Below are 72,089 nucleotides of genomic sequence, written 5' to 3'. Positions count from 1 at the left end.
ATCTATTGTCATCATTGCATGCTAAGCCTGCAACTGAATGCTTCCATAAATTGCAACTTCCATAATTTTTGCACACCGTCACTTTTTACTTCTTCCTTATTTTGTTTTGGAAAGTGGTAAATAGTACTACTCAGTTCAGCTTTCAGCTTATTTTTCTGTCTGTTTCTTCGAGCTTTGAGACTGTGATAAATGGTATGTTAGCAATATGGAGAAGCCGAATGGATAGCAGCTATATTCGCTAGAACAGCGGGGCCATAGTTTTTACTGTATAGTTCATCCTTCTTATCTTTTTGGTAACTCGTAAGTGCTCAGTTCAGCCTTTCTTATCTATATAGCTTCTTTGAGCTTTGAGACTTTGGTAACCTTTTGAATGTTTCTGTTTGAAATATAGAGAAGCTGGATGGATGGCTATATTTGCACTAGCAGCCAAAACAGTAACGCCATAGCAGCAAAGCTGCATATAGAAGATATAAGGAAGCGCAAATTCTTAATCGGTGAGAGTCGTCCAAACCCATTAACCGAAGATCTTCAAAATGCTGTGGCCAACCTCTCCTCCGAGCTCTATACCAAAGATGTCCATTTCCTTATGGAGCTCATTCAGGTCTCTCTCTTTTTGAAGTCTTTGTGTGTGTGCGTGAAGAAGTTTGTTTTGGGTTATGAAAGTTGTTTTTATTTTGACGATGATATGTTTGGAACTGTCGGTTTATTCGTGTTGGGTTAGAATGCTGAAGACAACGAGTACTTAGCTGGAGTGAAGCCGACGCTAGAGTTTGTACTGACGACAGCTGATATAACAGGAATCGGCGCACCAGCGACTCTAGTGTTTAACAATGAAGTTGGGTTCTCTAAAACCAACATTGATTCCCTTTGTGGCATTGGAAGATCCACCAAGAGGGGCCAGAGGCACCAAGGCTTCATCGGAGAAAAGGGTAAACAACATTTTCTATAGATTTCCGAATTTATTTCATTAGTCAATGGTCCATAAATTATAGGGCGACATTTTAAATCTGTGTCTTGTAATGATTGTTTTAGCCTTTTAGGAACAAATTTGTTGATAGTTGATGGATTGGGAATTTTTTTTGTGTTGCAAATAAATTTATTTGAGATTTTGTTGTCTTTTTTGCTTGTACATCAATTGTTGTATATCAGATGAGAATGTTTTTTGATATGTGTAGTTAGTTTGTGGTAGGACTATGGGATTTATGTATTTTGTGGCCCTTGCGCTACTCATGGATTTATCCATGTGTAGTTCTTCACAACTTTTTTGCCACAACTCTAACATGACAGATTGTGATCGGTTAATTATCACTTAAACATGGACTCACAATTTTTTCTTTACCAATTACACTCTGCCCGTCACAGTTGTGGCAAGAAGTTGTGAAAAATTATGTGGTCCTAGGCTTTTCCTGGATGAGAGACAGAAAGTCTACACTGTACAAGGTTTCTGTTATTCATAAGAGAGTAATTATCCCTATTACTCAGTCCACCTGTAGGATGTAAATGGGAATTTAATAAAAACTAAAGCTGTGGGGTTTCTTGATAGGGATGGCAATGGGCCGGGGCGGGGCCGAAGAATGGGGTCTTCATCCCCGCTCCGCAAGGTTTTGTCTTGCCCCATCCCCGCCCCGTCCCGCATGACGGGAAAAACTTTATCACCCCATCTCCACCCTTTGGGGCCCTGTGAAGCTCCGCGTCACTCCGTAAAACTCTATTTTTTGTTAATGTTCCCTACAACTAGTATAATTTTTTTAATGAAACTTATTTCATTAATAAAAATATAGTTGAAATTACAACTAAATTTATCCCATCAAATCAAATCAATTTTTAGAAAAAATTGAATAATATATCCAATTGTATAACAAGACAATCATAAATAAAAAAATAAAAAAAAAATCGCATAGTATAACACGTAACAAAATAAAGACAGAGAACCACATTTGGTAGAATAAAATAAACTAATATTGATATGTTTGTTTAATATAGTAGGGTTTTAGGGTATAAAAAATTTACAATTATAACACTTAGCAACGCGGGACAGGGACAGTGACAGGAAGGGGCGGGGTGGGTCTAAAAAGTCTAAACCCATCCCCGCCCCACCCCATGATACGGGGCTAAAATCTTGCCCCATTCCCGCCCCACCACCTTTGAGGGGCGGGGAAAACCCGCGTGGGGCGAAGCGGGGAGGGGCGGGTTAAGCGGGGCGGGTTAAGTGGAATGGGGAAAAATTGCCATCCCTATTTCTTGAGGATAAGGTATCCACATGGTGTGAGAAAGATTATGCATATGCAAGATTCATCAGATAATTATTGTGTCTCAAGAGGGAAGTATATATTTCTAAAGCACTTAATCCCTTTGTTTAGATAACATCCTTGCCTAAGTTAATGGAACCAATTGCATGCGTTTAGAGCATTAGAAATCCATGAGGAGGATGTCAACAAACTGATGATTCCAGAACACTGACGCATTATGAGTATTCCATATTGCATTGACTTAATTTTAGCAGTCCTTTAACAAAATGAATAAAAAAGGTAACATCAGAATAATTGTTGTTATATAAAGTCCACTGTAACAAGTTATGATTTACCCTTCTGTTTTTGTGCAACTAGGAAAAAAGAGAGTTAGTTCCATACTAAACTTATAAAATTTTGCGTCGCCTCCTTGGCCAAATCATGATTCACCCTGGATTCAATTTGTGGGAAACAGCAAGGAGCTCTTTTTTTTTTTTTTTTCCCTAAATGGTTTTGGGAAGGTTGCCCTTAACGGCCTTGGTTTGCGGGGTTGACAAGGCCTTGGGGCTTTGGCTGCCACAGCTCGTTGTCAACATGAAATGACATGTTGTTTAGCCTAAAAGAAAAAAGAACATCTTGTCATGTCCCTTTAGCATGGCCTCTTTTAAGAGCGTGAGAAAACGATGTCATTTCTCTCACCTTGGCCATAACTTCACCCAAAGTACGAACAACACTTGCCACTCTTTGGTCCATAATCAAGATTGCAGCTATCAGAAATGGAGCTTTCACTTTTGTTACGTTTATGTAGTTTTTTTTTTCTTTTCCCCACCCCCTCAAAATCTATTCTTCTTTATCATACCTAACTCTAATACTCTTATTATCCTTTTCAATTTTCATTGTTACCTATTTGATAGATGGAACACATTTTATTGAAAATGGTAGTTTAAAAAGTAAAATACATTCAAGTGACTACTAGGGGACCCATCAGAAATTCCCATAATTCTGATAGCATAGGATAGGGACATAGGGTTGGAGCTTTGGAACAATGTTGAGAGTGCATGATTGAGCTGAAGCTGAACCAGCCATCTTTTTCTTCTATCCGTCAACATAGAATAGCTTCAACCCTTTGATTGATAAACCTGGTTGGGTTTATAAGTTTTTATTTTTTGGTTTTTTATTCTATTGATTTCTCCTTTGTTTATTGCTAAATAAGGACCGCACTAGGGTTGGCATTATAGATCCACTGAAAATAGGAAACTTTTCAAGAAGATATCTTATCTAAATGAGAGAGGAATCATTAAAAACTAAAAAGAACGCTGAAATAGCTGCTACTTGTTATTAGTAATTGATTGAATAAACGCAGACAAAAGCATCATAAGTCACATCAAAACATTCTGATTTCTTTCCAAATGTGTCCATCTGATCTAAAAGAAAATGAACCTATCTAAACTATGGCATGTGTGTTGGATTGAGGAAAAAAGACATCTGTTTATGTTTTTTCATTTAGAAATTGCTTCATTTGACCATGAACTTAAGTGAAAGGAATATCATGTCTTTGTCTTTTGATGCCCTTTTTCTTCCAAATGGATGAACCCTTCTCACAGCTTATTCTTCTATCATAGTAAATTGTCAATGTCTAATGTTTGACTGTACACATTTGTGATCTCATGCGCAAAACCTGGTTCTTCTTTTAGAAGCCTTGCCTTGTGAATTGAATGTACATCTATCTGTGGACTGGCTTTTCTTGGCAATTAAAATGTCCTTCTGATCAACAAAAAAGAAAATCCTTCTGCTGTGCTTTCACATCTCCATTACCCTACTCATCTAAATGCTCATAGTGAGTCTACAACCGTGGAAATATCTGCTAATTTGATTGGCCTTCTAAGAGGTTCATTACTTGATATTCACATAACTTAAAGGATGTTGTCAAGATCTCCAATTTTCTGACATAGCTAAGGCTTATGGGCCACTTGTAACAGGATTTATACAGGTCTTGAGGTTGATTTTGAACTGCTTTGATTTATAAACTATACACCATGTTGCTTTTGTTAATTATATTCCTCATAAAAATATATTTAAGGTTTTCTGATTTAAACTCTGGCAACTTACAGGAATAGGATTCAAGAGCGTGTTTCTTGTCAGTGGACTGCCACACGTATTTAGCAATGGATACCAAATCAGGTTCAGTGAAATTCCAAATCCCGATTGTGCCATTGGGTACATTGTCCCGGAGTGGGTTTCCACAAACCCAACTTATTCTGACATCCGGGCCATTTATGGCTCTGGCAAGGCTCTGCCAAATACTGTGATTATTCTCCCTTTAAAGCCTGAGAAAGTGGAAGCTGTGAAGAAACAACTGTCAGAAATTCATCCTGAAGTATTGCTATTTTTGAACAAGATCAAGCGATTGTCAATACGAGAAACCAGCAGTAAAACTTGCAATGCAGACTCTATTTCTGCAGTTTCTATCTCTACTGATACTAACCTTGTCTCATTAAAGACCCAGGGAGCAAACTGCCGTGTAGTCCATCTTTCAGTTCAGGAGGAAGTGGATGCGACTGAGACCACATGCCCTTATTATGTATGGAGACAAGGCTTCCCTGTAAAACCCAATAATATGGTGGATGCAAGGAAGGATATAAAAGAATGGGTGATATCTCTAGCTTTTCCATCTGGGGAGCGACTGAAGTGGGGGACTTCTTCCACTGGTGTTTTTGCCTTCCTACCTACTGCAATGGTCACTAATTTCCCATTTATAATTCAGGGAGACTTCATACTTTCATCTTCTAGAGAAACCATACTCTTTGCTTATTTGCTGAAAAATGGAGACTTTTTCCACTAAGGAGTGTCACTAGTATACCCCTGTTCAAACACATTACTTGGAATGGAGAAATAAAGTCATGTAGTTTACAAGCAATTAAACAGGAACGTCTAAAGATTCATATTGTCTGGGAGCCACAAGAACATGCCTGGCTAAACAAATGGAACCAAGTGATGGGTTGCCCATATGACTGTTTCTTCTTCCCAGATACCTTGGTGACTGCTCTGGTAGGGTGTGAAAGACAATACAACTTGAAGCAATGGTTTTCAAAGACGTGGGTTTGGTAGTCACTACTGTTTTTAAATATTGTTCACAACTTGATTATTTTCTCAATACAAAGAAAGACCCAAAACTACTTGTCTTGTTTTCTCATCTCATGTATCATACATGGTTAAGAAACTACATTCGAGAGACAGAGATTTGTAATGTTTTTCATTTCATGCCAGTCGTGGATGAATGTGGAAATGTGATTTTGTGCAAGAATACTCTTGTTCCGGCTTCCAGTAGCAAATGGATAAAACTGTTTGGATCTAATCCATTTACAAAGGCTAATTGCAAGTATGTTGAGCTAGGGGTGGTATATGCTGAAGCTGCTGAATTTGCTGGAGAATGCACTCCGGCAAATGAACTATTGCAATTTCTCAAAAAGCATGGAAAAACTTCTGATTTGCCAGACATAATACCTCAGGACATGGCGTTGCAGGTTGCTTCTGCTCAACTAACATGTGAGGAGGCTTTAATGCTTCTGGACTGGATCCAAAACTTGAGAGCTAAGAAATATGGATTACCTATAAGGTTCATCCAAAGCATACGGAACGGGAAATGGGTTAAAATATCTTCAGGATTTAATACTCCTACCCAGTGCTTTCTTTGTGATGGAACTGAGGTATCAACTCTCTTGGAGATGGGAAGAACTCTAAAGGTTTTATCAGCTATTGATGAAGCGTATTATATGGACAGGATAAGAGCATATAAAGATGAGTTGATTTTCATTGGAATGCGGATTGGTTCTGACAATATGTATCAGCTTATCAGTGATCATCTTAAGCATCTTGCTTCCTCATCAATGAGCAAACCTTTTGCAATTTTGCTGCTTAGATTTATAAAGTACTCAAATCACCAAAATAAACTTGATGAAGACTTCTTAAAATCTGTGAAAGCGGGGAAATGGTTGAAGACAAACCGGGGGTATTCGACTCCTCCAGGAACTGTCTATCTGATGCCTGATATGGTAGATGGTTTTGTACAAATTACAGATCTGCATGTTGTTGACAGAAGATACTATGAAAACCAGCTTGATTGTTATGAGGAGGAGCTAAAGTTTCTGGGTGTTGTCATCGATCTGGAAGATGTTTATAAACAAATACCAGAGCACTTTCAATTTCCAAAAGATCTTTCAATTTTGACAAAATATTTTTTTTCTGTTACTTGGATGCATCCAGCATTTGGGGCTTGCAGGTAACAATTTTGTGCAGAAAATTAAAGACCAACCCTGGATGAAAACTAGCTCTGGTTTCAAATGCCCTTCAGAGTCCCTTCTGCCAGGTCATAATTGGGACCACTTATTAAATATTGTTCCTTTGCCTGTTGTTGATGAAGAATATTATGGAAGCAGGATTGGCTCATACAGAACTGAACTTGAGGCAATTGGGGTGGTTGTAGATATAAATGGAGCATGTAAAATGCTTTCCTTTACACTCAAGTCAACATTGTCTTCAAGCAGTTTAACCAGAACCAATGTGTTCTCCTTACTCAACTGCATCAGGTGCATGAATAAGATAATGCAGACACAATTACTTGATATAATTAGGTCAGGGGAGAAGTGGTTGAACACTTGTCATGGCTATAAATCTGCCCCAGAAACTATTTTGTTTGATCAGAAATGGGGAACAGTCTCCAAGTTTGTAGACCTTCCTTTCATTGATGAGGCTTTCTATGGTCTTAGCATCCACTCATATAAATGTGAATTGAATATGCTTGGCGTTGTGATTAATTTTAGTGAAGGGGCTCATTTTGTTGCAAGAGGTCTCAAGTTGCCAAGAGAAGCAGCATCTTTAGCACCAGAGGGTGCTCTCTCACTGCTTCAGTGTGCCACATCCCTCAAAAAAAGTTGCAAGTCAACTGACCACTCTACATTTAAGATTTTGCTAAACAAATTAACAGGAAGCAAATGGCTAAAAACACACATGGGCTACAGGTTCCACAAGAATGTATCCTGTTCAATCCAGATTGGGAATGTTATTTAACACCAAATGATGGGCCTTTCATTGATGAGAAGTTCTATGTAACTCTTAGTTCTCTGGAAAAAGAAGATCTAAAAGCCATAGGTGTGAAGGTGGATATTGAGGAAGCCTGCAATCTTATTTCCCATTCTCTTACATCTCATGTTCAAACTTCTGCTGTCAGGAGAATCTACAGATTCCTACACAAATTTAATTGGAATCCACAGATGCAGGACACACGTTTTTCTCAGTTATGGATCCCAGATCAACAAATGGGTAAAGGAAAATGGGTGGAAAATTGGCGTTGTGTACTCCATGACCAGAATAATCTATTTGACACTCGTCTGCACGCTCTTGATAAATACTATGAGAAGGAATTGCTACCTTTTCTGTCAAGGGCTTTTGGGGTTTGCGATGTTCCTTCACCATATGATTATTTAGATATCTGGAATATCTGGGAGGCTTCACATCAAGTGTCCACTGCTAAGCTAAGTTCCTTCTTCGGGCAAATATCAGAAAATTGGGAAAACTGGGATTCCGACACTAGAAGTATCCTCAAAAGACAGTGCACCATGCTTCCAGCGGTCAATACTTCAGGAGCAGTACAGTTAGTGATGAAAGAAGAAGTTTTTATTGCTGATGATTTGCAGTTGAAAATTTTATTTATTGAAGCTAGTGAAAATCCACTATTTGTATGGTTCCCACCAAAGTGTTTGTCATCTCCAGCTAAATTGCTAGAAATTTACACAAGTCTTGGTGTTCGAAAAATATCTGAAGCTGTGAAGTTTGACCTACATTGTACTTTGTCTGCAAGTAAAATTATTGATGATACAGATTCCCTGATTGGCAAAGCTTTGATCAAGTTGGTGTTGGCCTTTGCAAATATGCCAATGAAAGAAAAACACAAGACTGCAAAATCTCTCCTTGAACTCACAGTTTATGGCACAGAAGACCCAATATCAGTCCGGTATGCCTTACAGTTACCTTTGCAGAAAAGGAGGCTAGAAGTATAAATTAAAAAATGGTGCTTTGGGAGAAGAACTCACAGAGACTGCTTGTCAATAAATCAACCTGGAATGAAGGAAAGAAAGATATAAAATTCATTGGTTCTTTTGCACGAGCCATCTTGGAAGCAGTTCTACCTAACAGTGGGGATCAAATGGACACACTTTGCAGAATGATCCAAATGGGCATGGCACTTGGGTTAGAGGAAGATGCAGTGGACTACCTGCTACGGACAGAGAATTTGGAACTATGTGTTGAGGACAAGGAGTTCCTTGATCGTTCATTTCCCTCTGGTAAGTCCTCTCCTGTTTTGGGCAAGCGCCTGTCTATGAACCCCTTATTGCCTTCAACTCCAAATGGTTCAGCCTGTAGGAGGCGGCTTTGACAGAAATGTAACTAAACTTCCTTTTGCTTTGTATGAAATGTGACTGACTGTAAATAGAAATGGAACTAGACTTCCTTTTGCTGTATGATATGCCACTGACTGTAAATACAATAATGCAACATGTAAGATGTAACTATGTAAATGTTCTCAACTTCGCTGTAATGGAAGTGCTTTTGGTGGCTCTGTATATTGAATACTATACAACTGTTGTCTTGTAATCGTTGTCTTGTAATCGCAGGAACGACATAATGTGCATGTAACCGTAGCTGTACTTTATTATGGATAGATCGAAGAAGCATGTTCTTTGATAGGTACCTTGCAGATTGGTTAAGGAGAATAAAATATATTAATATTTTATGTTGTTTTCTTTTTTCTAGTTGCATTAGGATTTTAATTGTTTTTCTTTGTGCCATGGTAGGAACCTAACCGGGTTCTGATACCACCTAATGCAGCCTGGGCGTGTAGAAGCAGAATTTGTAACACAATTACTACAACTTTTCCACGAAACCTAAGCTCTACAAGAACACTAGGCTAGTAGGCAAAATAATAGAGAAAACATCTCTAACAAACTTTTATTAATCAATGCATAACAATAATCAACCACTCTATAAAGAGTATTTATAGGAATAGAATTTCTCTTACTTCTTTTAGGAAAAGAAATAATAAACCTACTGGAGAAAGGAAAAACAATTTAAGTTTCATGGAAGAGTTGTAGTAATTGTGTGTTACATATTTTGCTTCTACACGCCCACGCTGCATCAGATCTTGGCTTTGTCTTATTGTAAAAACTTAATTGACCATAATTTAAACTAAAATGCATGTGGGAGGTGATAGCCTCAGGTTTGCTTTTCTACTGTTTAGGGTGGTGATTTTTCTTACCTCTCTTAAAAAATAAAAGAGTGGTGATTTTGATCATGTAATTGGTAATCCATGTTTAATGTTGGTAATTTTGCTACGATTAGGCCTTCTTCAATCCTGCAGTACATGATGATCCTTGCCTAGGCTTTAATGTCTTTCATGTATCTTTAAAGGTTTATGGCTTGTGGAAGTGAAAACGTTGTGCATTTTTTATTTTATCCTAGATTGTTTCTATAGCTTGACGCTAGCAAGGATGATTTATCAGCAACGTGAGAATTTATCATGACCTTTTTCCTCGCTACGTTTTCTATGTTAGCTTGTCATTCTTACTTTATCAATTGGATTATTTACACTATTGTGAGAACCTTTGGGCGAATATAATTGCTATTTACCTCCTCAACCATTGGGCAGAATACTTCCCGTACCCATATTAATCAAGCCTTATGGAGAGGCAAGCTCAACTTATAGTCTTATACTACTCAAAGCTCAAACCTCCAGAAAGCAATAGGAGTGGTTGCAGATCTTGTTCGTTTTGATGAAAAATCTTATGCGAAAATAATTTTGTGTGTTTCCCTATTGTTGGTAGCATTAAAAAAATGAATCAAAACTATCCATGGCTAATTTAAAACCCTATTAAAATTATTATTTGTTTTTTAGAGGAGGTTTTCCGCTAAAACTTTTGGAAACATAACTCCATCTCTCATTGCGCAAAACAAAGGAAACCAAGATATAGTTTTCTAGTTTATTTTCAAGTTTGCTACCAAGACAAGAATAAAATTAGATAGTTTTTCAGAAAATACTTTTTGAAAAAATAATTCATTTTTTAGAAAACATAAAGAAAACATAAGATTTAATGTGACACCAAATCTTAATTACATAAACCGAACGGCCAAAGAAAACTTACCAATATGTAGTGAAGAAGCTGGCTTTCTGGTTAGGGGTCAAAGGCTTCTCGAAGCTACAAATTTGCATCAAATTTTTTGCCTGATTCAACGTGTAAACAGCCTTAGGATTTAAGGTAACCTGGTTTTGACAAGCAAGAATGTTCCCCCTGTTCAAAGGGGTCCCACCTCAGGGATCGGTTGTTGGGTAAATGTGACAACGGCTTTGTCCAACAGATTTTCTCGTCACTCGAATTTTTCTCATTAACCCAGACAGATTTTGAGAGAGAGATGCAAAGATTTATTACTCAGATTTTCAAGCATATTTGTTTTTAACCTAATCTTGGCTTCCACAATGCAGCTGAAACGCTACATAATATTAACTTGGATAAATTACAATGTAAACCCGATAATTTAAGGATGATTTCAAATTAAACCCAACACTACAAAAACATTTCAATTCCTAACCATAAACCCATTACACATGATGACATTAATAGAAAATGCTTAAACAAAATGACAGTTTGCACTGAAGCAAGGTTCAAAGTTTTTGCAACAAGGCTCCCACAACAATTTTCTATCAAAAGAGAAATACTGAAAATACCCATGACAGAATAAGAAAGATAAAAAACAACGAAGTACCACATCTGTTTCCCCTGTTAACAACCTAGCAAACAAGATCGACTTGCACACAATAATATTTTTAGCAAGCTAACGAGCTGCCGAGCTCCAATAATAGCAAAGCCAGTCCTTTGTTCTGATTTTGCATGGCAAGCTGCCCTTACTTATGAACATCTCATCTTGTAAAAAGAAAAACATAATGAGTAAGGTTAGTCCACTATATTTTACATGCTAGTATCATTCAAAAGTCTCATTTAGATCCATTGGTTTAAGATATATTTTTGTGGTAGATTTGCAGAAAAGTAGAAAGTTCCTTCATAGTTCTATCATGTCTTATAGTGAGTAGGTGTGGCATTTTAAACCAGATATGAGGTCCACTGCAGCCCTTAAAAATATGTTGCTCTTCTTCTTCAAAATTTTCATATGCTTCCGAGCAGAATTGAGGAAAAAAATCACATACGAAAATTAAATGAATGAACATTTTGAGGCACTTTCAGCAGTCATGATCGCACATTAGAATAACTGAGAAACAACTCCATAGTGAATAACATTCCAAATATCACTTGGTACCAAAGCAAACTTGACAATTCTGCCCTCTATAGTATACAGGTCATAAACTAGATATGTTCATCAGAAAACACCTACCTCAGCTCAACAGTCCAATCCATCTTGTCTTCTATGAGTCCCATCTGTAGTCTGGTCAGCACAGAGTAGAGTTGCTGCGACACTTCACCTATACCTTCATTTTTATATGATACCCTGACAAAGAAAAGATTACAAGTATGAGAATAATATTCATTATTTCTCTACGATTGATTTGATCATGTTACAATAAGTCACTTTCATCAAAATGTTTGCTATTTCCACAATCAAATATTTGCACAAGCTTATATTGGAACGAAATTATTGTCCCGGTGATCTAAGTCTGACCAGGCCAAGAATTTATTGAAAATGGTGGTCAAACTTTCATTATTATATGAGTACCTTTTGCCCAAATATGTAATGCTGCCCACTGGTGAAACAACCACAGCTGTTCCTGTACAAAATACTTCATCAGCATCAAGCAATTCATCTACTGCTACAAGGCGTTCCTCTACCTGCAAGTTATTTTAAGAACCCATTATTGTAATCTAGCTAGTAGAGAAACTCAGAAAAGCCATAAATTGTGGCACTGAAGGACTAATGCAGCAGTTTCAGAATTCAGCAAGATATCAGTGATTCTGGTAAGTTGGTTTAAGTTATGTAACAAATAATGACGACCAACAACTAATTAAGATATCCCTTTTAGAGGTCCAAGTCATGTCAGCATCGAAATTATTCCACCAGTATGCATAGATAAAGAACACTGACAAATACTTGGAGTGGAGCTAAAGTTATCCCAAGGGTAAAAATAAAGGCTCGAACTTTACCATATATATAACATGTAAATTCCTAAACAGAGCATGTAATCAAGCCCTTCCAGGACATGGTTATAGAGATTTTGGAGTTGAAAGGGAACGGCTTTAGAGGTGTGTAATTTATGCAAAATATGGAGAAGTATGGGAGGTCAAACAACTGAGGTAGTTGGGGGATCACATGGGGATCAAAACCAAGGATGACACAATGATTAAATTGGTCAGTCAAAGAGCTCAGTGCCCCAAACAGGATGTATGCCATCTAAAAATGTGGTACATACCAAGAATTCTTACCCCTCCTTTTAATAAATAATAGTAGTACAAAATAAGTAGCATTGTTTTGGCATGTACAGTCAGTAAAGAATATTGACAAGCTAAATAACAAATGAGTGATGAATAAATTATGTCTTTCAATCACATGCTCATCAACATCCATCACTACTTACTGAATACCTGAAACCCTTGGTTACGAGCAACATCAATTATGCTCTTTCTTGTAATGCCTGGTAGAATTGTCCCTTTTATTGCAGGAGTGGAGATAACATTATCCTAAGAGCACATGAAAATGAGAATATATTAGCTGTAACTGCCCTTAAAGACATGGTTCTTCTTCACAGTTCAGATGATTGGAAATGATATTAGTCTTGCAGTTGCTTGTCTATACAATAGGGTGTATAGCATTTAAAGAAAAATAACAAAGATAATATAGATGCATAATTCTGCAACTGGGAGTTGATATTTAATGAAACAAATCATAATCATAAAAGGTACAATAAAGACCTGCTAAGTCATCGATCATTATACCTTCACAACAAAAATGTTGCAAGATGAAACCTCCTCTAGATATCTTTTGTCGACACAATCAAGGTATAGCACATCAGAATAACCTCTGGCTTTTGCAGCAGATTGAGCCTTCAGAACCTAGAAAAATATTTTAATGAAAAGAGATAATTTAGCCACTAAAAATTGCCTGAGTTCCATAAACCAAACAAATACTGTCTGGTAATGGGAAATTCAGGCAGCATGCTGCCCACAAATGGCTGGCACCTGGTTGAGTTCAATCAAAATGCTCAAATTAAAAGAAAACCCATAATTTTCATGTGCCCATTTCTATGCACAAAAAAGCCTTCTTCAAATCATAGCTTTAAACCAAAAGAATTATTACACCTAAATTGACATAGATACTGCTTCTGGAACCTTGATGCATTTTTTTTAATCCAGGTGACACATGCACCCAGTGGGTTTTGAACCCACAACTTGATGGCAAAACCATTTGATGGGAAGAGAAAAAATATCCTCTCTAGAAGGCTAAGATTACGGCAAAGCCCAAGAAAAAAAATGTCCATGGTAGATAATTAGTTCAATATTTTATTTTATTTATTATTTGGTTTTTCTAGAGGCTAAGGTATTTTCTTAATTCTGTAATTGTCAGTTGTGGGTCATAGTTTTGAGCCTTGGGTTCTATTGTATTAATAGGGAAGTCTTGTTTAATTTATGGACTTTCATTTGTCGGCTTTGGTCCAATTCAATTAAGAGTTTGTTTCCTAATCAAAGTAGGAGTTATAAACCAACTTGGAAAAAGTTAAAATCTATAATTTATATAATGTACTCAAGTAAAAAGAGAGATAATTAATACTTAATAGAAAAATTAAGTATTATGAATATTAAGGCATGTTGCCCTTGGTACGTTCTTTTATCCCATTCTATTCTTCTTTAGCACTCCATTATTCACAATGCTGTTCACAGACCTCACCCTTCATCAAAAGCTTATAAGGGGAGTAGTGTGCCAGTTGAGTTAGAGCTCATTGGCCACACTTTAAACTACTATTCACATGCATTCTTTACGCTATAGTTAATAACATGAGGAAAAATTCAATTTCAGTTCCTCCCCACCTCTTTTGTAATTTTAAATCAACTATTTTCATTTACCTACCAAACCCTAAATTCATGCTTAAGCAGTTAAGCCCTAACCCTTCTTCTTCTAAAGTTCTAAACCATAGAATCCCAAAAAGAATTCTCCTAACCCTAAAATCACCACAAATACATGTCAACAGATCCACTCCAATCTGTCCTACGTCATAACCTCACCTCCCACCTTGTTCTTACAAAGAGAAAAGGTGTAATGAATAATACAATTACAGAAAATAGTGATGAAAATAAGACAGCTACAGTTTGAAACCATACAGCCATTTAACCCTTTACGGGATTTGCCCCCCTGCATAGATATAAACATATAACAATCAAAGCAAGGCCAACTTACTGCAGCATAGTTCCCTATGGTCTTTACACCCCCAGTACCACCAGGAGTTGCACGGTGCAATTCATGCTCAACAACCAGATGGATTGGTGCCACACCTTCCTGGCATCAGACAGATAAAAGATATTACATCCAGTGACTGCAGGATGGGAACGAACCAAAACATTAAGACATCATCTCTACATAAGGGAAGAAATCAAATATGATCACCAAGATCAAGAAACATAGAAAATCATGCACAAACAAATAAAGCAAAAAACTACTACAAATAATTGATTCTCTTGCATAAGCAGTAGAACAGAAAGTGATAGTCCCATCTCCCATGGCCCCTAGTTGCCAGAAAGTACTTGCAAGTTATAATCACCCATTTCAAATCCCTATGGGGAGAGCTTGGGTTCAAATCCTAGGAGTGTTATCCCCTTAGACCCTATACCTAGCAACAGAAATCACCATATTTCAAATTCAAATTAAAATGAAACATGTTTTCAACTCCATAGCTCTGTTTTAACAAAAACTGAGAAATGAAATAGCTTGGCAAAATTTTGATATTAGCACCACTTGACAAGGAACGAATAATTTGAAATTGAAGAATATTTTTTATTTTTTTTTTTTTAATATGTTAAAGCAACTCCCACAGCCATAAGGGATTGACGTGCAATCACCCTTCAATCATTTTTTATGGGAGGAGTAGCCATTTTGTCCAAAGATAATTTATGTTAATTAAAGAAAAATGCTGACAAATAGAAGCATATGGTTATATAAAATTTTTAACAAAAGTTCATCCCTAAACAATTTTGCCGGTGGGGATATGCACTAGCAATTAGACTACTTGAAAAATGAAAACAATCCAGAAGGCTTAAAGGAGATCAGAAAGATACGCGGGTGACTTGACTATAGTATAGGTTGGATGTTTCCGTGAGCAGTAAGCAGCGGATCTCCCCTTTTTTTGGGGACGCTGGTGACCACGTGTGAATTCTTTCAAGGCAAGGAATGTCATGTCAACTGTGAAATGATACAATCCCAAAAATCATTATGCTTAACTACTTAACTCTTTTGCCATATAAAAGGACCAAGAGATGCATCGTAGACAATTTTGCAATTCATTGGTCACCTCACTTATCTTTCTCTGGCCACAAGCTTCCAATATGATCAACTGGCCAGTGAGAAATGGACATAAATTGGTATCCTAGTTACTTGTACAAATAAGTCAACCTATTGACAGGTCATTGATAGTTTTGAAGAAAGTAAAAATCAAACTGATAAACCATATCCTTGAAAGTATTAACCAATGACCCATTGATTCAGTTGGCACCTCCTGCCAACTCCAACAGTGATGTAAAGGGTTCAATCCCCCATCCCAACTTAATGTATCAAAAAAAGAAGCATTAACTAATATTCACCATCTATTATTCAATCATGTTATGTTTGTGCAGATATATGGATCATCTCAGAAAATGTTCTCATATTCCATTCCCTAAAATGCAAAAAGAGTTGGACAATAATTTGTCATAGAATTCACTGCTATGACTCATTATTGGCAACATTTTATAAGAATTTCCACGCACAACATCAAATTAATTATAGTACACAGTGCAAGAAAGGCATAATTAGTAAGTATCAAACTGTCTTTCTTTTTTTATTGGTAAGTTTCACAACAACCGATATGACTTCAGATATAGTAGAATGGAAGAAAAGAAAACATGTGCCAAACCCTAACTAATTTGTTGAGGATCCATAGCTGACCCCAAGAAATTGGGATCAAAGCTTGTTGTAGTTGTACACAAACAACCGATGAGTTTTGAACCCAAGACCTCAGTCACAACCTTGATCTTATAAGGGAGGAAGTTCCGTTTGAGCTAGAGCTCATTGGCGTAAAGTATCTCAAAATTATTCATATTATATATTTAACAATATTATGCATCCCAAAAGAAAGTAATGAAGAAAAACAAGGGATAAGACATCGAAATAAAAGTGATAACAATATTGTGAAGTGGCAACAAAATCAGGTTGATATCAATATGCACCTAAAGATTACAAACCTTAAAATAGTTGCCAACAGGTGACACATAAATCAGAAAGGTATACTCTGGAGCAGGTGCAAGGCCAAGAACAGCTCCACTCCCCATTAGCAATGGCCTGATGTACAAGGAACCTTTACCTGGAGGTGGAACCTGAAAATGAGACATTAAATACTTACCAATCTGACATGTACTGCCAATTATTAACAAAAAGGATATACTGCAAGATTTAGGTAGTATTTTACCCATCGTTTGTTTGCTAAAACAGTGGCCTTTACAGCTTCCACAAATTGTTCAACTGTTGGTGATGGCATGCACATCCGCTCTGCACCCTGCCTCATCCGCATTGCATTTTCCTCCGGACGAAAAAGTAGAATATTACCATCTTTTTTCCTATAGGCCTTCAAACCTTCAAATAATCCCTAATGACAAAAGCGAGAAAGATTTTGGGGCAGTGGGGGGGGGGGGGGGGGGATGTCATCAGAACTGATGCAACTGAAACAACAATGAAAAATAACTAGGACACTAAGGACGAATGATGATAGAGTGTCATTAATATACAAACATAAATTTGATTATATGAAGCATCCACAAATTTGATGTTTATCTAGCTATTCCAAGATTGGATTATCCAAATGTTCAATCAATAGAAGCATTCCAACTCTTCTAATCCCTTCTTGTATTTGTTCTTTCAGTTCAAGTTTCATGTCCAAAAACAGTGGAGAGGTCATTCAAAATTTACCAAACACTTGTAAATTTGCTGTAGTATCTGTCTCTTTGTTCATCGTATAAGGGCTTACTGGAATAGTCCCGGGAAGAGATTATATTAGAGAATCTAATTATTTTACTAAACTAATAGTGAATTCCTTAGCTACTTTGGTAAACACAAATAACAGTGCAAGTGTAGTCGCATGCAAACAAATTGCCACATATACCAGTGACACTCAATTCCATCAATCAAACCACTAAGTATGGGCTTTCATAGGGTGGTTGGTGCTCAGCTCCTATGGATAGACCTATGGTGTCTGATTGCAAGAGATAAAAAGGCAAAGGTGTCTGATTATTTGACTGTGTAGATGGTACCCTTCATTGGCACCCAATTTTTATTCGAGATGCATATGCTTGGGAATTGGAATCATTTGATTCATTTTTGGATGATTTGTACTCCGTTTAGTTCTTCCAGCATCAAGAGAATAGGATGGCTTGAAGTTTGTCTAAGCTCAGGGATTTAAAGTTAGCACTTTCTACCAGGCTTTGCAAAAAAGTGGGTTTTCCTCTTTCCCCTGGCGAGCTATTTGGAGAGCTCTACCTTGGGTTGGTTTCCTTATGTGGGTGACTTTGAAAGACAAGCTCTTAACAACTGATAATTTAAAGAGACAGGGCATGTTCTTTCTGATTGGTGTAGCACATGTATGTCGGGGAGACAATCGATCACTTAATTCTACATTGCTGTATGGGGTTTCATATGGTGTCTTCTTGGTGTGAATTGGGTGTAGCGGTTGCCTAGATGGGTATTAGTTTTGCTGTTATGTTGGGCTGGTCTTCCTGTTAAGAACGACAGATTGGAAATTTGGAGTGCGATTCCATCGTGTTTGATGTGGACTGTTTGGAGAGAGGAATTCTCATGTTTTGAAGATAAAGATTCCTCAGTACCCCAACTTAATTCGCAGTTAACAGGAACTTTTTTATTATAAATTACAGTTAACAGGAACTTATTCACATGGAACCATGCTTTCCCTCCTTACCCTGACTGGGGTTCTAATTTATTGTCTTTTCGAGATAGCATGTTTCTCGACTTGTTTTTACTTTTTTCTCTATTTGAGTGCTCCATAGTATACTCCTTATGTACTACAACCTCTCTTTTTTTCCGTTTAATGAAATTTTCACCTTTTTACTGATAAAAGAAAAAATGTTCCATCAGATTTTAAATAATTAAGTAATTCATAAGAATGAATAGTAGGATAATAAATATTTTTTAAAAAAAATGAATTCCGAAATTCCAGTAAACATTTTGCTTTAATAGTTTATACCCAAAACTCCAAAACTGATATAATATGATTCAGTAAAGAACATGGGATAAGCCCATCAAGGTTTAAGTTCTAACCTGCCCATAATTCAAGACTCCAGCTGAAGGGTTCATTTCAATGTTCCCAAAACGCTGTAATTCGCCTTTAGAGAAGTCCCCCCCTCGAGCACATTTCATGATATACATATAATCAGTAGGGAGAAACGCAAATCCAAGGTTGTCCCAGTCCATGTCAACTAATTCAGCCGTTTCACTATAGTTGTTCAACAAAAAAATATCAATATACCAAAAAAACAAACAAACAAATCAACTCATAGAGCAGCATACGCAAATTTTTTAAACTTCAATCATTTCATAACTGTTACATGTTAGATGAATTCACAAGGGTGCCTTTAATTCTTGATTTACATTGGGATAAACCCCAAAACTAAAGTCAGCAACTTTTGTAAATATTTAAAAATTAAATAGTTTTAATTTTATGTCATTTTGAATAACAAGAGGGTTATTCTGACAATGTATATGTTTGCACCACAAATCGTTTCAAAGCCCACAAATTTAGATAGAGAGAGCAAAAATTAAAAAATAAAATAGAAATAAAAAAATAAAAAATAAAAGTAGAGAAAAGTACCTGTAAGTATCAGATAAAATAGCATCACGCTTGAATAGAGAAGAAGCCGCTTGAACATTTCGAGAAGCAAGAGGAGACCGCTTTTGGAGCTGCAATAAATGAATAAAGTCAAAACAAAAATTAATTTGAATTATCCCCAAATAAAATCAAAGAGGAAAGGGAAAAGGGGTACCTGGAAGGTGAGAGAGGAAAGTGTCTTGTCGGCGAAGGGTAATGGTAAGGAATTGAGAGGAGGGCAGGAGGGGCTGCGGCGGGAGGGGCATAGGAGGTAATTTGGCTGAAGCCCTCCCAAGGCGGCGCTTCTCTCCATTTTCTCTTCTCTCTCTCTCTCTCTCTCTCTCTCTCTCTCTCTAACGGCTCTGTTGTGTGGGTCTCTCACTCTCTCTCTCTGTGTAAAGGGTTAAGGGGGCAATGTAGCAGTGCAAAGGTGAGAGAGCGTTTTATTTGTTGTGAGCTAATAGGATTCTCAATCCAAAGGGATACTTACTGCTTGCAGTTTTTGCTTACCTATATTTGCTGCTGTTGTTCAATGCTGACTTTTATAAAACCTAGCTACTTTAACTAGATAGATTCTACGCCTGCCAAGCCAGACCCCCGAATGAGGAAAATTCTAAGTGTCCCCCCTCCTCCCCCCCCAAAATAAAAATAAAAATAATAAAATAAAAAATTTGGGTACCACTTTTGTTATAACTTGCTCACATGTCAAGTGGTGAGTAGTGAAATGGTGAACTCACTATTTTTATTTCACCATTCACAACATGTCACGTTCACAAATTGTAGCAAGAATTTTAATAAAATAAATTTGTGATCATAGCATTACCTCCAAAATAATATTACAACTCTTTGATTGATTCAGCAAAGGCTAATCCTTCCTTTCTTTTTTGTTATATATTACTTATTATAAGCCACAATGGGGATCGATCCCATGGTGCCAGTTCACACTCACCAACTTTCTCTATCAAGTTTAATGAGAATGGATGTCCTCAACATATATGTTTGAACAAAGTTTCTTTCCAAACTAGTTTAGAGAGAAACTCTTCAAACTTATCATATATCTTTTTTTTAAGTGTGAATTTTGAAAATCTAACCGTTGAATTTCATGTCCCTTATGTTCTTAACATGCATATCAAATTTTGTTCAAATCGGATTTTATTTACTATTTGATCAATGAACTTATTTTTCATACACAATTTTAGATTACAAAAACTTGAAATTTTAACATTTTTTTGATGACATAGCAATTGATTTTTGATTTTCTTGAAATTTTGCAAGCATGAATAATATAATAAGAACATGCAATCTAACGGTTAGATTTTCAAATTTCACACTCAATATAAAAATATTTGATAAGTTTGAAGGATTTCTCTCCAAACTAGTTTGGAGAGAAACTTTTTCCTAAATGTTTTCTTTTCTTTTTTTATAATTTGCAATAGTTACAATAATGAAGAGAGAGAGAGAGAGAGAGAGAGAGAGAGAGAGAGAGAGAGAGAGAGATTTGAGAGGGAAATAAAATGCCCTCAATTTTTATTTTTAAAGTATGCAACAAAGCACTAATGTTCCTGTTTTTCTCATGATACTTTGAAATATAAGTGATATTAGAAATGTTACAAATTTTACTATAATATATTTACAAACTAACGTGTCACTAATCACACACAAAAAAAAATTGAACATTCATTTATTATGTTTTTTAATCCACTAACCATATTCATTGTCATATTAGTTTATAAAGATTATGTGGTTAAATTTATGATATATTTAGCATTTTATTTGAAATGATATATAAATAGCTGAATTGGCACCTCTCCATGCACAAAGTGCTTGGGGGTCTAGGGGAGAAATGGTTCGAGCTGCCGGGTTGGCAGCATATTGTAATTATTTCTCAAAAATAAATATTAAATTCACTAGCATATTAACTTATGCCTTTAGGATAAGTGGTACGTCTATTATTATGTGGATTTTTTCTCATGAGATGGAAGTATATTTTGTAGTTAAGTAGCCACATGGTTTAATCTTAAGAAGGACAGCACCTAAGGTATTGTACCTAAGTTTTGTCATTATGGAAATATGTTAAAGCTACACTAATTTACTACAAAAAGTTTATAACTGATGTGGCAATGAATGTAATTCATGATGCATTAACAACATAAGCTACTACAAAAGGATACATCATCTTAATATTTGTGCTTTATTATAAGTATTTAGAGGATGGGTTTACTTTTCTTTATAATAAAGGGTTTGCCTTCTTCTTCTTCTTCTTCTTCTTCTTATTATTATTAGTATTTTATGGTTTGCTAAGTAAAGAGAATGAGATTAGTAAATGAAAGCCTTATAGCCAAGGTACGAGTCCCAAACTCGCCTTATAATGAGTATGTTAATAATGGGTTTACTTTTTAAAAAAATCATCAACAAACAATAATGAAAGTTTAGACAGTGTAAGGGTTCGTAGAAATGTCTTTACTATACCCCACTACTTGATTCTCATAAAATTATCTCTAAAAAAATATTCTCAAAAAAAAAAAAAAACCACTATTCAGTGTCAACTTTTGCGTGTGTGTGTGTGGAGAAAACAGTGTTAACATTTAAACAATATATCAAAGCTTTAAAATAATACTTTAATATGTTTCTTTATGAAGAGAAGATGTGTGCATGTGGATTAATGGCATTTGATATGATGACTTCATGAATTGGTTGTTTTCATAAATAATTTATGTATATAATGTTGATATTATGTTTTGACTTAGTAAAAGGTTGTAATCGCATTCTATGATTTTTGTTTTGTTTTGTTTTGTTTTTGATAGGTCAATGCATTGTATGATAGAGGATGACAACAAATTTCATTTTCATTAACCAATAAAATTACTTGGAAATTTTTTTCCAATGAAATCTAACATAATTGGCATTTCCCCTTTAGTATAGCACGACAAAGAACTAGAAGATAAGATTACGGGTTAAATCGAGTCTGAATAACTCTCACTAATAAGAGTGATGATCAATATGCAATGAATGATTAATACAACTGATTTGGGTACTTAAAATTATCTAACTAGACATACATGATTTGATAGAGTATGCAAATAAACTAAAGCATTGGAAGTGGAACATAACTTTTTGGTCAATCAGAAATTAAATTAAAGAAAAAAAAACTAAGGAACAGAGTAGGGGTGTGCAAAAAACCGAGGAACCGAACAAATCGATTGAAACTGACCGAACCGTTGCCAAAATTTCGGTTTGGTTTCGGTGCGGTTCGGTTTCGGTTTTATTTTTTAAAAACCGAAATTTTCGGTTTTGGTTTCGGTGCTAGATTTTTTACCCCGAAACCAACCGAACCGAACCAATATATATATATATATATATATATATATATATATATATATATATATATATATTTACGTAACTTTAAAACATAACTCTTCAGTGGCTTAGTGGTATGCTCCTTAAGTTTTGGTTAGCAGTTCCAGAGATCGAGTCTTCGCGTGGGCGTGAGTGATTTTTTGCTATTTAATTTTTTAAAACCCTAGAACTATAGCATGATATAAATATTCCTACTTTCTTCTTCTCTTTCATTTCTTTCCAGCCGCCCCTACCCCTAACTTCTTCTTCTCTTTTCTTTTTTTCCAGCCGCCCCTATCCTTCTTAATTTCTTCTTCTCTTTTCTTTTTTTCCAGCCGCCCCTATCCTCCTTAATTTCTTCTTCTCTTTTCTTTTTTTCTAGCCGCCCCTATCCTTCTTAATTTCTTCTTCTCTTTTCTTTTTTTCCAGCCACCCCTATCCTCCTTAATTTCTTCTTCTCTTTTCTTTTTTTCCAGCCGCCCCTATCCTCCCTATTTTCTTCTTCTCTTTTCTTTTCATCAACCCTTCTCACGTCTACCTCAGCCTCCCCATTTTTTTCATTTCTTTTTGTTCTCTATGAGTCCCATGGACCATGGCCATGCCTTTCTCTTCTTTCCGAGTCACATCTCTATACAGAGAACGAAAAATCAATGGTAGGCTCAAGCATGATGGTAGGCTCTTGCTATGGTGTGGTAAAGTTCAATTTTTTGTTTGAATCTATGTGTAAATTGTTGAACAAATATTGTTGGAAATTTTTCTTTCTTTGTCGTTCTGATTTGTTCAATAGCTCCCTCTCTGTTGCTCTATTTATTTGTTTTTTATATGTGATTAAAGTTAGGGTTTTGAAAATCTCAATAACCCTTTCTTTGAAAAACTGAAAACAGACCGAAACCGACTGAAACCGAAATACACCGAAACCGTTCGGATTCCAGCCATTTCGGTCGGTTTCGGTTGAGAATTTCACAAACCGAAATATTCGGTTTCGGTTGGCCATACCCATAAAAACCGACCGAAACCGAACCGAAACACCCCTAGAACAGAGTAAGGCATAAGCCTCTCAAAGTACATGCCAGATAAATCGTAAAACAAAAACAAATATGCAATTGTTTTGGTTCTCCTTCGGAGGTCAGTATTGGAACATAACCAATACTTTGGCAAAAGCCAATAATACATGTGTGTGCTCAATTATTGAAAAAACTTATGTGATGATACCATTTGTTATAATATGCAAATTGTTCATTCTAGATTGCTCAATTTTAGTTGTAGAAAAGGTAGTTTGTTCTCCTACTTATATTACGTAGTTTATGTTTTAAGATGATTTTTGTTGTTACAATGGATTTTGTTAAATTGTATTCCATTTTTATTAGAACTTAATCATCATCATAGAAATATATTGAAAAATGCACTGTTCATTATTTGGAACAATATATTGTCAATAAAAATTGAGAAAATTACACTTTACATCCTAAATTTTTCAAAAATGTTTTGCACTCTAAATTATGACTCTTGTTAAATTTTGCACCTCAATGTTAAGTTTGATGTTAACTTGGATGAAAAATATGGCACCATTTGAAAAGACCTAATTGTTCATCTTTTCAGTTTCTTAAAAATAAATGAGAAATTACACTTTACCACCATAAACTATACTCTTAATTATACTTTGCACCTTAAATTTTGGATTTTCATCCAAGTTAACAGCAAACTTAGCGTCAGGGTTCAAAACGTGCATTCAAAAAAATTTATGGTGCAAAATGTAATATGAGATATAGTTTAAAATGATAAAGTGTAATTTTCTCATAAAAATTAGTACTTAAACCAATAATGAGTTTTGATCAAATAAATTTAAATTAATTTCAAAAAAAAATTTTAGAGGGTTTCAACCTATAGCGTTCACTCTTGATGATAACTCTTTATCATCATACCAAGACACCAATTAGTTTTTGGTGTAGGTGGAGATTGAACCCTATATTTCTTATACAACCATCAAAGACTTTATAAATTGAGTTAATTGGAACCCACTTAGGGTCTATTTGGGATCTGCTTATTTCAAACTTTTTGCTGAAAGTACTATAAAAAAATATCAAAGTTAACTGAAATAGTACAGTAGGATTCATAAATAGTATCAAAAAGTGCAGTAGAACCCATAAATAGTAGAAAAAATAAGCTAAATAGTAAAATAAGTTGGCAAAAATAATATTTACCAAACGAATATTTAATTTCAAATTTGAAGACATTAAATTTGGATTTGAAATATATTGGAATACATTTGATGCAAATATACTGGGCTAGTTTAGATATATATTGAGCATACACTTATCCTTACCTACTGATCTATACTTACGGGGTTGGAATATAGAAGTTTCATTTGACTCAAAAATCATAGACAAAAGGAAAATTAAATAGCACATAATGAGGGAGCAAAGAGATAAAAAGATTAACATATACGGTTAAAAGTCAATAATAGGCTATAATGCTTATAGTTCTACTTCCAGCTTAGCATCTCGTTCTACTTCCAGCTGCCTTATTCCAATATGATCCACTAATCTCAACCCATCTCTCAATGCCCACAGCTCAGCAATGATGCTTGAGGTGAACCCGATTGATCTAGCATAGCCTTTGACCCATATACCTTGGCTATCTCTAATGATTCCTCCACCCCCTGCCTTACTTGGATTACCAAATGATGCACCATCAGAGTTCAAGCTAAACCACCCCTCTTCCATGCCACTGGGATAATAAACTTTGCAGTGGCTATTTTTGCTCTACTCACACAAAAATGGTATTCTGTAGTTTGATTAATACACTCATCGAGCAGGCTCAAGTTGGGGATAGAGTTTTCAAATGCAATCTTGTTTCTGTTTTTCCAAAGAGCCCAAATGGTTAATAAGAATATTGTACTCCATGGTATATCAGTTCTATGCTTAACAAGATTCACACTATTTGATTGCAGCCAATCTTCCAAACTTCCTGAGAAGGTGTGTACAAGTGCTAGTGGGACCTCCACACTTCTCCAATACTTGCTAGCTAACTCACATTCACAGAGAAGATGAGCAATGGACTTATCATGGATTCTGCAACAAGGCACTTACCATCACAGTTTATGCCCCTTGCTGTCAAGATGCTCTTTACAGGAACACTATTATGTAAACATGACCAAAGGAACATGGTGATTTTAGGAATTATGTCAAGTTTCCATATCCATTGCCACTTGAATGAAGTTCCTGGAGAATCATCCTCAATGCATTGCAAGTAAGCTGAATTTGTGGAGAAATCTCCATCTCTAATATATCTCCACATAAGGGAGTCCTCTCTATGACCAAAATCCTGAATAAGAACAGCTTTGATTTTATTCTTAGTGGTTTTTGGCAGCTTAAATGATATTAACTCCCACTTCCAGCCACCCACACCCCTTAATTCTTCCATGGTGAGAGAGAATTCTCTTAGGCTTAAAGGTCCTTGAATCATTTCCCTTGAGAGAGAATTCTCTTAGGCTTAAAGGTCCTTGAATCATTTCCCTTAGAGAATCACCCTTCATCCATCTGTCTAGCCAAACTTTGGTCCTTACTCCATTCCCTACGCCCCAACAGACTCCACTAGAAAAGGTAGGGAACTCGGCTTTGATAGCCTTCCAATTAGGGGAGGAGGGAAGAGCATCAAGATCCCTTGATCTCATTATATGGGAAGCAATATTTCTTCAAGATAACCTTAGCCCACAATGTATCCTTCTTTTGATACATTCTCCAATTCAACTTAGCAAGCAAAGCTGTGTTTTTAGCTTTGACTGCTTGAATTTCAAGACCTTCATCCTCCTTAGGCTTCACAATCTTATTCCAGCTAACAAGATGCAGCTTCATTTTTTAATTTGTGGATCCCCAAAGAAAGTCCCTATTCACTTTATCAAGTTTATCACAAATATGTGTTGGGAGAGCCACCCCTTGCATAATGTGATTAGGGATGATTGACATGGTAGATTTGATTAGAACAGCCCTACCTACAAAGGATAAAAACTTAGCTTCCCAACCCGAGAGCTTATTCATGACTCTATCCACTACAAAATTATATTGTCTCCTATTTTCCCCTCTATGCCTCAATGGAAATCTCAAGTATTTACCAATGCTGCGAGTTTCCTGTATGCCCAACAAATTACAAACTTCTGCCTTCTCCTCTTCTTTGACATTGAGAGAGAAGTATATTCGAGATTTCTTCAAGCTAATCTTTTGACCTAACTCTAAGCAGAATTTAGATAAGACTTCTGAAATAGCACCACAAACATCATTTCCCACTTTGCTGATCAGGATAATATCATCCGCAAAGAGGAGGTGGGAAAATCCCAAATTATCCCAAGACGCCTTAAGGGGAATCCAAGTTCCTTCCACACATTTCTGCTCAATGAGATGACTTAAATATTCCATACACAATATGAAAATGTATGGAGATAACAGATCTCTTTGTCTTATGCCCCTAAAAGGTTCAAAGGATTCAAGCATTCCTCCGTTCACCAAAATGGAAATATTAGTAGATGATGATGCAGCTCATAATAACCCGAATTAGCTTAGGAAGGAAGTGGAATGCTTGCAGCACTTTGTGGATGAAATTCCACTCTAGCCTATCATAGGCTTTTTCTAGATCTAACTTGACCGCCATGTACCCCATTTTGTCCTTCTTGCGATCTAAAGAGTGGAAAAACTCTTATGCAATGAGAACATTGTCAATACCTCTTCTTCCTAGAACAAAGGAGGATTGGACTGGAGAAATCATATTAGCAAGAAGAGGTCTGATACGAGCCACGATAATCTTTGATATGATTTTATACGCCAAATTACAAAGATTAATAGGCCTGTAGTTATTAAGGGTCTTAGGGCTTTGGCATTTTGGGATTAAGGTCACAAGGGTTTCATTCAGATAACTCGGTATGATTCCATTAGTGAAAGCTTCCTTAATTTCCTTGCATATTGAGTTCTTCACATCTGCCCAAAAGTGTTGAAAGAAGCCCACATGCAGTCCATCTGAGCCAGGGGCTTTAAAAGCTTTAAGAGACCACATATATCCCTTATATCTGAAGGAAAAATTATGGTTTTGTATCTCATACAAAACACATAGTGGAAGCAACAAACAAGGATATATTTCATTCATGATTGATAACATGCACTATGTAAATTTCAGAATTTAAGAACAAGATAGCGTACCTTGGTGTGAAGAAATTCAAAACAAATATTAGAAGCACTTGGGAACACTTTTAATCTTCACTCCAATTTCACTTTATGTCCAAGATGTGTGGTCTCTCAATCAGTTTTCAAAGGGAGAATGAAAGTGTGTCTCACACTCTCTCACACACCATTTCTTATTTCACTAATAAAAATTCTGTATGTTTTTCCCTTTATAAGTAACTGATTATCTAATTGGGCTGGCCTATTAGGCATTTCCAATTGGACTTTAGTGTGTAGCTTGGAGTGGGACCAAAAGGGACCAATAAGACACTAGCTCCAATAGGCCTTGGGCTTTTCCGTCAACTCTTGACAAGTCCAAAGTTACCATTAATTATATTTAATACCACTATATAAATATAATTGCACTCTAGGCCTTATTAATAAATTATATCCCAAGACTTTATTATGCATGCAACCCCTTTATTAAAATATTCGTAGTAATCCAAAGTCATGAATATAGACTGCCACTTTGAAGATTACTACATCTTAATCCTTGAGTACCCGGTTTAATCCTTTATGTTATTCGTCATATATTTATGAAATCCAATTTCATAAATATATACTTTAGTAACTCCTTACTAAAGTGGTTGGGCCCAATACTCTGAATAACTAAATCCATTAAACTTATCTTAAGGGAATATTTTGTATCTCCATTAAGAGACTATGAATTCCATCTTGAGAATATATGTTCTATCAACATTAAATGCGGATGCCCAACATACTGAGGTTTTGACCGTAACTAATAGATCTCACTCCTGATATATCCAAGCAACCTACATCTCATGATCATGTCCATTATTCTCTCAGGATTTAGAGTTGATGTAAATAGAAGTCGTGAGATTTATTATTCATTTGACAGTCGTTAGGAGAATAATAAATCTCACAGCGGTCCAGTTCAAGATGTCTTAACTCTTAAAACATATCAACATACCAACTAGAAGTCTCCACTTCCATGATCAAGACAAATCATCTTAGTTGATATGTTATAGTCTTCGCAGATGAAATGCTCAATTTCATCACCGACTACGAACTAAACTTCTGAGTTTACAAAGAACTTGTGATTTATATCTTCTGTGACTTTTCACATAAATCACATACAATGCATCTCATGGACTATGATAATGTCTTAGTTCATTTATAGATAGTCTTATATAATTAAACAATTTAATTATTAAATACATGCCAATAAATTGGGTTTTAGGGCATAAACCCCAACAATCTCCCACTTGCCCTCAAAGACAATTTATCATATATCTGACACTTATTTCCCTTTAGAGTAATTCATAATCACTCTAAGGCAAGGCTTGGAAACAAGTTACAGCCAAATTTATTGCATAATCTAATCTATTTAAGCAGTTTGAGATAGACCTAACATCCTAGTTTCTGAATTATAACAAAGTTTAATTCTTAGGATGTGACCAGTCTTTCCCAAGTACTTTATATCAAACAGGACTAGACAATCAAAAACACATTGATGACAATAAATCAACATCATTCTAAATGATTAGAATGCCATCAACATACATTAAGAAATTTATTATTCTATATAGCTATACACACATAAGGCCTTTTAATATTTGATCAAAATCAAACAATTTGATTTCTTGGTCAAAGATAATATTTTATGATTTAGATGCTTGCTTTAATCCTTAAATGGAATTTAAGGAACTTGCAATCTAAATACTACCGTTTCTTTGCTATGTATAAGTCTAGTTATATCATATAGATGTCTTCCTCAAGATTGCTACTAAAAGAAACTTTCTTGATATCCATTGCCATATTTCATTCAAATGAAATATAATGGATAAGAGAATCTAGATAAAGTCAAACTTGACTATTGGTGAAAAAATCTTTTCATAGTCGAACCATTTCGTTCTGAATAAATATTTTCACCATTAGTCTTGACTTTGAAGGTTTGCACCTTCAAATCTATCAATCTCAATTTTTCTTGTAGACCTATTTAAGAGCAATAGGCTTAATGCCATTAGGCTCCTCTACAAGTTCTAGACTTTAAATAGAATATAATTTTATTTATATAACCTTGATCCAGTAATCCATATTTATATCATCTATTGCCTCAACGTAGGACCGATGATCAAATTCATATCCTTGCGGAATGACTTCAAAAGTTTATTCCAAAAGTATGAATTTATTTGATAATTGATAATCCTCCCACTACGATATTGTATTGGTGTATTAGTTATATATCTAGAATAATTCCTTGTGATGTATCTAATACAACCATCTCATTTCTAAATGTATTTCATAATTGTCTTACAACAAATTATGACATTTTTCTTCTAGAACGATTCTATGTATAGCTTTAAGATTATTCACATAGTCATCATCAAGAGCTTTGTATTTGTACTTTACAAACATCTTATCTTCTTTATGACTACCAAAACAATCTTTTGAAATTCCTTTTGGATACTCAACATAAACACACATTTTTCTACCTTTTGATTTCATTTTGTTAGACTTCCTTTCTAGCACAAGTGTTAGACATCCCCAAAAGTGGAAGTATCATATACTAGGTTTTTACCTAATCCACAATTTGACAAATGTCTTAGGAACAAACTTTTGAAATCAATTTTAGAAAATGTATAGTAATACATAGAGTATATCTCCAAAAGAAATAAGGAAATGGAAATACTTATCATGTACTTTACTATTTCTAAAAGAGTCTTATTCCTCCTTTATGTATGCACTGACTTAAAGAAGTCATTGATATTATATTCATTTACAATAAAGGAACCCTAGATCATATTATCCTCTAAATAGAATTCATAGATTGAAAATTTAACAAATAATGGTTCTAAAAGCCCATCTTTCACCAATCTTGAATATCATTTAGATTAATAAGATCTAGACATAAGTGCCAAAAACATACAACACCAAAAGATGAAAACTTTCTCTTTAAAAAGTAAAACATGTAAATCTCCATCTAGAAAACAATCATGGACAAAACTTAGTTTTACCAAAACGGAAACACTTTCCTTTTGGTCATACTTTTGAGTCTAATTTCCTTTTGGCAACTACTAGGGCAAATAGCTTGCCCAACTGTTTGGTATTTTAATTCCTCTTCTTATCACCTTTTCCTTTCAGTCTAGGTTAAGAATTTGAATTAAATCATATTGATCCTAGCCTTAGCTTTTAGGATGTCTTCCGTTGTGTAGAACTCACTCATCAATTCAGATAATATAAAAAAAATTTATTTTCAAAACAATCTGAATTGGTCAAATGATTCTAACATGGACTTATGGATCATATCCATATGAGATTAACATTTAATCTCTACATCCAAGAATTCCAATTCATTTTAAAATGAAAATATTTTCATAAAATGATATAGAATTGGAACTACTTAAGCTTTTCTTGGCACTCAATATGACTTATATTAAATATCGTCTAGTAGCACGATATTTCATACCAAACATCTCATTTAGACTTAATACAAAGTCTAAGTCTAGTACTAACTCTTGCATCTCATGCTGTAGCACATTTGAGATAAAAGCCAATGTAACATATTAGCATTTCAATGGAGATTATGATCATATCATAAGCCATCTTCCATCAATGCATTATGCATAGGAAATTATGATAATGCTGAATTGAAACATATATATGTACTTCAGCTCCTTAAGCACCATGTCCAAAATTATATCTTAATTAATGTGATTCAATAAAAAAAAATAGTTAGAGAACAAAAATTTATGGCAACTTCAATTCGAGACTATGAACATAATTACAGGGACATTATATTTTGCATCCATAATCATATAGTATAAAACCCAAAAAACATACTATACTAGGTGCAATGACAACCTAATCCCGCAATTAATATTCCTCAACATAGAGTGAATACCAACCACTACGATCAGGCGAGAATTACTCTCATTATTAATGCTATCATGGTAACTCTTACCAAACAAAATAATTTGCCGCTATTTCTTTGGCCTCTAAGTGATAATAGCAAGAACTCAGCATAGAGGATACTATCAAACTTAGTCTAGTGTACACCATTGCCTAGAATCATGTGTAGCCACATTTCATCCCTTTAAACAGGCTTATTATGTAGTGCCATTATATAAAACACCCTCCGCATGGAATGCAAAGCTCGAGGCTAAGACAAGGTGTTTGATCAAACTACTATAAGACAAGGTGTTTGATCAAACTACTATAAACCAAGAAATTCAATCCTGTAGTACCATGAAATAAATACTCTCCGCATGGAATGCTAAGCTCGAAGCAAAGACAGAGTATATATTTCACACTACTATGAACCAACAATGGAGGTCGTGAGATCCAACCCTTGTATCTCTCTCCCACTAGAAATTTTAAAACAAGTGGATTGTCCTAAAAACATTGTGATCTAATCACAAATTTAACCATACACATCAAATGTGTTTAATTGTTTAAATTCGATGTGATGTTACTAAGTCACGTCACTTTAGTGTAACGAACATTCGCTTAATCACAAAGAAGTTTAACCTTGTAATCCGTGAAGTAAATATCCTCCGCATGGAATGCAAGACTCGAAATCAAGACAATGTATTTATTCACATTACAATAAACTTAATAAAAGGGTTATTTAAGTACTCCCACTCGTTATTTGGGTTTTTCTTAAATAATTGTGATCCCATCACAACTAATAACCTTGCACTTGTTCAAGACTCTAATCTCATTAGAATCACTAACTAAAATGGAAGTCCTAAACTATTTAGGATTCCTTAAACACTAATGAATCAAAAATTAGTTATATAGAACTCTTTCCTTAATTTACTAAATAAAAGATTCTAATCTCATTAGAAACTATATAACTTTTTAATTAGAATTTTAATCTCATTAAAACCCTCTAATTAAAATAAATTAAGAACTTTTAATCATAAAACAATTTAGGACTAAGAGTTCTATTTAACTAACATCTTTGATCTCGGTAGGTCTTTTAGTTAGATAATGATTAATAAATATCCTTAACTTTTAAAGACTATAAAATTAATCATATAGCCTTGCTTTTATTAAAGTTTTAACACTTAGTCAAAAACAAGTGAAAATTCAAAATTCAGTGCCTTTGATCGGTCAAAAGGAATTCTCGATCGATCGAGACTCGCAAAACTGATTTTTTCAGAATTTTCAAGTAACTGTTTTTTACATCTTTATTGTTCTGCCATCAAAAACACTTTTTGATTTTATCAACGAAGATTTACAGATCAAGAACCATAATAATGCTAGACATGTGAAAAAATATAATCCTAATCTCATTAGGAATAAATTTCATTAAACTAGCATTAACTCATATAAATATATATATATATATATATATATATATATATATATATATATATATATATAACGTAATAAAAATCCTTATTACATATAAAAATTCATATTATATTATATATAATATAATATACAAATTAATATATGTAATATATATTTATTACACTATATATATAATATAATATAATATAATATACCTATATATGTACTTTACATATATATATATATATATATATATATATATATATATTATATTATGGCCCACGGTTGAATGCATGGTGTGCAAATTCAAGATGGAATTCATGAAGTCTAGGATTCCATGTTTACACTAATATCTATTGGGTCCCACTTGCAATATATATATATATATATATATATATATGGATTGATCTTTTCATAGCCATAAAACATGCAAGACAAAGAAAACTTTGAATAGTCAACCCACATTCAAACCATGCAAGCCATATAAACCAAGACTTGAAAGTTAAACCATGCAAAAACTTTTATTCCATGCAAGCCATGCACCAATTCCATGAATCTATGTCCAAGCCAAACGGTGCAAGACAAAACAAAGTTATTTGATTGGCATAACTTCCATCCAATAACTACCAACCCCATTCGTATGGAACATGTTGAATCACTTGGTAAATGACAATCAATGCAATCTGTGGCACATGAAGACAATTACCATCCCACTTGACAGTTATTCTTGGTGTTAAAAAAAAAACTGTATCCTTGTAAAGATTCTCTTCATTATACCCAAATGATGCAGAAAATTGAAAGACAAAGATAACAGTTTTTTTAAATTCTAAAATTCAATCACACGCTATACAATCATGATATGAAAACCTGCCTCTGATACCAATTGAAGGAAAAATTCTGGTTTTGTATCTCATACAAAACACATAGCGGAAGCAACAAACAAGAATTTATTTCATTCATGATTGATAACATGCACTATGTAAATTTCAGAATTTAAGAACAAGATAGCGTACCTTGGTGTGGAGAAATTCAAAACAAATATTAGAAGCACTTGGAAACACTTTTAATCTTCACTCCAATTCCACTTTATGCCCAAGATGTGTGGTCTCTTAATCAGTTTTCAAAGGGAGAATGAAAGTGTGTCTCACACTCTCTCATACACCGTTTCTTATTTCACTAATAAAAATTATGTATGTTTTTCCCTTTATAAGTAATTGATTATCTAATTGGGCTGACCTATTAGGCCTTTCCAATTGGACTTTAGTGTGTGGCTTGGAGTGGGACCAAAAGGGATCAATAAGACACTAGCTCCAATGGGCCTTGGGCTTTTTCGTCAACTCTTGACAAGCCTAAAGTTACCATTAATTATATTTAATACCACTATATAAATATAATTGCACTCTAAGCCTTATTAATAAATTATATCTCAAGACTTTATTATGCATGCAACCCCTTCATTAAAATATTCGTAGTAATCCAAAATCATGAATATAGACTGCCACTTTGAAGATTACTACATCTTAATCATTGAGTACCCGGTTTAATCCTTTATGTTATTCGTCATATATTTATGAAATCCAATTTCATAAATATATACTTTAGTAACTCCTTACTAAAGTGGTTGGGCCTAACACTCTGAATAACTAAATTCATTAAACTTATCTCAAGGGAATATTTTGTATCTCCATTAAGAGACTTTGAATTCCATCTTGAGAATATATGTTCCATCAACACTAAATGCGGATGCCCAACATACTGAGGTTTTGACCGTAACTAATAGATCTCACTCCTGATATATCAAAGCAACCTACATCTCATGATCATGTCCATTATTCTCTCAGGATTTAGAGTTGATGTAAATAGAAGTCGTGAGATTTATTATTCATTTGACAGTCGTTAGGAGAATAATAAATCTCACAACGGTCCAGTTCAAGATGTCTTAACTCTTAAAACATATCAACATACCAACTAGAAGTCTCCACTTCCATGATCAAGACAAATCATCTTAGTTGATATGTTATAGTCTTCGCAGATGAAATGCCCAATTTCATCACCGACTACGAACTAAACTTCTGAGTTTACAAAGAACTTGTGATTTATATCTTCTGTGACTTTTCACATAAATCACATACAATGCATTTCATGGACTATAATAATGTCTTAGTTCATTTATAGATAGTCTCATATAATTAAACAATTTAATTATTAAATACATGCCAATAAATTGGGTTTTAGGGCATAAACCCCAACAATATCTTCATCAAATACTTCAGTATCAATTTTAGTGTTGTCTTCCTCTGAAATATAGCTGCAGGCAAACTTTGAAACATTTGAGGCAATTGGAGAAAAAAGAGATTAAGTGGAGAACAGTTTCTGAAACCCAGCTTTAATATGATCCTTAATCTCTAAATCATAGAGGATCCAATTCCTAAAAGAGTCTTTAATGCATCTTATTTTATCACATGAAAGAACGAAGTGTTACGATCCCCAAAATTGGTTGCATTCAATCTTGACTTAAGAGCCCAATATTTCTCTTCTTGGAGCATGATAAGAGAATACTCCCCGACTAATTTCTTTTCCAGATCTAGTAAGAACTCATTGAGGTTTCCAACCAAAGTTTTTTGAGCACCATTTAGTCTGGCAAGGACTCTTCTCTTTCTAGCAAAAAGATTTCCAAACACTTCAGAATTCCATTTTTTTGCTCTACTAGAAAAGTCTAAAATGGCTGCATGTAACCCTCTATTTTCAGGCCATTCCTTCTGCACCACTGAAGGGAATTATGGATGCAGTAGCCACATTCATTTCCCACTTTAACCGCCCAAATTATGTATCTTTTATATTAATATTCACCAAAAGCCCTTAAATCATCATCCAAAATGTTTCCCCAAGTTACATTCATTTCCCACTTTAACCACCCAAATTACGTATCTTTTATGTGTTCGTTCCTCCCTCTACCCAATCAAGTAATCACCCTCAAGTGTCTACACTCTACTGCCTAGAGTTGTAAGCTTCCTTTAAAGAAGCTCACAAAATCTTCTTTGATAAGCCTCATCTTCAATCTTCTTTCAATTTTTCTATCATAATTAAGGATAACATCTCTCTCTCTCTCATGCTAAGAAAATTGATTTCACTCAATCTACCCCTATGTAGTCTCACCTAATTTGCTTCAAGCCGTTCATAGAGCCACAATCTTCACTCACAAGCCACATCCAGCAAAATAAAATTATCTTTCTTTAAATTTATATTTTTGGGTTAAATTTCTTGAAACTTCTACCTATTTTATAGTTATTAGACGCGGTTCAAGTTACATCAATTGATGTTGAGAACATATGTAATGGATTAGGGAGAAAAAGATAAAACTTTGCCCCTTGTTGCTCTTCTTCTTACCAACCTCTAGAGTACTAGTAATCCCCCAGTTACTATTTTAGCAACCCATAAACCAAAACCCACTCACATCCGAGCATAGGTTTTTACTTTTTTTTTTAACAATTGTGAACAGTTGATTCTAAGATGTTGGATGAGTTATAAAATGAGATGGTAAAATAGATAAAGTAGGTTTTGAGAATATAAAATAGACATTTTTTTTTTTGCATCATCGGATGCTAGTGCTCTTAGGTGGTAAATATGTTAAAGTTTTTACCTTTTTGGGATTTTTGACAAGTTCTAGTTCAAATATTGTTCATTGGTTTGACACAAGCTCATATTGAGTATAAATATTTTATTTTAATTATTGAGCTTAACTCAATCATTTACTACTTGTCTCAACTTGGCTCGATTACAACCAAAAACATGTCTTCTATATGACCCTAGGAAATACAAATTTGAATCTACCATTCATTTAACCTTCAACCTTAGCGATTCTCAAAAAAAAAAAAAAAAACGTTCCACCTTAGCGCAGGTTGCAAATGATTTAATTAGAGGAAATGGATCTGTGGTGCCCAATAGGATGCAAGCAAAATTGATGTTTATTTTTTGGGTAAGTGAGCATAATTAATGGTTAAGGCCTCCATTTTTATATACCTTATTTATTAGATAGTTAGAAAATCAATTGAGGTATGCGTAATTGCGTATGTACTAGTGTACAACTCTAACCATACCCCAAAAATGTATATAGTATATTGATGCTCCCATGGGTTGGGTCTTTCTAGGTTCAAGCCCAAGCCCAACCCCAATCGGCCTAGCCTCAAACTCATAAACCATTGCCAAGAGCCCAAGACTCCAACCCGGGGAAAAAAAAATGAAAAGAAAAAAGAAAAAAAGAAAAAGCGGCAACCCATCCTAAAAAGTGACAACCATGTCCATGCCTTCGACCCCGAGTCCTAGCCTTTAAATATTAACTCGATTTTCTGCAACGGTTTAGTTTTTCAAATCAGAGTAGTAGAAAGAAAGAAATGGAAAGAAAAGCAGCGGAGATAGGAGCATTAGAAAAGGAAAATGAAACACAGCAAGATCAAGAAGAACAGGTAGTGAATCCATGGGAAGTTTCGGCCAAAGAAGGAGGCAAGATCGACTACGTCAAGCTCATCGACAAGTTTGGCTGTCAAAGGCTCGACCCTTCCCTCATCGATCACGTCGAGCGTCTAACCTCCCACCACGCCCACGTCTTCCTCTGCCGCGGTGTCTTCTTTACCCACCGATACCCCTACCGCCCAATTCTAAATCACTCTAATACGTGTATTGAGGGTAAATTTGGAATTTTATGCTTGGATTTTCCCACTATATTACAGAGATTTCAATGATATATTGGATGCATTCGAGAGGGGCGAGAAGTTTTATTTGTACACGGGAAGAGGACCTTCCTCTGAAGCTTTGCACTTAGGGCATTTGATTCCCTTTATGTTCACTCAGTAAGTATGTCCACTCTGTTTGTTTCCCGAGAAACTTTGTAAATTCTTTTGAAAAAAAAAAACTAAATGTTATACTGCATTAGTTATTGTTGTTTTGCTTCCTATGTTTTTGGAAAGTAATTTATTTATTTTTAACTTAACTACCACTAAATGGAATATATACTGAGCTTACGTGAATTGACAAGTAATAGAGAGTATGACTTCAGATAGATGAAAAGAATATACGTGATCGACCCTAACTTATCTGTTGAGGATTCATAGCCAACTCCAAAAAATTTGGAACGAATGCTTTGTTGTTGTTGTTGTTGTTGTTGTTGTTGCTGAGAAAGTGCATGAAAAATATAAGAAAAAAGAAGAAGAAGACCTTTTGTTATTTTTATGGCATCAAACAAATAATTATTACTGCTTCTTTTACAGTTTGGTTATTAATAGGTGAAGGTAAAGAAAAATAATAATTTACTGCTAAATTTTTACTAGTTTAGGCCTGTACCATGATGCAAATGTATGGGTTTGTTATATCTTTTAGAAAAAATTGTAATTGTTGTTAGGCTTATTGAGAAAATTTTCTGTGTGTGCGTGATTTTGGCTGCAGGTATTTGCAAGAGGTCTTTAAGGTTCCACTTGTTATACAATTAACTGATGACGAGAAGTTCCTGTGGAAAAATCTGACGGTGGAGGAGTGCAGAAGACTAGCGAGGGAGAATGCTAAGGACATCATTGCTTGTGGTTTTGACATCAAGAGAACCTTCATCTTCTCTGATTTTGATTATGTTGGAGGGTGAGTAATACATAAATTTTGACATGAAGATGAAAAAAAAAAAAAAAACTAGTTTTTAGCATTAGATTAGACATGATGGAGCTCATAACAATGAACTCTTTTTGTTGTTGATCTGCATACACAGGTTTCACTCGTTAAAGTGCTCCACTAATATCAAAAGTATGCTTTGAAAACCTTTCAAAAATATTAGTAAAGTTTGGAGGAATTAGTTTTATTATTGTTGGTGATTATTTTCTAAGTGATATTTTTAAAAAAATTGATTTAAATCAGTTATGCATTGGTTATGCTATGCACCTCAAATCTTATACAAGCATTTCAATGCTAGTGAGAAAAAAAAATATTTTTCATGCTTAGTACATGCACAGTTAGAATGCTCACACTGATTGTTATGATTTTTTTTTTTTTTTGGTGCAGTGCATTCTATAGGAATATGGTGGAAATTTCAAAGCGTGTGACATGTAATCAAGTTGTGGGCATTTTTGGTTTTATTGGTGAAGATCATATTGGAAAATATAGTTTTCCACCCGTACAGGTATAGACCTTTGCTGCTTTTAGTTGACATAAACCATGTGAATGGTATGTGCATGGTGTCGACTATTATATTTTACGTCATTACTTTTTTGTGCATTTCAGAAACAGTTCAAGATTTAAATATTTGTTCTCAACTGAACACCTCTCTCTCTCTCTTTATATATATATATATATATATATATATATATATATATATATATATATATGTATGTATGTATGTATGTATGTATTTGATGACAAGATTACCTTGTACAGGTTATATTTAGCCTTTGAAATCTGATCTCTATAGTTTGTAGTAAATAGCTGTCCATTCAGCATAAATTGCCTGCGTGGTTAACACCGAATATATTATGGCAATTTATGTGTTGCCTTATCCACATAGGCAAATATACATTATACAATATAATAATAGATTTAGTAAAATTTGCAACAGTTTTCATCCATGGTTGTTAGATCCCTGTTTGACACTTTGATGGTTGGTTAAGAGACCATTGGAATATCCTTGAAAGTGATACAACATACTTCACTGTGTGTTATTGCAGGCAGCTCCCTCATTTCCTAGTTCATTTCCGCACCTATTTTCTGGCAAGGACAATCTCCGTTGCTTAATTCCTTGTGCAATTGACCAGGTCAACTCCTACCATAGTTTATTGTTTTCTTTTTCATTCTAAATTTGAATTTAATTTATTTAAGCTTATGAAAATATTGTGTGCTTCATATGTAAGTTATTTAGAGCCATAAATATAATTAGAGTGGCTGAATATTTTCTGTTGGTAATATGCACTTTGTTATTTTCCTTTGTAATAGTGGAATTGTTGGAGGGCTGAAAATCTAAGGAGCTACAAACAAGGAATAGAAATATTTTACTAGTGGTCATAGCAAATTATTATTAGACTTCAATAATTTGGTTTCCATTTTGAAATGTCAAAAGTATATTTTGTTGTAAACAAGTTTGTAATATAGCTTTTAAAAAATAATAATAATAATAATAATAAAAGAACATAACTCAGTACACAGGAAGTATGCAAAAGAACCCTCTAAAGAATTACAATCAAAGGTATTCAATGAAGTTTACAAGAGAAGTATAAGAAACAGTCCCAATTCCCAAATGCAGTTGACCATACATACAGAGATCATAGAAATAAAGATTGCAGCATGAGATAGGCATCCCAACACTATTAAAAGTTTGATGATTTCTATCTCATCATTAGCATCTACATAAGGCAAAGAGTGGTATCATTCCAAGCAAAGTTTAGCTATGCTGCCCAGAAAATCCTTCCTAACAAAAGTACACATCAATCACTTTTTGAGACATCACCAATTATCTCCAAATACTGTAAAGAGGAAAGGCCAATGCTTGCTAGCAACAAAGCTGTGAAGTTATAAGTGCTACACTGCATTAATACGTGTAACATTAATCCACCAATATGATGTCTCTTTATTAAGATTATTCTCAGTTAGAATCCTTCACAAAGCTATTGTCTAGATGAAAAAAATAAAAAAAATTTGGGGGCTTTAGTGCCCCAAATACTTCTCCAAGGAAATTGTATGTCATTATGACTTCCTAATGTGTCATGATAAGAACAATTGTTAAATTGACCACCGTGTTTCAGTTTCCATTGTAATTTCTGTTTGCAGATTAGAATATTGCAAATCAGAAAGAGAATCTACTGCCTATAATTTCCAGTAATGAAATGTATGGATGACCCTGAGATTCTAAGAACAGGCCTTTCCATCCTTTTAAAAATATAAACAAGAATGCACAAAGTATCTTTATCTTCGGCAATATAAAACAAATAAGGACAACTCTTTTAGAAATGATTGTAAGTTTTTAATTTGAATAAAATATTAGAATTTATTGGAAGCTTGATGATGTACTTTATCGGATCTATGCATGTGATCATTAAGAAGGTTAATACAGGGAATCTTTTTGTTATGCTCAATTTAATTGTCTCATATATGTCATTTGATTATGATTGTTTTGTTCTTTGTATTTTGTGGTGAGGTTGGATATTTTTATGGTTTTACGATAATTCTATGTATGTTTACAGTGTGTGCATCTGTTATTTGTTTTTATAGTATGCTTTCTTTGTTGTGTTGTTCAGGATCCTTATTTTAGAATGACACGAGATGTTGCTCCTCGAATCGGATATCACAAGCCTGCATTGATTGAGTCATTATTCTTCCCTGCCCTGCAGGTATTTATATGATTTTGCATAGAACCAATTGTGCGCTAAAGCTTATAGGAGTGACAAGGATTTCTAGGAAGGGTTTTCTTGATTGCCTTTTCTAGTAATGCGTGTTAGAGACTATTAACCTATTCAATATTTTTTATTAAATTATATTTTCAAATATCTTAACCATGCAATACTTGAAGATCAGAAGACAATGATGTCTAGCAATAGAATTATTACTGGAATTTCCTTTCTTACACCTAAGTATGGTTTCTGTTTCATCCTGATTAAGGTCTCTGCTTCTCTCTGCTTCATACTGCTTATGATTGATTTCTCACAAAGACATCATAACTGATCGTTAGTGGAAACTGGTTACATGCAGGGGGAGACAGGAAAAATGTCTGCTAGTGATCCAAATTCTGCCATATATGTCACTGATTCTGAGAAGGACATAAAAAATAAGGTTAGCTTCTGAAAATTCGAGTTGGCTGGTTTAAACATGACAATCACATCCATTTATGGACACACCATGATGGACAATGAATGTTCAAGAGAATTTATATATGCGCAATATCCCTGTAGTGGGCATCATGACTTTATACTCATGTTGACACATGGTATTTTGGACAAGTTGTTGATGCAGATAAGTCTCTTTTAACACTGAATACTCCTACAATTGTTAACATATATAAGGACAATACCTGCCCAAATTAACTTTTATGCACTGGATAAGATGCATAGCTTTAATTGACTCTGTATTAAGGAGTGTGAGAGAAACATAGTACTTTTGGCATCAATATCTTAGAATTGAATGTACGTGCTGTGGGCATTTATCAGGTTTCCTGTCCCAATTATTTTTTTGGATATAATGGGAATTATTGAGCCTTGCTCCAGCCTCTTTTCTCTTGTTCTGCTTCCACGTAATCTTTTGTTTGTCTCATTGTCTGGACTTTTGTCCATGTGGAGAAAGAGGAATAAATGGTTAAATTCACCACTTCCTAATATTTTATGATTTTGGGACAATTGGTAATTTATCAATTGGATACTTCTTGACTTTGATGAGCTAAAATCCCTTTTTTCCTGCTATATTTGTATGATTTGATGAATGGTTTTGGCAACCCTTCTTAGTATATTTACTATTTACAGTACATGTGTTTTTTTATCTATAGATAAACAAATATGCATTCTCTGGTGGCCAAGATTCAATAGAGAAACACCGCCAACTTGGAGCTAATCTTGAGGTACTATGTTTCCTGTTTATCCCTTTTGCTAACGTATGTGAAGTAGATTGCTTATAAGGTCAAGCAAACCCTTATGCTTCAAATATAGTTTCTGAAGTATTTCTCCCTAATAGTTTATGGATTACTTGCTATAAGTGTTCCATTCTTAACTGATCAAAGAAAAAAAAAAGTGTTCCGTTCTTACCCATTTCCTCCCAAATTATTAAAAATTTAGGTGGTGTTTTTATTTATTTATCTGGGAAAAGTATATGGCAATTCTGCTAATCTTTTAGTGCACTTGCATGATATTGTAGTGGACAATGCTGAATTTGATTTCTTATGTTAGGAATTCTTTGTGAATGTACAGCTTTTAGAATAGCTGACCCCAAAATTTGGGATGAAGGCTTGTTGTTGTTGTTGTACATAGTATATAGATGAGGAATTGTTTTTGTTCATTATCCAGGTTGATATACCAATTAAATACCTAAGCTTTTTCTTGGAGGATGATGCGGAGCTTGAACACACAAAAAAGGTCAGGTTTCTCTTTCTAGTTGATTAATTATTACTCTGGTGAATTTTTTTAGCTGTTTTATACAAGTATCTCCATCTTTCTAATTATTTCTAAGTAACACAAATTAATTCTGTGCTTAGGTTATTTTTGAAGAATAATTGTGTTGTCCTTTTACAGGAGTATGGTGCTGGACGGATGCTTACAGGTGAGGTAAAGCAGCGCCTTATTGAAGTTTTAACTAAATTGGTAGAAAGACATCGTAGGGCTCGAGCTGCTGTGACTGATGAAGTAAGCTTTCTCCATTGTTTGCTAAATTGATGCTTTATGTTATTTAGTTCGATATAGACATTGTTAGTTGCTGGTTATTTGTAATTAGATTTTCAGGCAATACGGTGGATGACTGGATCTATAAGTTTGCAAACCACCACAAATCTTATGATCTATCATTTTGCAAACCACCACAAATCTTATGCTGCTCAATTTCTTAATTTTATCAGTAACTTTACAATGACTGATGCTAAATTTATAAGGCCATCGAAACAGCAAAATGAAATGAATGATGTTTATAGAAAGGTTCTCTCATCTCAAAGTTGGGATACTTGGAAATTCCCTATAACATTTTACATCAATTAGGACACATAGTATGTATGAAACAAGGACAACTGGACAAATTTCTGCAGTTTGTGGATGCGAGGGTATTTTTAAATTTCTTTTTATTTGGGTTATTTTGGGTTTTCAGTCTTGGTCAAGTAGCTGCATAGTTGCCCTATTTATTCCTCCCTATCTCTGAGTATTCTCTCAAGTTGGGTAATTTTTTGTTGGTCTTTTGTGTTTACAATTCCATCGTGCTATGATCAGAAAAATCCAAAAAATTGGTAGTTTCTAGGTTATAATTTTCACAGATCTCCCTGTTATCAACCAAAGATGGCAAAAAACAGTTCCCTGCCCTGAAGAGGTAATGGGGGGAGGGGACCGGTTTTGCTCACCCTGCGTTGCCCCAAATGCATATGTATATGATTTTATTTAATATATAATTATATATATAGTTTTCTTTTTTAAATATTTTTTATTTAATAATTTATTTTTTGTGCATTTTCTATTATCATTCCCCAAAGCACTTGTTTTCTCTCTCTTCATCCTCTCAAGACTGTCCCTCCTCTGTCTTTCATCTCTATCTCATTAATATTGAGGCCATCTCATTAATGATGGAAGAGTACCTCCAACCTGCTCTGACCTTGACCTGCCCTGCTCTTTGTCCCAAAGAGGTAACTGGGTGGGAATGGGGCACCCCTGATCAGATCCTGCCCTGTTGCCACCCCTTTATTATCAGGATATCTATAGAATGAATCCTACGGGTTTGATTGCTTGTGTGTCTGCGGGACAAAATCCACCTGAAATGGATGGTGTGAATTTGTCAAATGATCGACAACCTGCTACAACTGTGGTGCGTATATTATTCTCATTCAATAGATTTATTCATTTATTTCTAGGGTAGATACGATTAGTATGTCCTGCACTTCTTTTGCTCCACTGGCACCAAGGAACAAGATTTTGATATGAAAATATTGGTTGGTTAGTGAAAAGTTGAGCAGCTATAGTTTGATCACTTCATTCATCCCGCTAGTCCTAGTTTGGTTGGTAGTGGTCTGTGTAAGTCACATAATCTTTCTGGGGGTAAAAAAGGAAAAGGATTGCATACATCTCTTGGGTTTGATGTTAAGAGCCTTAGCTGTGATGCCTGGGTTTACAATATCCAATATCACCTTCTCAATTTGCTACCATCCTTCGCCCTAATTTTCCTTAGCAATAGATTTATCAATTAAGTTCCTAATCTGTGACCTGAAAACAATAATAATATGATAATGTGCTTGGACTTGAGAAAAGATTGAAGTCCGGAAAGTGGCTGGTGAAACAGCATGCATAACGATTGATTTATTAGCTGCACATGTATATTAGAAATGTTTATATTCCTATTATCTCAATCTTGTTTTTACTTGTCAAAAATGTATATTAGAAATGTATATGGTTCAAAAGTACATTTAAATTTCAAAATGGGCTAAGAGAAACTGTAAGATGTCTTTTATGGTATTCAGATCCATTTATTGGATGTAAAATATGAAACTTTCCTTCATAAGCAAACAATTGAAGGACTAAAACCTTCTAATCTGTACCATAGATGATCTTTCTCAGACCTGGTATAATTAATGCTCAGGAAGTTTTAAACTCCTGACTTGTTTCTGATGCACTTACTGCTTATTTGTATATTATAGCTAGATGTCATTTTTGTCTTTAAAATTCCTAGCTAAAAGGTTTTACTTTAAGTTAATGAAGCACCTTCAGTATACACTCCTACTAAAGAATATGAAATGTAGTTTGGAACAACTATTTTGATTATTCGTAAGTCAGAATTATTTTTGACTGTCCAAAATACGAAATTTCATAGTTGTTTTATACAATTATTTTTGTCATTTTTCTAGGATAAATTTTTTTATAATAAAGCTAATTTACCTGGTGCCGTTTAACACCTAGATCAGTTTATGCAGCTCTAAATTTTACATAAGATGACTATGAATTTATTTGTAATTGTCCGAAACCGTTGTTATGTCTTTGTCCTTTTCCCTCGTTCTGTAGTATGTTGGTACTGTTTGATACTGTACAAAATTGTGAATGAATAATATTGATATTCCTTTTTTCTTCTTCTTCTTCTTACAGATGGTGGATGCATTTATGGCAGTGAGACCACTTCCCAATATGTTTAACTAATTTTGAGACGTTGAACAGGTCAAAATGATCTCTCCAAGTTTTTGTCCCAACTTCCTTTTTCCTTGGATAACATTTCTCAACTTCAAGATACTTGAATTTCATTCGTTTCACAGTAGGAAAGTGTTTCAACTTTGTCAAACAAATTTCAACAACAAATATATAATACTTAAAAACTTTCACTAGAATGTCTTTCAAGGCGAGTTTATTAGTTGTTGGGGTGAGTATGGTCAGCTTTAGAAAAAGGAGTCATATGAATTTTGCAGTTCTAGTTATTGTGTTTATCATTTGGTTATGTTTTCAGCTATTCTAGATGAGTAGCAATATAAGTTGGAAAGGATACTTAAAATATCCATATTAATTAATTTGAGATACATATTGAAAATTTAAAAGGTCATAATTTATGGTTCTTTTAATTTCATATAAGGTGATTTTGTGTTTGTTGAGGTATAACTTGCACTTTCTGATATAGAAAGGGTTCTACCTTTTTATGGAGTTTATAATTTACCATCACATGAATTTGAAGTTAAATTAAATGATAAAGAATGAAAAATATCTCTGACATAGTATGAAGCACAAAATTACTATTATAACGTTTTAAAACATTAGCCTATATATTTCTCTTCTAGACATTTTCTTCTAGATTACTTGTGGAGTGTTACATGAAAAACGAAAATATAGATTTTACCTCAAATGAACAATCAAACATTGAACATGCTCTCAGAGGAACAGAGGGCGGTGATCTCCGAATCTTTAACCCCTCTTTTCTCTGAATGCATGTGGAGCCAATGATTCTTTGTGTTTCGAGGTTCCACGGTCATCTTCATCATCCTCTTCTTCTTCTTTGTAGCTATTGTATTATACAAATGAAAAAATAAATATAAATCTATGTTATTCTAGAGTCAGGCCCTGAAGATTATGTTGCCATTTGTTATGGCAATATGTCTCCAGAACAACCAAAACTATATCTGCAAGATGGTTCAGAAAGTCTTTTGTTCCTGTCAATGGTCACTGGTCTGTCGTTTTGGACCAACGCTATAAGCTATTCGAGCTTATTTTCAAATATATTGGTTCTGGTTGAGAGCCATAACATAAATGATCTTGTTGCAGTTCTAAAGAGGTTTTGAGATTGATGATATATATTCTGTATGGATGAGATAATTATTGCACTTTATGATCTTGCATCCACTAGAAGTTTAAAGATTTAAAGATTTACATAAGAAGAGGGTATCTCATATTTGTAGTAGGTCTCACATAGTCATAGCATGCGAGTCCTGTAGGTGAGTGGGTTCCACACATACTGTAAGAGTCATGCTGCATGCAACAAAGGTAGAAGATAATTTTCGCATAAGGAGGGGCTCTTATAATATTACCAAGGTTCTTTAACGAGCAAGGAGCCCATGACCCTCTCCCCCAATTTAAAATTTTTATTTTTAAATCATCTATTATACCTTTGAAAGTTTAAAATTGGATCCAAAAATATCATAGAGATGAATGTGGAACCGAAGAGGCCTAAAAAAATTTGATCCGTATATGTTAATACCACTCCTCACTGACACACAACAACCCCCCCCCCCCCCCTCCCCCTCCCCCTCCCCCCAAAGGGTGTCCCCACCCACAGAACCCGACACCTTCGGGTCGATTGGTGGGTTTCTTCCCCCAAAACCCAATAAGACCCAACTCAATCATAAAACCAAAAATACTTGACAATATTTGAAGGTTTTTAGACAAAAAATTCACAAAAACCGGTGATATTTGAAGTTTTTCGATGATAAATACTCGAAATCTATTAGATCCAACGAGATCTAGTTAGATCTTGACGGATCCGACCAAATATCGGTTGGATCTTGATGAATACGGCAAAATATCAATGCTGGCGACAAAACTCGAAACCAACCGGTACAACTTGAAACCCAATGAGACCCGAACCAGCCAATTCGACTAGTATTTTGGGTCCATTTCTAGTTTTATTTTCACCCACTTGAAAGTTTTGGGTCATACCGCCCTAACCCCCCCCCCCCCTCCAAAAAAAAAAAAAAAAACTAAAAATGTCTTTAATGAAGGAACAAAGTTTAGTTACAAACTTAGTTGTAGTATTCAATTACATGTTTTTTATGCTCTTAATATATATGTCAAATTTTGTATTAATCAGATATTATTTTTTATACATAATTTTAGACTATAAAAACTTACAATTTAAACAATTGATTGATGATATAGCTATTAATCTTTGAATTTCTAGAAATTTTGCAAACATAGAGGATATAAGAAAAAAAATGCAATCCAACGATGGATTTGTCAAAATTTACATCCAATAAAAAAATATTGAGTGAAGTTGTAACCTTAAGTTACAACTAAGTTTGTAGTGAAACCTTATCCTTTAATAAATCCTAAGAAATAAATTACTAATAAAAGCTTGATACCAACAAAAACTATTTCCCCTAATCCATAAGTGTTGTGGGCCTGCTATTGCCGTTTATTGCCACTTTAGTAGTTAGTAGGCCTATCCATAAGTCAATCTGGGTCGAATTTGTGCCCAACCCGAAACCAATCCGACCAGATTGGATGGCCAGAATTTCAACCCACCGCCGACCGGAGTGGCTAATCGGATTGGACAGATTTGACCTTCAACGGATGGCGATCAGTTCGGCCACAGTTGGAGATCTCAAAATTAGCAAAAAACCGGCGAGTTAACGCTGGATTTTTCGCGAAATCAACAACATTTCAATGATATTTGCACCAGATTATCGCCAGATTTGGCAAAATCTCACCAGATTCGGCAAGATCTCGCCAGATCTAGTGAGATCTCGCCAGATCTAGTGGAGATTCCATGGATCTAACTAAAATCTCGTTGTACTAAAAAATTTTGCCGGAAATTGCTCTTTTGATTGGTTCGGTCGGGTTTCTTTGAGTTTTGGGGAGAAAACCCGCCAACCGACCTGCAGTTTTTGGATTCTGGAGGCGAAGACCCACCGTCGACCGTCACGGGCGTCGGGTCGGCTGGTTCTTGGGCCGGATCGGACGGGTTGGTTGGGTGGGTCGGGTCTCGATTGCTGTTAAACACCTCTAGTAGTTAGTAGGTTGTCCATGGTCGAATACTAATCACCGACCTTGAAATTCTCAAGTGGGTGCTACAGAATCGGGCAACCACCACTTGGACTAATGTCTTTGGATTTTATAATTTATTTTTCACTTGGCAACAGTAATTGATATAGTTGATAAGATAATAAATAAGACTTTATTTGATTTGAATATGGTTGGAAAACCAACTACAGTATTTGAATTTTGAAAAGAAAAAAAATGCAAATAATTCAAAAATCAATTCTGATGATGCAACTTTGACAACCATTATAATGGTTGATATCCCAACTTTTGAATATCATCATACAAAATTTTGACAGATTAAAATCAACGCTGAATTGTATATGCAAATGTGAGATTATCATGTTGATTAACATGAAAAAATGTATTATGAAACACTAATTCATATCCTTTCTTTTGTTTATATTTTGCAAGCAAAAGGAAAGTAAATGAACCAAAGCATGTTATGTATGTGAAATAAAAGGAAGTGAAGAAAGGAAATAAAATCATGTGAGTCATCCGAGCATGTTAGCATGTGAGGGCAAGTGAAACAACCATGTAAGCTCAGAGATAAAGACAATCCAAACTTTCCTATTCTAAATGGAACCTTTGATTGATTTGGAACTTGGAAGACCTTGGCCAATTGATTATCTACATTAATATTTAGTCTCTTGCCAAATCAGATTTTCAAAAGTTAAATTCAGATTTAATAATAAGTAAGAATTGCTTGGACAGCTACCTTAATAAGAATCTCCCTCTCGGCATGCGAAAGAATTTTAGTTTGCCAATTTTGGAGTTTCTCCCAAACTCCTTTGATTTATGAGACAGCTCTTTTACATTCTCTTCCAACCATTGGGGTAGCCCCAAATACTTTTCGAAGTGTAATATACTGGTATACTCTCTAACCCAGCAGTTCTGAGTGGCCTTGTGTTTCAACCGTAGTGTTCTTACTAAAGAAAACCATAGTTGCTCTCGATGAGTTTGTGGGCTGAGGCCTGAGGCATTTTCATAAGGCTTTAGAAGAGCAAGTATATTCTTCCCTCTATGAGTGGTTGCTTAACAAAAAATAAGACTATCATCAACAAATAAAAGATGAGAATCTGTGGACTACCTTTACACACTGCTATCCCTATAGTCAAATCTTGAGATTCAGCTTGTCTCATTAAAGCTGTCATGAAGCCCTAGACAGACACATGCATATATTACCACGATGAAGTGCCCTTCCCTCTTCAGATAATCCTCTCCACTAGTTATGGGTATGCAGGAAAAGAACAAGGCGACTGTCATTAAAAGTGCACATTGGACACGTTTACTCACAATTTCAGCAACCCCCCCCAAAAAAAACCCAATAGCCTGAAGACTTAAAATTGCTCTCACTAACATTTCATCATAAAGCAAAGCAGACAACCCAAAAATCCACAAATGCTAATGGATACCATCTTACAAACGCTAAAACACCACCCCATGCCAAAACAAATACTGGCAACAATCACCCGACCTACTGAAACCTAATGAAATCTACACACATAAAGGCAATTAAGGATGCACAAAACATTTACAAATTTCTCATAAGAACACAGCGAGCAGTCATTTACATGTTTAGCCCACTTAAAGACACGTCACCAGCCAAAAACTACTTCAAAAGGAGTGAAGCCAGTGTGTCCATTGCAGTAGGTAAACTGCAGGTGCATCCAACCAAAAGCTAGAAATCTTTTACTTCTGTTTTGACCTTGTCAACTATTGAATTTTTTCAATCAACCTTCTCATTATGATTTGGCAGCACCATTCTCTTCAACTTCCTGTTTACGCTATTTAGGTATATCTCGTCACTGCGTCTGCAAAAAAAGACATGCATTTAGAAAAGAATAGAAGGCAGCAGTATAAATGGATAACTACTCAACCATGCAATAATCATATCAAATATGGGCTTTATGTCACTGTAAATTGGGACCCCAGCGTTGAAGCCCTTCAAAGGCTCCACACACAACTCTACTAGTTGTAGAAGCCATCAGTCAAGGAAAGCACATCATGTAGCAGTAAAAAGCAAAGAGCAAGTGCAGTACTTAGATATTGCTTCTTAGGTTCCTCTCTTAAGATTTTGCCATGAGGCTTTATGGATGTAAGTGTATTTTTTAAGTTAAGTAGCCACATGGCAAAATCTTAATAGGGGATCCTAAGAAATAGCACCTAAAATATTGTACATAAGTTTTGTCCAAAGCAAAATACTATAACCAGGAAAAAGCAAACACATTGCAAATAATGGAGAATAAACAAATTGCAAATGACAGGAAAAAGCAAAATACCATAACCAGCTAGCCATGAAACAAAAAGCCTTTTAGATTGGGAAAAAATATTGTCCATCAAGAAGAACAAATACTTGCAGTACCACATAAAAAAGAAAATAATGAACATGAAACAGAAACAATTAGAAGTGAACAAATACCATAATGCAATCTTATATACCCACGTGAAAAAACATCAAGACATACAAGATTTGAGCGAACAGCAGTCAGCAGTCACCTGATAATGCTCACTAACTTGTCCATCGTTGTGTACTAGAAGCTTTTCTGGTGCCTTGGGGCCACAGGATAAGGCATCATTCTGTACAGGTGAAGAATTTGCATGACCATTTAGTCCTTTACCCAGAAGAATATTCTGCTGCAATTCTGTTACAGGATTTAACAAGCAGTCTAATTTGTCTTCATTTGTGAAGTTGTCAGTGCCAGTTTTCTCATGAGTCACTTCTGAGATCTGTACAATTTTATCTATAACTAATACACTAGCCTCTTCAGCACCTTCTTGAAGTTTAGAGGATGAAAACAATACATGCTGATCCTCTGCAACATTTTTTTGGGTGGAAATTACACTGAAACCAAATAAAAACACATTTACCAGGAAAAAAATTTTAATTTACGTCTCTAAATACCACTAGTGCATTTCAAAAATCAGAAATTAAACTCAATATGCGATAAGCTATATCAAATGGGGGAAAAATTAACGCTTTACCTCTCAGTAACAGCGCATTGAGTTGCAGTGGCATCCTCTTGTTGCCTCCTTTTCTTTCTGTTCTGCCTTTGCTCTGATTGTAAATTAACACTGTCATTGGATATAGAGTGTTTTACTCTTCTTTTTCTTCCTGCCTGAAGCTGTTGCTCAGAAATTGAAGGGGCACACTTTTCACTGGCATATTCTTTAATCTCAGACACATTATCATGTGTTGCTTTTGCAATGTCATCTACATGGGGCACTTCAACAATCACTTTTGGTTCACCAATAGCATATTTCACTTGCTGTCTCTCTCTGAAAATTCTGTTTGACTTCTCCTCTCCCAAGTCCTTTTGCCCATTGCTTGCAATTTCAGGGTCAGATAACAAAGACCTTTCTCCATACTTCATCGGAGTCTTATCAGGAGAATGTTTGAATATTAATTCTGTGCATCGTTTAATCCAGGAGAAACGAGCAGAGCTATGAGGAGAAGCACTATCCAGATTATGCATAGATGGAGAATTGAGCCTATTGCTAACATCAGTAATATCTACCACTTTCTGTGAATCCTCAGCATTTGGTATAAATCTTTTCTGCTTCAAAATTCTTTTTGCAGAAACTTTCCGCTGGCCTAGTTCAGAATCGAATTTCTGCATCTCAGCAATACTATCTGAGGCAAATTTTAAATCCTGCAGCTTCTTAAGGTCTTCAATCTGGGCAAGTATCTCTTCTCTATCTGCATGCAATAGCTCCCTTTGTTTTTTTAATTTCTCTCTTTGGACCTTCAGATCCTCAATGCAATTATTTAGCTCTGCCCACTCCCTGTTTCGTTGCTCACGTTCCAAATTTATCTCCAATCTCTCAGCATTGAGCCTTTTCATTTCTAAAGCAACCTGTTCCAACTCTTTATCAGTTTTTTCCTTGAGAGAGCTTATATACTGAAGTTCATTTTTCTTTTCATGCTCAAAGGCTTTCTCTCTCTCAGTCAAATCACTCTCTAATTCTTCACGTCTTTTTGCAAAACAATTCTCCAACTCTCTCTTTTGCATCTCAATCTCCAGTAAGAAATCTGCACGTTCTTGCTGCATCTTGCTGAACCACTCAGTACGATCATGCACCATCTTATTCATAAAGTCTTCCCGCTCATGGCTAAGTGCCTCAACATCTTGTTTATACTGCTCTCGCATTGCTTCCTTTTCCAGTTTAAGGCTATCACGCTCTTCCTTAATAAACTTGGAAAAGGCCACTCTCTCTTGAGCTACACGTTCCGCTTCGTTCCGTAACTCCTCTCTTTTTTCATCAATTAACTCCCATTCAGCTTCAAACTTGGCCTTCTCTACTTTCAACTTTTCTGAATCAGCAATAACCTCCAATTTTTGAGCCCTAACCATATCTATTTCTTCTTTAAGATTCATCTCTAGAACTGATAACTCACTTGTTTCAGTTTTCATGGCCTCTAGCTTCTCCTTTGCTTGATCAACCAGCTTCTTTTTGTCATCCAATGAAACCAATGAATTCTGAAGCTCTACTTTCATTTTGTTGATCTCTTCTTTCTCTTCTTGCAATTGTGCTTTATTCAGCTCATACTCTTTCTCAGTAGCCCTTAGGCGTTTTTCTTTCTCATCAAGTAAATTCAATGTCTCTGCCACTTCTTTCTCCCTACCTGCTAATGTCCTAGTCTGAACCTCCAAGTCATGCTCCCTTTCCGAAATTAGGTTTTCCCGTTGCCTAAGATCCATCTCCTCCAACTCCCAAGCCCGTCTCTTAGTCTCAATTTCATCTTCAACTGATTTTCGCCTCATCTCCAGCTCAGCATCAAATTCAGACTTTGTTGTTCTCAAAGCAATTTCATGATTGGCAATAACTTTCTGGATTTGATCCTGCATTTTCCATCCAAAAGATGAAATAAGAAAAATGAACGAGATAATTATGAAGAATAAAGTTTCCCAGTAGTAAAATATTAGTAGCAGTTGGCTGAAAGGATCCAATAAAACCAGTCATTCTCAGAATGGTGATAAAACCTAAGGCCTAGCTGAAACCATCTTCCACTCCATAATTTAATTATAAAAAAAATGCTAGCTAAGAAAAAACAACTCACAGATTCCTTGCTTGCAAGTTTTTCCTGTAGAACAAGTAGGTCTTGCCGTTCCTTATTCAGCAGAGCTTCCCTTTTAATGACATCCTGCATAAACTCAAAAGAGAAACTACATGAATAAAGTTTCTTGCAAACAAAGTAAAAATCTTATATACAATTAAAGAAAAAGGGAATCAAAGATACTAACCTCCTCCCTTTTTGACAGGGAAGCCTTGGTCAGATCCATACTCAATCTCTCATCATTTAGATCTCTAAGTTTCTTCTCAATAGTCGCCTTTGAGTCCTCTATCTCCTTTTCAACTCGATTTAGTTCTTGAGATCTACTAAAAATGAAATCCTCCCTCTGATTCAGCAAAGCTTGGGCTTCAAGTAATCTTTCATGTTCAAGCTGCAAAGCTTTCTGCCTTTCACTTAAAGATTGCCTCTCAAGAATAATATCTTTCTCTTTTTCTTCGCAACTAAAACATAAGACAACAACGGCATTACAAAACTACCCAACCAGGTTTCTTGCCTGAAAATTTATACATTAAAGGAGCAGCTTCTGAAATGACCACTGGGTGACCATGGTGTTAAAAGAATAATGGAATTCAGCACAACTCATAATTTTTTTTGCAAGAATGTATGTTCACAAGTTTTGGTCTGTTTCACCATCTAGACAACAAGTCCAAAAGAAGAGAAATCTCATGACCATGCATGTAGCTCTCCCTTGAACTACATTATGAAAGGCTTGGAACTAAGGCACAAGCCAAATCTAAATTTTAAAACGATGTTGAGTTACTAGAGAAAAGAAAAAAGAAGGCAAAATTATAGATTTGTCTTCATCTCTGTTGTTGATGCAGACAGTGAAGAAGAGTTTGAGGAAAAACAAGATTAAATACACAAAGATTCAAGAATTGTGGTCTAGTTTTGATGCAGGGCCTTCTTGGCACATCTCATAGGTTATTTTAGTTATTATTGAGTCTTAGTATTAAGTTTTTTTAGGTTAGAAAGTTGCTGGTTTAGTTTTTTATTTTTATTTTTATTTTATTTTAAATAGTAGTTTGGTAATTTTTACACTTTCTGGAATAGGCTGCCCTAGAGGCCCATGAGTCTTATTTTATGTTTTAGTCCTTTTCTAGGAATAAGTTCTTTAGAGTTTTAGTCCTAGAAAAGGATCTAACAATAGACTATATAAAGGTTTTATTGTAGTCAATAATAGTCATAGTGAGATTAATTCTAATAAAATTCCAACAGCTCATTTTAAGGTTTGAGAGTGTGAATGCCTTCTCCTACCTAAGTGTGATTGCTTAGGAAATCCTAGGTGTGATTGCCTAGCATTTTATCTATCTTATTTCTTGTTCTATTCCCTGTTTTAACACCAAACAAACATCAACATATTCAAGATTCAATTTTTCCTTAACTTAAACCCTTAAACTCCAATCCTTATTCAAGAACTGTTCAACAAATCTGATTAAGTGCTGATTTCCTAAAGATCCTACATCAAAATTGGGAGCTCATTCAAGCTTCCATCCTATGTCAGTTGTTTGGCCTATGACTGAGGGAAGGAAGGACGGAAAAGAAATTTAAAAACTTAATTCTCCTCTTTCTAATTCAGTATTGTTGTTGTTGTTCTCTCTACTCTTGAACAAGCAAAGACTAAGGACCTTGGGTTGCCCTAGGAGGTATTAGATCAGTTCAAAAGATACCATTTACTCAAAAGGATTCATTGAGAACTCTCAGGGAAACATAGATCAAGACTGTCAAAGGAAAGGTAACATTTATATATATATATATATACACACACACACACACAAATATATAAGTATAGAAAGAAATGCAACACAAAGACTTCCTATGTGTAGCCCATCCTAGTCAAAGGAGAGGTAACATGAAACTTGAGTAGATTATCTTAAGACATATTAATGAGCTTAGCCATGAAGTTCAAAAAGAAAAAAACCATCATGCAGTCTGCTTTCCAATCTTTTAAAGTTTGCACTACATGTAGCATAATACCAAATTAATAAATATAAATAAAAAGGAGCCAAGGGATCTCATGAGAAAAGGTGCTCTTTGAGCCTTTTTATTATGCACATATTCCTAATTAAAATTAACCAAACCAACTTGAACACAGGAAGCTAATGGAAGTGGGTTTCAACAAGATATGATATAAATGAGTAAGGCACATACTCAGACTTGAACGATATGAGACGCCTCCTGAGTTCATCTTCACGTGCTTCAACTTCCTGCAGCTTTCTTTCTGCAGCACGGTGATACCGAGTTGCTTCTGCTTGTAAAGATTCTGCTGAATGCAGCTTTGCTTCAGCCTCAGTAAATTTCTTCTGAGCATCCTCTACCATAATGCGTCCATCGGCCAATTTACTCTCAGCTGAAACCTTTATTTCAGCAGATTCTGCACGCATCTCACGCAAGGCCTTCTCAAGCTACAGAAATCCATCAAACAAACCCCAAGAAAAGATAAATTACAATGATAGGCTCATATGGGAAAGGCACACTTTCTTTAATTTAAGGATGACCATAATTTGTAAGCTTACACTTGCTATACACTCGTCCTTGACTCCTATAGCCTTCTTCAGCCTCTCTTCTCGTTTTTTTGCCTCAGATAAGGCAGATAGGTGCAACGCTTGATCACGCTTATGCATTATTTCATTTGTTTCTTCAGAAGCTTTGATCTGCTCATACTTGGAAGTTAATTCCTTTCTTTCCAAAAGGAGAAGCCCCATGTGGTGTTGGTGGTCAAAGATCTACATAAAAGGGAATTATAAATGGGTATTGCTAGGATTCACCTCATGGGAGAGATATATTATATCCTATGTACACTGGCAACATTTTAGTGCAAATTTTTTTTATTTTAAAAACCGTACTTTACCAGCACATCAATTTGCAAACAGGATCAAATTGCACAAAAGATGAACACAATTTGATTACTTAATGACAACTCGTATATGTTTGCATTTAAACATATACATATGTTCAGTATCTTCTATCACCAATGCCATGAACAGGCAAGAGATCTAAATTCAGCTTCCTCAAATCCAAAAAACAACCCAACTATAAAATATATGTGAATAATCTATGTAAAATACGACCATCTCTATCGTCACTCTTACGAAATCAATGAGATGTTACCATAAGCTACTCTTATTCTTATAAAATGGCACAACAGTAACTCAAAAAAAGAAAAAAGAAAATGCAAAACACTTGAGATTCTCTGTCAGACAAATAGACAATGTGAATAAATTCCCACTCTAGCACTCATAAATTAATTTCCACCGACAATTACGGTCAACAAGAACTATTAAATTAAGTCCTACATAAGAGTTATGACAATGCTAATATCATTGATAATTACCTTCCTTATCCTCGTAATTATTAAAGACGAAAACTTTACACTTAATTACACCATTCCTTTTATTATGAATGATTAAACCACACAATGAAAAAAGTTATTTACATATCAAGATTTAAAAAAAAAAAAAAAACAACTCAACTAGTCCAAATAGTACGCATTCTAAAACTACTAAGCAACCAATTAGAATTTCAAAATTTCTACACATTCATACATCATCTTATTAATTAATCAAATTCCACCAAGCATATATCAAACAAAATTACATATATTCTGAAAAAAAAAAAAACAAGAAGCAAAAAAAGTAAAAAATTTAGTTGTAAAGAATTGGGGGAAAATAGGAAACCTCAGCTTCGAGCTTTGCAATATAGGCTATGAGGGCAGCCTTGTCTCTGCGTTTGATGGATTCTTCATCGAAGCCAGCCTCCTTGAGGCGCTTCCAGATGGCCTCGTCAGTGAGAGGGGTTTTCAAAACCCTAGAACCAGGCGTTATCGACAAAGCCTTTGTAGTAGTAGTAGTAGTTGTTGTAAGTCTCGGAGTAGTCGGAGCAGTGATCGCGAGTCGTTCCGATTGAGGACTCGCCATCTCCGCCAGCTTCTCAAACCCTAATAAGATTCTCTTTCTCTCTCTCTTTGTTTTCGGTGCTTGGCTGATGTTGTTGTTGATGATCTGATCTGATATTTTCTTGCTTTTTGACGCACTTTCCTTTCTCACACATCAATTCCACATTTGATTCTGTGAACGCAGTTTGTGTGGGAGTCACTACGGAGTATGCTTTTTTGCTTTTTTTTTTTTACTTTAAAACTTTTATTTTTTGTTGTTGCGATGAAAGCGCCTTTTTTATAAATATAAAAAAAAAAAAAAAAAAAAACTGAAAGAGTGAAGGAGTAAAGACTGTAGTAGTGTCAAGTGTGTAGGGACTGACAAAATTAAACTAGAATTTGGATCATGAGTTGGGACATTTTTTCCAAGCGGAAATTGGCCAACGACGTCGTTTTCATTGGAGTTTGGTAGAGATGGAATTTTGCGCCTTTTTAAACTTTTATTTTTATTTTATTTTTATTTTTAAAAATAAAGAGAACCTAGTCTTGTCATGGAAGCTTCTGGAGTGAGAGTCAACCTTCCACGTCAGCTTTCCAAAGTTACGTTTGGCAAGCGGGAAAATATACAAATAAAATCCTAGTGATTTGATTCTCAAAAAAAAAAAAAAAATCCTATTGATTTATTGAGCTTATTTTGATTAGTTTCCCACCCCCAAAAAAAGAAAGGATTTTCTTCCAATTTTTTTACATTACTTTAGATTTTTAACAAATAAAAAATTTATAAAACGCATTCAAACGTGTTAGAATTGATTGATGTTGTTGGATTCAAGGTAATTTAATTAGTAAAGTTGGGTTCTAATTAGTCTTTTGTCACCAAATAAAAAATTATCATAGACTAAATCACATAATTTGATCATGTCTATCAAAAAACAAAAAAGACTGATATTTATAAATTGGTTGGTCGAAAATTCATTTTATGAAAATGGTAAGTTAGAATATAGCTAATTATCTAAAAATAAATAAAATACAACCCAAATTTTATTTCCTCTTATAATTCATGCATCCCAATTATGGGTTCCTTTAAATGGAATATATTTTTTAAGTTTTGGACACCTAAATAATGGTTGCTATTAATATTTTCAACCTTTTGTATCATACTTTAAATGGAATTGCCATATTTAGTTATGATTTTGAAATAATTATTAGGTTACTATTATATATTTTCCATAAATTGACTATTGAAAAAATTTGTACTTAAAATAATCCTAGTTATGGTAGGAGACTTGTAATTCACCTGGTACTTTATAGTATTTCTAACGAATATATTCAAGATTCAAATTCTTATATTTCCAAAAATCGATGTATCGAAAAAATATTTATTTTCAAATTATAGCAACTACCCGCCTAATTCTATGTCCTTATAAAAGAAAATAGTTAACATTTACTTTTTAAAATAAAACAAGCAAAAGTAATACTCCCTCAATTTTGGATTAAAATAGAAAAATCCCACACTCTCTTTAAAATTGTTTAAAAAAAAAACAATCTCCTATTGTTTTAATTTGAAATTTAATATATCTTACCATTGATAAATGATCAAATTTGTCCTTTTGTTATCATTATATTGTTGGGTGCAATGACGAAAGGTAGGAAAAAGAATGAAATGAAGATAATTATTTTGGAATTTTTTTCTATTTCATTGTTTGGGAGTTTTATCAGATAAATGAAAATATCATTCCTTATTTGGGAGTTTAAGTAGAATAGAATGAAATGGATGTGAGAGAATATTCATTCCTCCATTTTCTCTCAAAATCTCAAATTTTCATTTCCCCCAAAATTAGAAAAAATCAAAGGGAATAAAATTAGGTTTAATGAAATTTTCACTAAAACTTTCAAAATACCCCAATTCATTTAGCCATTTATTTTAAAATAAGTAAATAATGCCGTTATAAAATGATTTTGTTCTATTCCTTCTAATGGTACTTACAAATAAAGTTTCTAACATTCCATTCACTTTGTAAGTGCACAATTTGTACTCGGATCCAAAAACAAGTGATGGGCTTAAGCCCAAAGAGCCTTATACAATGAAATTTGTAGAGTATGGGTTTGAAACCTAGGTTTGGGATGTTGGAAAGTTGATCAACAGGCTAGAATGCCGCTGTTTATGCAAGTAATAGATGAACGTAACAAAAAACCCTCCTCGGACGTAAGCCGAGGACAAATTGTATAGCCTTTCTTTTCTCTAAGCAAAAGATTACAATTTCTTAGCTTCCAAAAAGAAGAAAAAAGCCCCATTTTCTCTCTCCTCTCTCGTCTTCTTATATCCTTATTCTTCTTACTTGATCTGTCCATGTGTAACACAGATCTTTTTCCCAGATACTTGTCACATCTACCACCTCCTTAAAGTCTTCAAATAATAGCTGGAAGGCTGAATACTACTGTTCAGAGGTCATTTCTCCATTAATGCGGCCAGGGAGGTAGATGCAGGGCCTTTAATGCGGTGGTAGCAGCTTTTTCCTCAGATATTTTTCACATGTTCCTGCCTCTAAAGGGTGCTTGGATCACACCTTTACCCAACAGATCTTCCAAAATTCTGTCTCCAAATCATTTAACAAGTCCCAGGGCCTTTGCTAGGCCTGTCCGAGGAGATACTCCTCGGACAACTCCTCGGACCACTATAGTGCGGACAGACCTGTGGGCCTAGAGACCCTGATTGAACAGATTTGTACCAACTAATCAGTCCCAAAGCCCAAACGTATATCCAAGCACTTTTACCCCCCACAATAGCCCCTCAAAACTTTATTTTCCTCTCCCATCCGAGGAGAGAAATAGAGTTTTGAACTAAACAGCGCACCCTCTACACACTTTGCAAACCGCCATACGTGTAGGGGTCCTTTTATTCCCTTAAACCATCTCTGACGTTTCGAAACCCGGAACGCTCGCATTTACGACTGCAAGTTACATCTTGTCCCTAACGTTCAACGGTGAGATACGCATCCAACGGCCCAGGTTTGCTCTACAAAATTGGGTGGGATAATTTTGATTCGAGGCCGCCTCCCACACGTCAAAACGCCTGGGAATTCGTATCTCCATCCATTATTTCAGAAATCAATCACATCTAAGTGCTAATCATTATCTTTCCTCTCAAGAAGCTTATGAAGAATCGCCTAATCAATTCCCATAAGTTCTCAATTTTCTCTACTCATTCCTTCTCGACTTCTATCCTCGGCCACCATCTAGATCCCTTTCCCTCTTTAAACTTTCGTTTTCATTCCCACTAAATGGGTAGATTTAAGTGTTTAGTAGATACTGACATCGGTATAGAGGGTTTTAGGGCCAAATATCAGATTTCTCACGATGTAGACTTGAAATATTGCCCAGTAGAAGTCATAGGTGACGCTAGGAAAGAGGGAGAAGTTATCATTCCCATCATCACCTTCCTAGAAGGTGGGATGACCCTCCCCATGAAAAACGTAACCAGCGAATACCTACGTAACCATAGGTTATGCCCAGATCAGTGCACACCAAATGTATTTAGGGTCTTAGGTTGTGTCGATACTTTAAACGAGCAAATGAGTCTGAACCTCACATGGCACGACGTTGTCTATATGTACGAGTGCCATAAACTTAAAAGCGTAGGATACTACCTTAAATCCAGGTCTAGCATCGTTAGACTGATATCCTGTCTTCCCAAGTCCAACAAATGCATGAAAGACGACTATCTTATCGCCTTGGGAAACTGGTTTGACGGTCCTCACTGCCCAGTCGAATGGAGAGAGCTAGGTGTGACTCCATAGGAGTTAGATTTCCTAACCCATGACTCAATCCCATTACTTTTACCGTTTTTAATTTTATTGCACATTATTGCTTTTTCCCTTGATATTTATCGCTAATCTAACCATGCTCGTCTCCTCGAATGTTTCTTTTCACAGAAAAACAACACGTACGTCCGCATCTAAGCCTTTGCAACGTCGCAGACTTGAATCACGTCCTTCGCTCCGAAGTCTTTGTCAGTGAAGACCTACAAGTGAGAGCAGCCCACCTGATACTAGGATACGATCCTTTATTAGAGGATTTTCAAGAGATTGACAACGCGATCACCGCGGGAGACAAACGACTTAAAAGGATAGACGTGTCACGACCGGGCTTCCTTTCTGACCGCGAACTCCCAGACGACCCCTCCATCATACTATACTCTCGCCCTATCGCAGCGATTCCTCTTTCGGCATATTCCTAGACAACCGCCGTCCAAGAGGAGCCAGCGTCCTCGCAACAATCGTTGAACGAGGAGATCGACCAGTTTCGACTCGAGGAAGCTGAAAGATCTCGAGAGGATCCACTTGTCATCCTCTCGGACGAAGAGCACGCGTCCGCCGAAACTTCGGGCATACAAGGTTTAATAATTGCACAGCCTGACTCTAGCTCTGAAGAAGACGACATGGCCACTCTACGGAAGCTGATGATGAAGAGGGGCTTGAAAGTCTCTAACAAGGCAACGGGTGGGTCCTAGGTCCCTCCGTCCTTGCCACCACCCCCTCCTCCCTCCGATCCTAAGCTTCCCATTTTAGAGCCTAAAAAGAAGAGGAAGAATGAGGCCGAGGAGGCAGATGCAGAGAGGCAGAAGAAGCTAAAACAACAGCAACAACAACAACAACAACAACAACAACAACAACAGAAAACTGGCAAAGGCAAAGGACACACCTCTTCTGTGGAAAGTGGGGAGAATCGGGACCTAGCTAAGGTACGTCGTACATTAGCCAACTGGACTTCCGAACTAAAACTGGATGGGGCACCAATCTCTTACCAATCCAGCATTAGGGCGTTCCAGCAAGGTCATGCTTACCACCTGGTCGAGGCTTTGGAACGTTCTCTTCTTCTGCCCAAGGACATGGACGCCCTGGACAAGATGAGCCAACCACATCTGTTTCTCTCGCTAAAAAAGGACTTGGCTTTGGTGAGTGTCTCGGTCTTATCCTCACTTTACTGCTTTCATTACACTTTAATGAAAAAACCATTCTTATGTACTTTAAATTTTCTCTACTAATAATGCATCTATTTTAATATTTCACCACAGACCATTCAGAAAGTCTTCGCTGTCGAGAAGTGGGTGGAAGACTCTCGGAAGAAAGCTGCAGCTGAACTGGAGGTTAGGCAGGAGACCGAGAAGTGCCTAGGCTAAGCTCTTGCACAGAATGAGAACCTAACCACTCAGCTGGCAGAGCAGAAGAGGGAGAGGGACGGTGCCGAGGCCAGCCTGAAGACAATGAGGACCCAGGTGAGGGGCAACGCAAGCTTCTGCGTCAGAAAGACGAAGACTTATCCAAAGCTCAGCAAGAAAACTCCGACCTGAAGAGTGAGCTTGCTAGGATGAGGGAAGAGGCTCGTACCTTCAAGGACACCATGGTGGCTGCGGAGAAGACCGCTTACAAGGAAGGGGTGGAGGCGACAGAAAACCAACTGACTGAGGAGTTCGCCGAGCTGTGCTGGGAATTTTGTCAACAAGTGTGGGCGAAAGCTTTAAATGCAGCAGGGGTTCCCACAACCTCCGAGTTGAGGTAGCCTGAAAACATTTGGCTCCCCCAAGACATCTAGGTGCTCAAAGAACTTCCTCCTGTCGCACCTGCCCCTGAGACGGCGTCTTCCACGCTCCCATCCATGATTCTAGAGCCCATTCTAACTCCTAAAGAACCTGAGGGTTCTAACAAAGAGAAGGAACATGTCGATGGCGCTGAGAAGCCTACGAGCCAAAATGCCGAGCCCAATGTCCCTCCACCGGTGGCAAGAGATAAAGGGAAACAAATCCAGACCTCATTTGAAGCAGAGCTGAAACGGACAGAGGCGGACTGCAAACCAATAGAGGCTGCCAGCACTTCCGAGCAAGACCCCCCTTCTAAGGCTTAAGGCTTAGGCTAATTAGGACTTCCTCCCCTTTTCTTATGCAGTAAAATTTGTATTAAGGTTTTTGCTTCAAATGTACATTTTAAAAGAAATTAATGAGAAACTTTGACTGGTTTGATCTTCATTTGGCTTCCAATCTTTAGTACAAAAATACTCATTTGCCTCTTTTTAGCGCAAAAATGAATTAATGGAACACCTAACTCCACCTTCAACATTTCAATTAGCCGTAACTTTAAACAAAAGTACATATACTTAGCGTATACTTGTAAATCATGCCCTAAGAGCATAATATATGTAACACAGCAATATACAATCAAAAATTTAACTTAGGATTCAGTTTGGGGCATAAAGCAATCCATCAAACTTACTGTGGCTCATCAACACCTCGACACTAACGTGGTATGGTTTCTGCTAATGTTCCCAAAGTAGAGGTTTCGAGGACCCGACATAACTAAGCTTCTGTTTAACAAAAAGTAGGATGTCAATTTCTACAAGGCATGTGGTCTGAGGACCATGAATGACCAAGTTTCTGTTTGATACTTAGAAATAGTAAATTGAAATGTTAATTTTCTCAAAGTAGAAGGTCTGAGGACCCGACATAATTAAGCTTCTGTTTAACAAAAAGTAGGATGTCAATTTCCACAAGGCATGTGGTCCGAGGACCATGCACGACCAAGTTTCTATTTGATACTTAGAAATAATAAATTGAAATGTTAATTTTCCCAAAGTAGAAGGTCTGAGGACCCGGCATAACTAAGGTTCTGTTTAACAAATAATAGGATATCAATTTCCACAAGGCATGTGGTCCGAGGACCATGCATGACCAAGTTTCTGTTTGATACTTAGAAATAGTAAATTGAAATGTTAATTTCCTCAAAGTAGAAGGTCTGAGGACCCGACATAACTAAGGTTCCTTTTAACAAACAATAGGATATCAATTCCCACAAGGCATGTGGTCCAAGGACCATGCATGACCAAGTTTCTATTTGATACTTAGAAATACTAAATTGAAATGTTAATTTTTTCAAAGTAGAAGGTCTGAGGACCCGACATAACTAAGGTTCTGTTTAACAAACAATAGGATATCAATTTCCACAAGGCATGTGGTTCGAGGACCATGCATGACCAAGTTTCTGTTTGATACTTAGAAATAGTAAATTGAAATGTTAATTTTCCCAAAGTAAAAGGTCTGAGGACCCGACATAACTAAGGTTCTGTTTAACAAACAATATGATATCAATTTCCACAAGGCATGTGGTCCGAGGACCATGCATGACCAAGTTTCTGTTTGATACTTAAAAATTGTAAATTGAAATGTTAATTTCTCCAAAGTAGAAGGTCTAAGGACCCGACATAACTAAGGTTCTGTTTAACAAACAATAGGATATCAATTTCCATAAGGCATGTGGTCCGAGGACTATGCATGACCAAGTTTCTGTTTGATATTTAGAAATAGTAAATTGAAATGTTAATTTTCCCAAAGTGGAAAGTCTGAGGACCTGACATAACTAAGGTTCTACTTAACAAACAATAAGATATCAATTTCCACAAGGCATGTGGTCCGAGGACCATGCATGACCAAGTTTCTATTTGATACTTAGAAATAGTAAATTGAAATGTTAATTTTCTCAAAGTAGAAGGTCTGAGGACCCGACATAACTAAGGTTCTGTTTAACAAACAATAGGATATCAATTTCCACAAGGTATGTGGTTCGAGGATTATGCATGACCAAGTCTCTGTTTGATACTTAGAAATAGTAAATTGAAATGTTAATTTCCCCAAAGTAGAAGGTCTGAGGACCCGACATAACTAAGGTTCTGTTTAACAAACAATAGGATATTAATTTCCACAAGGCATGTGGTCTGAGGACCATGCATGACAAAGTTTCTGTTTGATACTTAGAAATAGTAAATTGAAATGTTAATTTCCCCAAAGTAGAAGGTCTGAGGACCCGACATAACTAAGGTTCTGTTTAACAAACAATAGGATATCAATTTCCACAAGGCATGTGGTCCGAGGACCATGCAGGACAAAGTTTCTGTTTGATACTTAGAAATAGTAAATTGAAATGTTAATTTCCCCAAAGTAGAAGGTCTGAGGACCCGACATAACTAAGATTTTGTTTAACAAATAATAGGATATCAATTTCCACAAGGCATGTGGTCCGAGGACCATGCATGACCAAGTTTCTGTTTGATACTTAGAAATAGTAAATTGAAATGTTAATTTTTCCAAAGTAGAAGGTCTGGGGACCTGACATAACTAAGGTTCTATTTAACAAATAATAGGATATCAATTTCCACAAGGCATGTGGTCTGAGGACCATGCATGACTAAGTTTCTGTTTGATACTTAGAAATAGTAAATTGAAATTTTAATTTCCTCAAAGTAGAAGGTCTGAGAACCTGACATAACTAAGGTTCTGTTTAACAAATAATAGGATATCAATTTCCACAAGGCATGTGGTCCGAGAACCATGCATGTCCAAGTTTCTGTTTGATACTTATGAGTAGCAATAAATAAATCGAGCCGTATAATGATAATTTGAACAACGAACGACAAAAATACTTTTTATTAATAATAATTCCTTCGTAGGTTGTTTATATTCTATGGGCGTTGTACAATTTTTTCCTCTAGATCGGCTAAGCGATATGATCCTATGCCCGCTACAGAGATGATCCGATATGGTCCTTCCCAATTTGGTGCTAGCTTTCTCCATGCTGGATTTTTGGCAGCACCCAAGACTTTCCTCAACACCAAATCCCCAAGCGCTAGTGGCCTCAGCTTCACATGAGCAATATATCCTCGTTTAAGCTTCTGCTGATAATAAGCCATTTGGACCATGGCGGCCTCTCGCCGTTCCTCAACCAGATCCAGGTTTTTTTTAAGGAGGCCATCGTTATTTCCCGAGCTAAAAGAACTCATCCTTAATGTGGGGAAACCAGATTCTAAAGATATCACCGCCTCGGCCCCATAAGTCATGGAGAAGGATGTTTCTCCAGTGGATCTCTGTGGCGTAGTCCGATATGTCCACAAAATGTGTGGCAATTCCTCTACCCATCTACCCTTTGCGTCATCTAGCCTCTTCTTTAGTCCACTGACTATAACTTTGTTACCAACCTCGGCCTGCCCATTTCCCTGAGGATAAGCTAGGGTGGAGTATCTATTTGTGATGCCCAAGTCATTACAATATTTCCTAAAAGCTTTACTATCAAATTGCACGCCATTATCTGAAATAAGTGTGTGAGGTACCCCAATTCTAGTGATAATGTTCTTCTAAATAAATTTCTTGGAGTCCGCATCCCTAATATTTGATAAAGGCTCAGCTTCGACCCATTTGGTGAAGTAGTCAGTTCCCACCAGTAGCCACCTTTTGTTTCCCACAGCCCTCGGAAAAGGCCCAACTATATCCAGTCCCTATTGAGCGAATGGCCAAGGACTAGACAAAGGATTAAGGACTCCACCAGGCTGATGAATGTTGGGAGCAAACCTTTGGCATTGGTCACATTTCCTTGCGTAATCTGGAGCTTCTCTCTGTATACTGGGCCACCAATATCCCTGAGTCAGAGCCCTATGGGCTAAGGATCTTCCCCCAGTATGACTTCCACAAATTCCCTCATGCAATTCTTCCAAAAGTGCCTCTGTTGCTTTAGGATGTACACACAACAGGTATGGTCTGAAAAAGAAGCGTTTATACAACTTCTGATCCTTGGACAACCAGAACTGAGGCGTCTCTCGACGAATCTTATCTGCTTCAGACTTTTCCTCGGGCAGAATATCGCTTTTTAGAAAAGAAATCACAAGGTCAATCCAGCTAGGTCCGGGCCTTATCAGATGGATATGGACGGCACTTGCAGTGGTTAAAGTTGGTTTTAGCAAGTCTTCGACGTGGATAATCCTAGGCAAACACTGAGCCGAGGATGTCGCCAAAGTGGCCAACGAGTCCGCATGCGTGTTTCCACTTCCAGAAACATGCGAAAGGATGAAAGAATCGAACTCGGATTGTAAACATTTGACCTGGGTCAGGTACTCTTGCATTCTTGGATCCCTAGCCTCCATGGTCCCCGTCATTTGGACCACAACTAATTAAGAATCTGAGGACATATGAATTGCATTTCCCTCCATTCTCCGTACCATATTTATACCGACTAAGACAACTTCGTACTCAGCCTCGTTATTAGTGGCCGAGAACGCTAATCTCAATGATTTCTCAAAGATAATTCCCTCAGGGGATACCAAAACAAGTTCAACGCCAGACCCCTTTTGGTTTGCTGCCCCATCAACATACGCTTTCCAAATCAGAGGTCATTTACCCATGATCATGCCAACTGATTTTTCATCCATGTACGATTCCTTCGCAGTTTCTTCTAATGATGGCTCGGCGAATTTTGCCACTAAATTCACGAGAACCTGGCCCTTCACCAAGGTGCGTGGCATATATTTGATATCGAAAGCTCCCAAAATAGTTCCCCACTTGGCTACCCTCCTCGAGTAATCAGCACTTTGTAACACTAACTTGAGAGGCAGTTGAGTCAAAGCCACGACGGTGTGGGACTGGAAATAGTGAGGAAGCTTTCGTGTGGCATGGACTACAGCCAGAATTACCTTTTCCAAAGGTAAGTAACGCACCTCAGCTTCATTTAAAGATTTGCTGACATAATAAAACGGTCTTTGTACCCCGCCGTCGTCCCTTATCAGAACCAGGCTGACTGCATGGATAGCTACAGCTAGGTATGCAAATAGGATTTCATCGACCTCCGGTCGAGACATGATGGGTGGTCGGGAAAGATATTCCTTAAGTTGTTGGAAAGCTAAAGCACACTCCTTGGACCATTGGAATCCTTTCCATTTATTTAACAGTTGGAAAAAAGGTTTACACCTGTCAACGGACCGAGAGATAAATCTACTGAGAGCAGCAGTCATCCCGGTCAATTTCTGAACTTCCTTCGGATTACGAGGTGGTTGCAAGCCCTAAATGGCTCTGACCTGTACCGGATTCACCTCTATTCCTCTATGAGTCACCATGTAGCCTAGGAACTTCCCGGAACCCACCCCAAAAGAACACTTTGAGGCGTTAAGGCGTAGTTTATACTTACTAAGTATTTGAAAGGTGTCGTCCAGATCTTTCACATGCATAGGTACTGTCTTACTCTTCACTACCATATCATCCACATATACCTCAATGGTTTTTCCAAGTTGCGATTCAAACATCCTGGTCATCATCCTTTGGTAAGTAGCCCCTGCATTTTTCAAACCGAACGGTATTACTTTATAGTGATAATTCCTCGTAGGAGTAATGAAGGCAGTCTTCTCCTGATCACCCAACGCCAATGGTATTTGGTGATAACCCTAGAAGGCATCTAAAAAACTCATCCGAGGATGCTCGACTGTAGCATCCACAAGATGATCGATGCAAGGCATCGGGAACGAGTCCTTTGGGCAGGCTTTGTTCAGGTTTGTGAAGTCCATACACATACTCTCCACTTTTCGTTCTTCTTTTTCACTATGACTGTGTGTGCCAACCATTCCGGGTAGAAAACTTCTTTAATAGCCCCGGCCCTTTTGAGCTTAAGCACTTCTTCCTTGACAGCCTCGGAATGCTTTTTCGAAGAACGCTGAGGTAGTTACCTCCTGGGAACAACGGCAATGTTGACGTTCAAATAATGGCAAATAAAGCTTGGGTCACCCCCGGAGCCTCATAGGGATCCCAGGCAAAGACATCGATATTGTTTTTCAAAAACATCACCAATTCCATTTTCTCTTGGTGGGGTAACTGTATCCCAACTTGAAAGAACCTTTCGGGGTCATCAGTTATGAGAAATCTTTCCAAATCTTCACACATGGCCTCCTCTGCTGTCACCGCATCGGGCGCATCCAGAATTGCTAATTGCTATAAGTCTTCCACAGCCGAGGCCGATGACTCTGATTTGGCTTGATGCAGTACTGCGGCCGATATGCATTGCCTTGCCACTGATTGGCTACCAAGGATTTCTTTAACGAATCCCCCTGAAGGAAATTTTACTTTAACATGCAAAGTCGAGGAGACGACACCCAAAGCTTGCAGCCAAGGCCTGGCAAGGATGGCCGTGTATGGAGAATATGCGTCGACCACAATGAAATCCACATCGACCGTTTTCGACCCAGACTATACGGGCAATTGAATCTGTCCCTTTGGTATAACAGTCTTCCCTTCAAAACTTATTAACGGTGAGTCATAGGGAGTGAGATCCTTCAGTCTTAACTTAAGCCCTTTGAATAAGTCAGGGTACATAATATCCGCCCCACTACCTTGATCAACCATCACCCTCCTGACGTCATAATTCCCTATCCTCAATGTGACCACCAGCGCATCAACGTGTGGTTGAATAGTCCCGACCTTATCTTCATCGGAGAAACCCAAAATAGGCGTATTCCCTTTGATCCTCTTCGGCCTTGAGCTAGGCTCCTCGGCCTGGGAATGTGACACCGCTATCACCCTTGTGGGACAAGAACCGATCCTGCTCGGTGCAGCGAAGATGACGTTAATCGTTCCCAAGGGCGGCCGAGATGAGTTGTTCTTCTGATTATTTGAACCCGAACGATTTCCTTGTTCGTTGGGTTGATACAGGTGCTGCTTCAATTTTCCCTCGCTAATGAGCTGCTCTAAATGGTTCCAAAGGGTCCGACAATTCTCGGTGGTACGACCCACATCCTGATGATATCGGCAAAAAAGGTTCTGATTCCGTTTCATAGGGTCCCTCACCATCTTACTGGGCCACTTGAAATAGGGTTCCTTACGGACTTTCTCCAGCAATTGGTGCACTGGTTCTCGGAATACAATATTAACTACTTAAGGAGTGGCTGAACCAGATTGCCCAGAGTAATCTTTCCTCGGCTTATTGTTATGGTACTTGTCCTACCTAAAATCCCTTCTCTCCTGTAGGATAACCTTCGCTTTACCCTTACCTTGTTGTTGATCTTCCTTAACCCTTTTGTACTCGTCGATGCGATCCATGAGGCAACGTACACTCCGTACGGGCTTTTTGGTTAGAGATTTCCTTAAATCATGATCAGTTGGGAGGCCCACTTTGAAAGTGTTAATCGCCACCTCATCAAAATCTCCATCGATCTTGTTAAACATCTCCCAGTACCTGTCGGAATATGCTTTCAAAGTCTCACCTTCCCTCATGGCCATAGATAATAATGAGTCCAAAGGTCGAGGGACTCTGCTGCATGTAATGAATCGAGACGCAAATGCCTTGGTAAGTTCCATAAAAGAATCGACAGACCTCGACTTTAGTCCGTTAAACCATCTCATAGATTGGTTTGTTTATAGAGAGGTTCATGCTCAATACACACATTCTTAGCAGTTTTGGTTACAATTTGTGGTTGGAAGCCACCTGAACCTGGCTAGGTAAAATGGAACATTGATGTAGTGGTGTGTACAGAAATGAGGATCTGTCATTCAGGTAGGGGAAAAACCCGTTGCACATAGTATGTGCAAATACACATTATCCAAAATAATTTTTCAAGTTTGAAATCGTTTTTCCAATTATTTTGGAGGGTGTAGCAATAAACATGAAAATGATTTATGCAAACGCCTTGTTACAAACAAATTTGTACACACCCCCAAAAATTGCACTAAAATCATAACTTGAAATCTTGATTTCAAACTTGAAAATAGTGACCTTTTTTTTTTTGAGAAACTGAAAATATTTTGTGAATTCAATTACATTTTTTGTGCAATTCTGATGTGTGTGCAAATGTGTGCAATAAACATTACTCTTAGATATATAGTACTTTAAATGTAATATATATTGTTTTTAAAAATAATGTAATATATTATATATAGGTTTTTCAATTAAAATCATATACATAATTGCACTGAATTAATTCAAATAAATTGAGGGTAGAGGCTTTAATTTATAATTTTAATGAGTAACTAAATAAAATCTTTTGAAATTTGATACATCTTTGGTGGTTCTTTAATTATGCAGGGTTTACAGACACTAGGAATCCTTGTTGTGCTGTTGGACATGATGCATTAGGTTTATGCTTCCCGAATGAAGGTAAATGCGCAATGAGAGAAGCAAATCTATTTTGGAGTATGATCATGAATCATCATCTGACCGAGGCAGGAAATAGGATTATTGCAGAGAAATGTTTTAAGGGTTCCCACTTGTGCACGCCAAAAAGCA

General features: G+C 36.1%; 5 protein-coding genes across 6 annotated transcripts in view; 3 read left to right on the top strand and 2 right to left on the bottom strand.

The window, feature by feature from the left end:
• LOC142625329 (protein NO VEIN-like) overlaps window positions 1-5,070 on the top strand; it is a 15,803-nt gene extending 10,733 nt beyond the window's left edge. Inside the window, exons 2-4 of the mRNA XM_075799006.1 lie at window positions 392-601; window positions 722-929; window positions 4,340-5,070. Of these exons, the coding sequence (XP_075655121.1) occupies window positions 392-601; window positions 722-929; window positions 4,340-5,070 (1,149 nt within the window). The remainder of the gene's footprint in view (window positions 1-391; window positions 602-721; window positions 930-4,339) is intronic.
• Window positions 5,071-5,488: 418 nt separating this feature from the next.
• Window positions 5,489-8,284, top strand: LOC142625328 (uncharacterized). Its single transcript, XM_075799005.1, has 3 exons — window positions 5,489-6,400; window positions 6,492-7,135; window positions 7,213-8,284. The coding sequence occupies exons 1-3, from the start codon at window positions 5,489-5,491 to the stop codon at window positions 8,282-8,284; spliced, it is 2,628 nt and encodes an 875-aa protein (XP_075655120.1).
• Window positions 8,285-10,864: 2,580 nt separating this feature from the next.
• LOC142624576 (branched-chain amino acid aminotransferase 2, chloroplastic-like) lies at window positions 10,865-19,800 on the bottom strand. The gene is made up of 11 exons (XM_075798187.1): window positions 19,517-19,800; window positions 19,345-19,433; window positions 18,795-18,969; window positions 16,936-17,112; window positions 16,712-16,843; window positions 14,676-14,774; window positions 13,220-13,336; window positions 12,869-12,964; window positions 12,006-12,118; window positions 11,667-11,780; window positions 10,865-11,200 (listed from the first exon to the last, which is right to left on the bottom strand). The coding sequence occupies exons 1-11, from the start codon at window positions 19,652-19,654 to the stop codon at window positions 11,197-11,199; spliced, it is 1,254 nt and encodes a 417-aa protein (XP_075654302.1). The 5' UTR covers window positions 19,655-19,800; the 3' UTR covers window positions 10,865-11,196.
• A 17,604-nt stretch (window positions 19,801-37,404) lies between these two features.
• LOC142623289 (tryptophan--tRNA ligase, cytoplasmic-like) lies at window positions 37,405-46,155 on the top strand. The gene is made up of 11 exons (XM_075796683.1): window positions 37,405-37,778; window positions 37,870-37,993; window positions 38,586-38,771; window positions 39,186-39,303; window positions 39,845-39,931; window positions 41,408-41,500; window positions 41,859-41,939; window positions 42,646-42,717; window positions 43,160-43,228; window positions 43,385-43,495; window positions 45,920-46,155. Exons 1-11 carry the CDS (start codon window positions 37,538-37,540, stop codon window positions 45,968-45,970), a joined length of 1,233 nt encoding a protein of 410 aa, XP_075652798.1. The 5' UTR covers window positions 37,405-37,537; the 3' UTR covers window positions 45,971-46,155.
• A 4,247-nt stretch (window positions 46,156-50,402) lies between these two features.
• On the bottom strand, window positions 50,403-58,379 carry LOC142623958 (uncharacterized). Of its 2 annotated transcripts, none has more exons than XM_075797450.1 (8): window positions 57,821-58,379; window positions 56,660-56,869; window positions 56,295-56,548; window positions 54,316-54,586; window positions 54,132-54,215; window positions 52,055-53,913; window positions 51,538-51,914; window positions 50,403-50,883 (listed from the first exon to the last, which is right to left on the bottom strand). In XM_075797450.1, exons 1-8 carry the CDS (start codon window positions 58,058-58,060, stop codon window positions 50,861-50,863), a joined length of 3,318 nt encoding a protein of 1,105 aa, XP_075653565.1. In that variant the 5' UTR covers window positions 58,061-58,379; the 3' UTR covers window positions 50,403-50,860. The 2 variants fall into 2 exon arrangements, with proteins under 2 accessions (XP_075653565.1, XP_075653566.1); XM_075797451.1 differs by having other exon boundaries at window positions 51,569-51,914.
• Between the last annotated feature and the right edge of the window lie 13,710 nt (window positions 58,380-72,089).

This window comes from Castanea sativa, chromosome 2 (genome assembly GCF_040712315.1).
Source record: "Castanea sativa cultivar Marrone di Chiusa Pesio chromosome 2, ASM4071231v1".
Taxonomy (NCBI): domain Eukaryota; kingdom Viridiplantae; phylum Streptophyta; class Magnoliopsida; order Fagales; family Fagaceae; genus Castanea; species Castanea sativa.
The sequence above is the reverse complement of the archived record's forward strand: the minus strand, read 5'-3'. Positions and strand labels throughout refer to the sequence as shown.

What these genes read in the sequence shown, in the direction of transcription:
- LOC142625328 (XM_075799005.1), top strand. Translation starts at nt 5,489, where the DNA reads ATGCCAGTCGTGGATGAATGTGGAAATGTGATTTTGTGCAAGAATACT. An exon ending in TTGTCATCGATCTGGAAGAT is followed by an intron (nt 6,401 to 6,491) that starts GTTTATAAACAA and finishes GGATGCATCCAG; the next exon opens with CATTTGGGGCTTGCAGGTAA. An exon ending in GGTGCTCTCTCACTGCTTCA is followed by an intron (nt 7,136 to 7,212) that starts GTGTGCCACATC and finishes ACAAATTAACAG; the next exon opens with GAAGCAAATGGCTAAAAACA.
- LOC142624576 (XM_075798187.1), bottom strand. Translation starts at nt 19,654, where the DNA reads ATGGAGAGAAGCGCCGCCTTGGGAGGGCTTCAGCCAAATTACCTCCTA. An exon ending in GAGTCTTGAATTATGGGCAG is followed by an intron (nt 17,113 to 18,794) that starts GTTAGAACTTAA and finishes TTTTGTCATTAG; the next exon opens with GGATTATTTGAAGGTTTGAA. An exon ending in CTGTTGGCAACTATTTTAAG is followed by an intron (nt 14,775 to 16,711) that starts GTTTGTAATCTT and finishes GTCTGATGCCAG; the next exon opens with GAAGGTGTGGCACCAATCCA.
- LOC142623289 (XM_075796683.1), top strand. Translation starts at nt 37,538, where the DNA reads ATGGAAAGAAAAGCAGCGGAGATAGGAGCATTAGAAAAGGAAAATGAA. An exon ending in TATTCTTCCCTGCCCTGCAG is followed by an intron (nt 41,501 to 41,858) that starts GTATTTATATGA and finishes GGTTACATGCAG; the next exon opens with GGGGAGACAGGAAAAATGTC. An exon ending in AGCTTGAACACACAAAAAAG is followed by an intron (nt 43,229 to 43,384) that starts GTCAGGTTTCTC and finishes GTCCTTTTACAG; the next exon opens with GAGTATGGTGCTGGACGGAT.
- LOC142623958 (XM_075797450.1), bottom strand. Translation starts at nt 58,060, where the DNA reads ATGGCGAGTCCTCAATCGGAACGACTCGCGATCACTGCTCCGACTACT. An exon ending in AGGACGAGTGTATAGCAAGT is followed by an intron (nt 56,549 to 56,659) that starts GTAAGCTTACAA and finishes GGATTTCTGTAG; the next exon opens with CTTGAGAAGGCCTTGCGTGA. An exon ending in CAATGCGCTGTTACTGAGAG is followed by an intron (nt 51,915 to 52,054) that starts GTAAAGCGTTAA and finishes ATTTGGTTTCAG; the next exon opens with TGTAATTTCCACCCAAAAAA.